Source organism: Silene latifolia, chromosome 3, assembly GCF_048544455.1.
Source record: "Silene latifolia isolate original U9 population chromosome 3, ASM4854445v1, whole genome shotgun sequence".
Classification (NCBI taxonomy): Eukaryota; Viridiplantae; Streptophyta; class Magnoliopsida; order Caryophyllales; family Caryophyllaceae; genus Silene; species Silene latifolia.
The window spans coordinates 55,630,533-55,702,621 of NC_133528.1; the positions used below are offsets into that span (position 1 = coordinate 55,630,533).

At 37.0% G+C, this 72,089-nt stretch overlaps 2 long non-coding RNA genes across 3 annotated transcripts; one reads left to right on the forward strand and one right to left on the reverse strand.

The window, feature by feature from the left end:
* Window positions 1-27,088: 27,088 nt before the first annotated feature.
* Window positions 27,089-27,672, reverse strand: LOC141646101 (uncharacterized). The gene is made up of 2 exons (XR_012545342.1): window positions 27,412-27,672; window positions 27,089-27,280 (listed from the first exon to the last, which is right to left on the reverse strand). It is a non-coding gene; the product is annotated as an uncharacterized LOC141646101 (long non-coding RNA).
* Window positions 27,673-27,848: 176 nt separating this feature from the next.
* LOC141646102 (uncharacterized) lies at window positions 27,849-39,957 on the forward strand. Of its 2 annotated transcripts, none has more exons than XR_012545344.1 (3): window positions 27,849-28,171; window positions 39,659-39,729; window positions 39,823-39,957. It is a non-coding gene; the product is annotated as an uncharacterized LOC141646102 (long non-coding RNA). The 2 variants fall into 2 exon arrangements; XR_012545343.1 differs by having other exon boundaries at window positions 39,828-39,957.
* The last annotated feature ends 32,132 nt before the right edge of the window (window positions 39,958-72,089 follow it).

Genomic DNA, 72,089 nt, shown 5'->3' on the forward strand with positions numbered 1-72,089 from the left:
ATAAGAAAAAAGAGGGGAAGAATGAAGAAGCAGGGAAAACGTAGCATGAGGGGAAGAGAGAGAAAAAAATGAGTGTGTGTATTTTTTTTGGGTCTAATCTCAGCCCTTGATCTTGTTAGATCCAATGGTATATAAATGCGGGGGTAACTCACCAAAAGTGGCAAACTCACCGGATCTTGCCTCTCTCTCTCTCTCTATATATATATATATATATGTATATATATATATATATAAATTATGTTGAATAAAATACAGTATTTATATACCCTATCATCACCACTCATTGTCCTTCGAGTATTTTTCCCAAAATACTTAGTGATACCAACATGCGTCGATACCCCTCTCACACGACCTGGATGCTCTGCTTTGCCGATATATATATATATATACATATATATATATATATATATAAATTATGTTGAATAAAATACAGTATTTATATACCCTATCATCACCACTCATTGTCCTTCGAGTATTTTTCCCAAAATACTTAGTGATACCAACATGCGTCGATACCCCTCTCACACGACCTGGATGCTCTGCTTTGCCGATTGCCCTATCAAGAATGTCATCGCGTCCTTCAGGCTTCCATTTTCCTTCCTGTACCTCATTCTCACAGATCCTCTACATACACATTAAACTATTATGCAACTAAATTTTATTTAAACTCACAATTATATAACCGACCACCAGTGGTAGGAGTGACATATTTATTCAAACTTATAATTTTCTCTTTGATGACCTTATCATATGGAGTTTCTAACTTTTCATTCTTAGGAGTATGACCGGCCACCCAAGCGTCGTGACGATTGACAGTTCCAAGCTTCTTCTTAATCAATCTATAACCACCTCTGGAGCCATGAAAGACGCCCTCTTTCTTTGAAATGTTCTCTTAATTTTGCCTACTCATAGCCTTCATAAAATGAATTGTATCGAGTAACGTAAGCATATTTCATTACTTATTAAGTGATTACTAATAAAGTGATCCCAATGAGTCGTAGATAAATTACCTTAAACTTGTCAGACTGCCTATAAGCAATAAAGTTATACCAATCTTGCTGGCTGACATACCGATACTTCTTCGTTGGTGGTTTCTTGTTTATCTCCCCGGTCTTCTTGTCGAACAAGTGGTTCTGAGCAACCTTCAACTTCCATACTCTGAATGATTCCCTTATCTTTTTTTTTAGGTAACCATCATGTTCTTGGGGGACAGTGTAAGCTGCTTGCATATATGGTGAGCATATTTGGCTAGTTTCGGCTAATAGCACATATCAAATACTAAGATAATTTCATCTCACTGCATTTATTATTGTTCATACCTACCTTTATTCTCCCCCACAGATTTTCCTCCTGGTCTTTACTCAACTGATCGATACGCGGTAAACCGAGAGGCACATACTCTCTTACACAACAACCAATCCAAGTCGCGAATTTTAAAGCAAAGATACCATATGGTAGCCCCGTTGATTTATCCCATTGAAGTTTATTAGGTATCCCTCTATCTATTGCTTCTAGAGAAACCCTATGAGTCCTTCACCCAGTATCCGATTCCAAATTATTCTCATCACCTGAATCTTCTTCGTTTGACCTTTTCCCATCATTTCTTTTCCGCTTTCTACCCATATCTAAACCATAAATTAACAAACTACTAACTTTAAGCATTAAGTCGACATAGCAGGAGCACCGTCTCAAATAAATGATCACACAGTATACCTAAAAATATAGATTTGTTTAACACACAATATACTTAAAATAATAGGGGTTGTTTAACACACAATAAACCTAAGATAATTAGGGGATAATATCACAACTAAGAAAATAAAGACATTAAGTTAATGAGACGAAGGAGTAAGGTTTATTATTACTTCTTCAAAGAGGAGAAGCCGGCCCCGGTATGGCGATGACGGTGGGGACGACAGAGGTAATGGGCATGGCGACGGTAGAGGCGACGACGACGACGACGACAGAGAATAGTAGTGGTTCTAGGGAAACTCAGTGTTCGAGGATTTTAAGTGAGCGAGGAGAAGGTTTGCATGTGTGTTGTTTGAATATTTGATTGAAACTAATAAACACGGGTTAAGCGAAACCGTATTCTGTATTTTGCAATATGACCACGGCTGACAATAAACCCGTAATTGTTTTCATTATATTACATCGGTTGATGCCTAACCGTTGTCATTTATCTTTCATTGTGTCAAGGTTTTCCCGCCAAAAAAAGCATCTTTCATATTTGGTAATCCGTATTAAGTTAGTACAAACTTCTTTCCTTAATTAGGCAACTGGGATAGCAAGTGGGGGAAAATGGAAATTCAAGACTAAATTATACACAACCCAATATAACTTCTCTCCTCAATTAGTTTCCTAAATACAACCCAATGAGCAATTAATAAACATACATTAATCAAATGACTCAAAATACACTACGTCATGGACAATATCTCTTCCCATTAATGATGGTGTAGGAGTCTATTTCAACTCTGGTCTTTTCTTCCAAATCCGACATCACTTTCGATGACCTAAACCACCATTGACGCCAAGCTTTTGTTGCTTCACTCACGGTAGATGCATACCAATTGCATCTGGGTAATATATACCCCACCATCAAATCCTCAGAAGAACCAACTTCGAAAGCCGATGAATTCTCATCTATACCTTCAAGAATTATATGTTTAGGGGGTAACTTAATGAAATGGAAAGGAAATTGTTCCTTTAACCTTTCTCGTAACGCATCCATTTTGATGAGTCATAATTATATACATATTTATGCCTCCCCTTAATTACTTTTGATACGGTTTTCGTGCTAGTTTATATCATTTACATGCCTTTTATGTTAGAACGTTGATACTTCTGCTTTTTGATGTTTAATGCAGGAATGATGCATTTGAGGAGCAAAGGAATGAAATAGGCATCGCGGAGTGGGCATGAAGGGATACACGAAGCATGGCACGAGAATCCATAAGAATGAAGGAAGAGAAGTTAAGAAGAAAACACGTAGAAAAGAGCTTCTTATTACTAGTGCCTACTTTGAAGAGCCATATCTCGAGTTATACAATGGATTTTCAAGTGATTATAACTGGAGTGAAAGCTTATCATCTTAGCTTTCCAACGCCGCAAAAATCGTTTGTTTCCGACAAGTAACGAAGAAATGGCGGCCGTTTGAAGTTCAGTGCGCGAAGCAGGAACTTGGTTCCTCGAACGAGTACAGTGAGGCTCGATCGAGGAACCTCCATAAACAATTAAAATTCGCAATGTCGAGAGTTGGGGGTTCCTGAACTTTGGTGCCTCGATCGAGTAAGACCAGGCTCGATCGAGGAAGTGGTGACTCGATCGAGTGCACCAAGGGCTCGATCGAGGAACCTCCAGTTTCTATAATTCCCGCAAATTTTCCTTACGTCGGTTATGTTTTGTTATAAATACCAAAACTCGTACCCTAGTTTATTTATGCATTATTTTCCGTAGCTTTAGCATAGTTACTCTAAAAACTCTCTAAAATACTTAGTTTAGTTTATTTTTATTGTTCTTCCTTCTGTATCCAAACATTGCTACTTTACGGTATTGTTCTAATATTTCAATAATTATTATATCAATTACTTGTTCATCTTTATTATTTTTCATTATGTTTTTCATTATTATTATTATTATTATTATTATTATTATTATTATTATTTTATTATTATTATTATTATTATTATTATTATTATTATTATTATTATTATTATTATTATTATTATTATTATTATTATTATTATTATTATTATTATTATTATTATTATTATTATTATTATTATTATTATTATTATTATTATTATTATTATTATTATTATTATTATTATTATTATTATTATTATTATTATTATTATTATTATTATTATTATTATTATTATTATTATTATTATTATTATTATTATTATTATTATTATTATTATTATTATTATTATTATTATTATTATTATTATTATTATTATTATTATTATTATTATTATTATTATTATTATTATTATTATTATTATTATTATTATTATTATTATTATTATTATTATTATTATTATTATTATTATTGTTCTTCCCTTTAATATGAGTAGTTAAATCTTCTATCTAGGGTGAACGGGGATCTAGGTTGTTAGAAAAGGGATTATTATGAATTGATTGTTAAATTGCTTTCTATTGTTGTTTAATTATCGTTTTACCTCTATTTAGTTGATTACTGATCAGAATTTATTAATTAGTATCGCATAAACTAGGATTATCATCGACAGGGTTAAGACTAGTATAGGCCACGATAATTGAATTAGACCGACTTAATGATAGCGATTGCATGTTAAGTTAGATCTAAAAAGACATATTAGAATCGACTGATCATATGACTTTCAACAATATAAATTGCTCAATCAATGAATTAAATCCTACCCTTTGATGACTACCTAGTGAACCCGAATCCCTAGACTCTTTAATATTATTGTTTATCATCTTTTATTAATTTGCTATTAGTTGTTAGAAATCAAACCAATCAAAACCCCATAACTTGTTACCTTTAAGACGGATTTAAATATAAACAAACTAGATAATCACCGCCTCCCTGTGGATTCGACCCTGACTTACCGCTAGCTATTTTGTTAGTACTAAGCTAGGATTTATTTTGATTAAGGCAAACGATTGAAAATAACCTTATCCAATTTGGCGCCGTTGCCGGGGAGGCAACAATTGTTCTGTTTGTTTCTGTTTATTTTTGTCTTTTATTTTTAGGGAACTTCAGTTCCTTGAGGCAGTTTTATCTTTTCTTGTTGTTTTCGTGTATGCCCAGGTCTCAAAGGTTAGAGATTATACCTTTTGATCCCGAGCCAGAAAAGACTTTTCGCTACAGACGAAAATTTCAAAGAGAAGTAAGTCAAGAGGAAGACATGAGTACACTTGACTACGAGCAATATACTTTTGCAGAAGATCCGTCCTTTGAAGAGGACACTCTTATTTCTGCAGCTGTGACTTCTACAACATCAAAGATGCCGACATTGGCAAGTCACTCCTAACCCACGGTTGATTCTATTCCTAAAGGCTTCAAGCTCCCTACCGATGATAAGGGAACTTTTGAGATTAAGCCTTCATACATAAGCCTAATAGAGAGGAATTTATTTGGAGGAAAAGCTGGAGAGGACCCCGCAAAGCACATGGAAAAGTTTGTTACTTATTGCTGTTCTATTCCTTTGACAACTGGGGTGTCTCAAGATCAGGTCAAGTAGACTTTATTTCCCTTTTCTTTGAAAGATGATGCAGCTGAGTGGTTAAGGGACTTGGATATGGAGGCCGACACAATTACCAATTGGACTTCTCTAGCTCTTGCATTCTACAAGAGGTATTTTCCACCACAGAAAACTAATGCATTGAGAAGTCAGATTACAAGTTTTAAGCAAGGTCCTACTGAGGATTTTAATGAAGCTTGGATACGGTTCAAAAGATTAGTTCGGTCCGTCCTTCACCATGGCTTCGAAATTTGGTTCCTTTGCAACCAGTTTTACAACGGGTTGTATGATGATCATAGAGCTCTACTTGATTCAGCTGCCAATGGGAGATTCCAATATAACACTAATGATGGTAATGCTTGGAAGTTGATTGATCAGATAGCTACTCAAACAGCTGAGTATGGTAACCCTATGGGAAGTAAGAGAGGAAGTGGTACAGATAGTGCTATTGCAGCACAACTGGAGGCTCTAACAACTCAAATAGCCGAATTGAAGACTACCCAGTCCTTGGGTAAGCAAGAGATGGTTCACATGGTTCAACAAGAAGTGTCCTGCGAGAGATGTGGTATAGATGGCCACACTGCGGCCAAGTGTATGAGTACTATAGAGCAAGTTCATGCCTTCCAATCTTTCAAGCAAGGTACACCATATTCTAACTTCTTTCAAGCTCCTCAACAAAGTACCTATATTATTCCTCCAAATCGTGGTAATCAGCCACAAGGAGGTTATCAAAGGCCAAATCAAGGAGGTTTTCAACAAGTGTAACCTCCTCCTCAAGCTCCAAGTAATGAAGTGTCGGAGTTAAAAGCTCTCTTACATCAAACTTTGATGATGCAACAAAATCAAACGGCTCAAATCTCCAAACTTATGGCTCATAATAAGATGTTGTATACTCAAGTTGCTCAAATGGCTGCTTAAAATCCATCAAAACAGTCTGGTCTTCCTCCTCAAGGTAAACAAGCTCATGAGCATGTAAATGCTATTTCTTTAAGGAGCGGTACTACTTATAAGGGTCCGGACATGCCCACTAATGAAGATGAGGTTCCCTACATGCATCCTAAGGGATTAGGAAATTTGGAGCTAAGTGACGATGAAAAAGAAATTGACGAAAGTGAAATACGGGATTTGAAGAAAAGCGAGAAAAGCAAAAAAGACGGGTCTGCACAAGATCCTCGATCGAGTAGGACGAGGCTCGATCAAAGAACCAACCCACTCGATCGAGTTAACCTCGGGCTCGATCGAGGAACCCCCCCTGTTGATGATTTTTTATCTGTTTCAGCTACGACATTGGATAAAAATAGGTTCCTCGATCGAGTGACTACTGGGCACGATCGAGGCACCCCTACATCTGACGATAATATTTTCAAACCGTCTCCTAATGCAAAAGAAGCCGAGCCAATCAAAATTCAACGACCTTTTCCTCAAGGATTGCAGAAATCCAAACTTGAGCAACAGTTTGGAAGGTTCATGGAGGTAATGAAGAAGCTTCAAGTGACAGTGCCATTTACTGAATTGTTAACTCAAGTGCCGGCTTATGCTAAGTTTTTAAGAGAAATCTTATCAAAGAAGCGGTCTTTTGATGAAGTGGAGACAATAGCATTTACCCAGGAGTGCGCGGCCGCATTGCAAGCTAACTCACCACCAAAGCTTAAGGATCCAAGGAGTTTTTCTATTCCTTGTCATATTGGTAGTATAGCTATTGATAGAGCCCTTTGTGATTTAGGGGCTAGTGTTAAATTAGTGTCATGCCGTATTCAATATGTAAAAAGTTAAATATGGGTCAACTCCATATCACTAATATGACCTTACAAATGGCCGACAGATCTTTAAAGAAACCTATGGGTGTCTTAGAGGATGTGCCCGTTAGAGTAGGGACGTATTTCATTCCAGTTGACTTTATTGTTATGGATATGGCTGAGGACTCTCAAGTACTCATCATTCTCGGTAGACCATTCCTTCACACTGCAGGAGCACTCATAGATGGTAGGGATGGTAGTCTGACACTAAGAGTTGGGGATGACACTATTAGATTTGTTCTTGATAATGCTTTAAAACATCCTCCTAATTTAAAAGCTTCTTGTCATATGATTAATGCTCTTGATCCTACTTTCGATGATTGTCTTGCTTTATGTTTTGATAGGAATTCTCCTAACGCCCCTGCTGTTACGTCATATCCATGGAGCAAGGAAGTGGATGAGATAGAGAAGCTGATTTATGGAGATGATCCTCCTCCTGAGATGGTTTACAGCTGTGATGAGAATGTTGATATAGAAGCCGAGTTAGATGCTTTAGAGGTAGAAATATTCAAAGAGGAGCCAGTTAGAGTTTTTGATGAAGCTTCTATAACAGACGGAGTGCCTTATCTCCTTCCTCAAGAGGATGACCTGAAGAATGATGAACATTGCTCATATTTTATATTAGACTTTGAGTTTGATGAGCCAGGACATTTTTTTATTGTTTTTATTCTTTGCTTGGACTATTTATTGGTGCTACTTATGCTTGTGTGTAGCACATGCGCTACTTTTTGATTTACTGTTACGAGCTTTAACTTGTATTGATTATGGTTTGTGTGCGCATTTGTTTTAAATGCAGGAAATTATGCTCGACAAGAAGGTTCCTCGATCGAGTGTCATGAGGCTCGATCGAGTAACCAGGTTTTTGGGTCAGTGACGTAACCAGACGATGATAGGAATTGCGAGGTTGTTCTTCTTCCCCTATTTTTGCAGCTGCTTTGGGGGAACCATAAGCTCTTATCCGGTATTCTCTTCCCTTGTACCTTCTTTAATTGTATTGTCTCTATTTCTTTTCCATTCCTTTTGTTAGTTGTGTCCTCTAGGTTGCTGGATTTATGTGTGATTGCTATGCTGTAGGCGTCACAATGAGGACACTGTGACATTTAGGTTTGGGGAAGGAATTTATTTATGTTGTGTGATTTACTTATTGTTGTGTGCATTTATATAAAAAATCCATAAAAATTAAAAAATTATAAAACATAAAAACATGTTTTTCCTTTGTTTTAGGTCGAGTCTTGGTGAATTTAATAATGATGTTAAATTGCATTGTTTTTGCATTTGAATCCCATATAATTGTTTATGTACATTGTTGACCAGTTATTCATGGAAACAATGCTCATAATTCAAGTCTTAACCATATTGACATGCCTTATATTGATTAGATTTGACACAATTATGTTGGTAAACTACTTAAATTCTGAGGTCTATAGAGCTTCCTAGGCCAGGGACATCAATAAACGGGTCTCATTGTCAATTAGGCTTGAGTGTGGTTTCTCCTTGTGGAATATGTAATATCAAATTGTATAAGTGTGACATTGATTTCTTGATACTTTTATTGCTTTCATTTGACTAAGTACATGTGGATAGGCGGTTCTTACCGTTCAAATAAGCCTTACAATTATCCTCTTTGTTAGCCCGTTTGAACCCTTGTAGCCAATCTTAAATTACATCTTATGAGCTACAATCCAAGAATTTGCCTACCTTTTCGGGACAGTCGCAGTTGCTTGTTTATCATGTTTATTTTTCTATTATGGTTGGGTTGGGACTTATTGTTGTCATGTGGGTATAGAAAAGTATTTGTTTAGCAATTGTGTTGTATCCTTGTGTTGGAAAAAGAAAAATATGAAGCAAAAGAAAAAGAAAAAAAAGAAAAAAAATCGGAAAAAAATAATTGAAAAAGAAGAAAAGAAAAGAAATGGATTGCTTCATTTGGTTTTGTCAAGGATCAAAAGGATGGTCGTTAGAGTATAATGCATATTTAGAGAGTACCTAATTCACTCTCATGTGTTGTAAAGTTGAGATTATTTCTCTAAGTTGGGTGTATTTATTACAAAGATTTGGTTTTTGTTTTGGTTTAGCGCTGCGACTACCGTCTTAGCTCCACATATCCATAACGTGCTTTGGCACAAACCATTTCTATCCCTTTAACCCATTTGCCACCCTTATTGTCCTTGATACATGTACTTTTGTCTACATATGGTGATTGCATATTAGTTGGGGAAATTTCTATCACATTAGATTGCATGCATGTTTCATGAGTCGAGTGAGTGCTTCTACTTCTTTCTATCTTCACATATAACTCACCCTTACATACTTATGAGGGCATGAGTGAATCCACGAGAATCCGACTAATTTGTCTTGCAAGATCGAAAGGTATTTGGCATTTGTCTATAGTATGGTGACTTGAGACTTGAACTACGTTTTCTATTTCCCGTACCTTTGAATTTGTTTTATTGGTACACTTTAGTCATTACTTTGTTACAGATATGGATGGCTTGGGATTTGTATGTGCATTAAACATTAGCTCTGAGTTGTTTATTCGCCATTTGTATGATTGCCTTTTGTATTGTGTGATGCTTTGCTTGAGGACAAGCAAAGAGATGGTTTGGGGGAGTTTGATGAGTTATAATTATATACATATTTATGCCTCCTCTTAATTACTTTTGTTACGGTTTTCGTGCTAGTTTATATCATTTACATGCCTTTTATGTTAGAACGTTGATACTTCCGCTTGTTGATGTTTAATGCAGGAATGATGCATTTGAGGAGAAAAGGAATGAAATGGGTATCGCGGATTGGGCATGAAGGGATACACGAAGCATGGCACGAGAATCCATAAGAATGAAGGAAGAGAAGTTAAGAAGAAAACACGTAGAAAAGAGCTTCTTATTACTAGTACCTACTTTGAAGAGCTATATCTCGTGTTATACCACTGATTTTCAATTGATTCAAACTGGAGATGAAAAATTATCTTCTTAGCTTTCCAACGTCGCAAAAATCGTTTATTTTTGACATGTAACGAAGAAATGGCGGCCGTTTGAAGTTCAGTGCGCGAAGCAGGAACTTGGTTCCTCGAACGAGTACAGTGAGGCTCGATCGAGGAACCTCCATAAACAATTAAAATTCGCAATGTCGAGAGTTGGGGGTTCCTGAACTTTGGTGCCTCGATCGAGTAAGACTAGGCTCGATCGAGGAAGTGGTGACTCGATCGAGTGCACCAAGGGCTCGATCAAGGAACCTCCAGTTTCTATAATTCCCGCAAATTTTCCTTACGTCGGTTATGTTTTGTTATAAATACCAAAACTCGTACCCTAGTTTATTTATGCATTATTTTCCGTAGGTTTAGCATAGTTACTCTAAAAACTCTCTAAAATACTTAGTTTAGTTTATTTTTAATGTTCTTCCTTCTGGATCTAAACATTGCTACTTTACGGTATTGTTCTAATCTTTCAATAATTATTATTTCAATTACTTGTTCATCTTTATTATTGTTCATTATGTTTTTCATTATTATTATTATTGTTCTTTCCTTTAATATGAGTAGCTAAATCTTCTATCTAGGGCGAAATGGGATCTAGGTTGTTAGAAAAGGGATTATTATGAATTGATTGTTAAACTGCTTTCTATTGTTGTTTAATTATCGTTTTACCTCTAATTAGTTGATTACTGATCAGAATTGATTAATTAGTATCGCATAAACTAGGATTATCATCGACAGGGTTAAGACTAGTATAGGCCACGATAATTGAATTAGACCGACTTAATGATAGCGATTGCATGTTAAGTTAGATCTAAAAAGACATATTAGAATCGACCGATCATATGACTTTCAACAATATAAATTGCTCAATCAATGAATTAAATCCTACCCTTTGATGACTACCTAGTGAACCCGAATCCCTAGACTCTTTAATATTATTTTTTATCATCTTTTATTAATTTGCTATTAGTGTTAGAAATCAAACCAATAAAAACCCCATAACTTGTTACCTTTAAGACGGATTTAAATATAAAGAAACTAGATAATCACCGCCTCCCTGTGGATTCGACCCTGACTTACCGCTAGCTATTTTGTTAGTACTAAGTTAGGATTTATTTTGATTAAGGCAAACGATTGAAAATAACCTTATCACATTTTCTTCTCGCTTTCAATATAGCTCGGTTGACGCCGCAATTCCCTTAATCTTTTATTTTCTGCTTCTTCTAACAACTTACGATCCCTCTGCACCCATGAACTCACAATATTTGTACCTTGGTTAACGACCATAATTTTGGAACAAAATTAAAATTATAGAATCACCCACCAATAATGCAGTGTTGATTCAAACCCACCAATAATGCAACGTTGATTCAATAAAAAATAACTGAACCGTCTGTGCATTGGTCAAATCAAGAATAATGAGAAATATTAGCCACGGCTTAAAAAATACTGTATGGTCAAACAATTAATTATTTTTTAATATATTGAGTCGTATGGTCATATCTTACATTTATTTATTTTTTTAATATATTGAGTCGTATGGTCAAACAATTAATAAACGGTGCACATTGAAGTTAGAGCGTCACGATTGACAACGGTTGTAGGTGAACCGTTGTTAATGAACAAATTTACAACGGTTGTAGTTGTAGGTTAACCGTTGTTAATGAACCAATTGACAACGGTTGCAGGTGAACCGTTGTTGATGAACCAATTGAAAACAGTTGTAGGTGAACCGTTTTTGATGAGTATTACATAGCAGCAATCTGGATCTTGATTACTGACTGATCTATGGAGTTCAAAAAATGGAAGCAAATCAAACAAGGATAACTCAACACTTTCAAAATGATCATTTCATTTAATTTTAAACCAAATACATTACATCATTTATCAGAAATCAAAAGTTGTATAATAAGCCGGAACAACCCCGGTTAAGCGTAAAAAGCGCTTCTCAACCTGCCACCAATCACGCCACTCTGGTATACCGCTAACTTTCGGGTCATTGGCTTCATATTTTGCAATAACAGATTGAATATATGCAAGGACGCGACTTGTATGTGGAGATAAGGTTGGAAGAGTACAACTCAACATATCTCTGGCTGCATGACCAAGTTCGAGTAATGTGCAGCCGACGAGGGTATGAAGATGATGATGATGATGAGGCTTTGTTGACAAGCCGGACTACTTCATGCCTCTTAATCCAATAATTCCGTTGATGTTCAAGGGATGCTTTGATTAATGAGTGTTGATCGGCGGGAAGCCCAGCGAGAACCTTCCCATCATCTTCAATCGTTTGTGTAAGCTATTCTTCGTTGTTGATAAAATTAGGGTTCATTGCCATGTTGTTTCAAATTTGTGTAATGGGGATGAAATATTGTGATTTGATTAATGAATGTTAGTAAAGGATGCTTTAACATTTATAGTCACATTTATAAGTTTTTTCAAAATCGTTGGTAATTAATTTAATGTAAAAGTTGACTTATTAACAAATATTTTAAACCTACGTAACTTGCAATAAATAATTAGAAAATAAAATACACTACCACGCATATATTATTCAAGAAAAACACATACATAACAAGAAATTAAAAGACGCGCGGTTTTAAAACCATTAATTAGAATAATAATAATAATAATAATTAATTAACATAATCATCTTGTAATTCCCATGCGATTAAGATAAATATTGGGAATTCAATATGTGGATTATTAAGAGGCACTTGTTCTGCCTCCCATGAACGAGGCACAGTGTCAATATAGTGTCGATATGTTCTTAATAGATTAATGTCACAATCGGTTGCAATCCATAAATATTGCGCTTGTAACACATCATCCGTATAATAATTTTTCTTCTCAGCATCATGATCCTCGTATCTTGCCTGGAATTTTCTCGCTTGACGAAAAGATTCCAGCTTCTTCCCAAAACCTTCTAACTCGATCATTGCATAACCAAGAAAACCATGAACTTTAGTCCAAGCTGGGTGGACTTTTTTAACGTTCGTATAACCACCTTGACGAAGAATATCTCTCATCCAAGTAAAACTTCTCGAAAAAGCCTTACCATTGTCATCATATTTGATTGGAAGGTTGTGTATAATACACGTAATAGGATTGACATAGCGGGTATTTGATTGTGATTCGGCGGGTGTAGAAGACGACGACGACATGGTGATCGAAGTGTAATATTTTTAACTAAATTATAGGCTATTATTAATTGAAATTTGAATTGGTGAATATGGTTAATTGATCACATTATAAGTGATATTTATAGGAAAATATGATGCATGCATGTGTGAATATAATAATGGACGGATAGTAATAATGGTCAAACAAAACAATGCATGCAACGGTTCATTATTTATCATACATGCATCGGTTGAATATTAAACATTGGAAAAAGTATATAACGGTTATTTTTAATCCGTAAATGATAAATGACAACGGGTACAGAGGAACCGTTCTTTCATAATAGAAAATGATAACGGTTACAAGAAACCCGTAGCTATAACATAACAACGGGTACCAAAAACTCTTGCTGGTGTTAATTTAGTAACCGGTTTCGAAACGCCGTTTTCTTAAACTGGTAACGGTTGTCTAACAACCGTTGATAAGGGTGATTCTATAACGAGTTTTTGGAAACCGTTAAACAATTTTCATAACGGTTTGTTAAACAACCGTTGTCACATTATAATAAGAACGATTTTCGACGGAACCCATTATTCTTATTAGCGCGGTCTAGGTTTCCGCCAATATTTTGAAAACGGTAATCTAAGTGTCGTTATTAAATGCATTAAACCGTTGTGATACGCTCCATATTGATGGTCCGATTTGGCGTAGTGTCAAGGTGTAACATGAACTAAGGTAACTGACGACAACTCACCCCGACAAGAACAAACACAACCATTCCCATATACCACCCATCTGTTTACACCGACTACTCATCATCATCATCTACCTCTGCGAGCATAACCAGCAAATACAACCTCCTACCGAGTCATCCACTATGTACTACACACAAAAGGACATACTACCGCAACTGTTACTACTATTCTACCCACCAAATAACACTGCACAACTCTATACACCACACATAACATACCCGTCTGGCACAATCACTCTACTTACTCATCCAACAATTAATTATTAACATCCAATGTACCGTAAATTACCAGCCAATTATACAACAATAGATTCAACATACGTTTAAATCATTCACACAACATTTATTGCACCACAATTTAGCATTTTAATTCACTTCATAAAGTTTTACTTAACATTTACGTACATTACCCTCACACAACCAAAATTTAAATTTTAAGTATACAAAGTGGAGTACAACAACATAATGAACTTTTACCAACAATCTACTGAAAACACGGTATTTTTGTCAAATTTTTGTTATTTTTCTCATGCGACATTACTCTTCCCCTCTTAAAAGGAACTTCGTCCCTGAAGTTCACCTTCAAGACAAGATATGAACACTACACGAAATGATAACATCCACACAACCTTGACATTACGAAACACTTTAACATATGGTGAGACCAACAATTACCATATTACCGAATCGATTTTACTCGTAAGACATGTATGCATGTAAACAAAGTGAAAACAACCCGAACATGAGTTCCTGAAACGACTTTGTAACACCCTCATCTACCAAGGAGCCTTAACAAGACCTTTCCCTACAGATAAGGGCGTTACCATCTCGGTTGCCCGAGGAATAGTAAATATCAAACGTCAATAAAAGAACAATTAATTTTATTACAAGTTTAACTTAACAAAAGAAAAATACAACTGGTAAGCCTTAATAACTATCATCTACGTGATACTATCCATGCCATGTCTCACATCAACCTCTATTTTCAGGTCGTCCAAAATACCTTTGTCAATGCACCTAGTGGGTCGCATACGATGTTTCATCAATTCAACAAAAGCATCTCTTTGCTTAAAATCAGCAAAGACTACGGTAGGGTACTCAGAAACCGGTGAAACATTAGGCCCCTGACTCCCCTCTCCCACCTCACGCTCAGCGGCTCTCGACCTCTTGCTCTGGCGGATTACAGTAGCGGCTCTTTGCTTGTCTATATTATGAGTGAAACTGAACTTAGGATCAACTAGAAAATCCCCGAAAAAAAGGACTCAAAAACGATTCTCCCAAACAGAGAGACTTTTATTGACTAGATGATAAGCACACATACTATTGATTGAAAAAAGAATAAGTTTTGGGGCTTACCATTAATTGATTATCTATGGGAGCCCCGGATAGAGGCTAGGTTTTTTAGAGAGGAAAGGAAGAGATATGGAGGCTAGTGTATTTTTTTTTCCGGGGTTGGATCTTTGATCTTTATGATTTTAGCGTTTTGTTCACGCTCTTCTTACTTCGCACTGCTACGGCTTTCTTGGTGGTGTGGATTCTAACGGCCTTGTTCTTGTACTGAATTATTTTAATCATTGTAAATGAATAGAATAACTTTTATCCAACAGAAAAGTAGGAAAGCCTTTTTTCGTTTTCCGGAAATATTCCGAGGACAATAAAACATAAATTTGCTATCCCATATGCAATAGTTTTTGTAAATGAATGGACTAACTTCCCAAAGTTCCAAATGTTATCCCAATAACATGGTTAAAATTATTGATTGGATAACATAAATTTTCTATTCCTAAAAATGCGGTCTTAGCAACGATACTAAGTGTGTGTTTGACCTAATTTGTAAAAGTGTTTTTGGACTCAAAAATACTTTGTGGTCAAGCACATCGTTTTCTAAAAGTTAAACAAAAATTTTCAAAAGCTAAAAATCCATATTTTTGCCCATAGAAATAAAAGTAGCTATTTGTTGTTTCTGCTTTTGAAAAACATTTTTGGAAAATTAAGCTTGAAAAACAAAAACTCATTTTTAAGAATCGAGGTCAAACATGCTTTAAACTATAAGAAGAAATTTTGCAAGGTATACAAGCATGAAAGAAAGAATTGAGAAGAGTTTAATATATATTATGCAAAGGCTGCTAAAGATGGTATCATAATTACACAAATGTTTCCAGCAGCAATCTCATTCGCAATCAAATACATTGCGCCCAAGCAATTTGAAATTGGATAACATAAATTTGTTATCCGTTATGCAATAGTTACTGTGAACACACCCACGTAGGTTAAACAGTCCCATAATCATTCTCCAGAAAGCAAAACATGTTACAAATTATTGTGAACTATTGGCTAGACGGACCAAAAATGGAATGCATCAACTATACTAGGAGGAAAATAGGAGTACTAATTACCTGTTGCCTTCTGCTGAGCAATGCCAGTTGCCTTCTGCTGAGCAATGCCAAAGGTTGATCATACAGTCAATTTTATTTAGCACTACTCTATCTTCTTTTACTGTCATGATATTGTATATAATATAAGAATCAGGAAACTTGAAAGATACAAATCTCATTGTAATAATACCTTCAAAATGAAGTTTTTTTTTGTTATGATTTGTGAGTGTGCAAAACACAGAATCACTGGGACTTCCTTTTTTTCAAACAAAGAAATTAACATTTAGAACTTTCACCAACCTTGACCTCAGATGCAATGTTGAATTTCACTTCACAGGAATAGATATGTAGAATTATCAACTACTATAAGTTATGACAACCACCTTTGATGATCACCAATCCGGATGGTCAAATTTCAGTGTTCATTAAAGATTGGAGCTGGTTTTGAGGAGCCTATGTAATGGCCTAATAGCTTGACACCATAATTCAATGAACCAGTTCAGTCACTACAAGTAACAAGGCGACGACAGAAAAGTCACCTCCCTAATATCAACGTCTTGGCTCTCCTGCAAAAATCTCAGAAACTAATACCAACGACCCATCTCTTCTGCATCTGACCCATCTGTCACTAATTTGAACTTCAATTTATGTACAAGTCGCTATTTACACGACATTCCTTCAAATAAAAAAGAATTCGGAAACTACTTTCTGAGTCAAGTGTTGAAATACCTAAATGATGTTGATGGTGGGTTAATAGGTTAGATGTTATTGTGGTAAAGGATGAAAGACTTGTACACAAGTAACACAACACAACCACAATAGTATTAATCCCAGGATAAAGTGGTTGGATTAAAGGCGTACATTTTGAGGTGCAGGCTAGCCTTTTAGCTTATTTTTCCGTAAGTTGAAAAGTACCACCAAGGAGTTTACCTCGACCATATTATAGCCAAAGCTCTCAACAACGACACTGATGCAACAAAAAAATTATAAATATATTGTATACAACAAGACTAGTAGCCATAAGAAAAGGATTCATTGTCCTGTTCAGAAAACTACCCCCAAAAATGTTCTAAACTAAACAATACTTCTAACTTGGTAGATTCCCTTGTGGAGGAAGTTACTAAGGTGGGAGAAGGGCAATTTTTCCCAAGGAGAATTCTCTCAAGGATGATGAGGCATGAGTTCCCTGATAGTAGGCAGTACACACCAAGAGGTATAACTTTTATGGATGCCTTAAATCTCTTTAGCTCAAGGAGTGTAAGTGCTGGAAAAAGAGGATTAATGAAATTGCAGATTAAAAATGGGTAGCATAGGGCTTTGGAACATTAGGGGTATGAATAGTTTAAATAAACAGAATGAAATAAAGTGGTTCCTTAATCAGAATAATGTTGGATTGTTTGGTTTAATTGAGACAAAGATAAGAAGTAGCAATTCGGTAAAAGTTAAGAATAACGTATGTCAGCATTGGTTTATATGCACCAACAATAGTAAACATAAAGGAGGAAGAATCTGGTTAATTTAGCATCCTAGTCAATTTGTGGTAGATGTGAGATGTATTATTGCACAAGTGATTCATTCTCTTGTCTATGACAAGCTTAGGGACATTACTTTCTGGTTTACCCTAATTTATGGCTTTAACAAGGAGTAGGAGAGAGCTAGTCTGTGGCCTATGCTCACACAATTAAGTACTGGAATTGATATTGCCTGGATGGTTTGTGGCGATTTTAACAACCTGATGAATTTAAATGAGAGAATTGGAGGATCACCAGTCTCTTGGAATGATGTGTTGCCTATGAGACAAATGGTGGGAAATTGCAACCTAGCTGAGGTAAAATATGTAGGGGCATTCTTTACCTGGAAGAACAAGCATGAGAATGGCTCTAAGGTCTACAGTAAGCTAGATAGGGTTTTTGTAAATGATGAGTGATTGACCTCCTTCCCTGACTATTATGCAAATTTTTTACCAGAGGGGCTTTTTTTATCACTGTCCCTGCTTGGTTAATTTTAAAAATGATGAACCTAGGAAGAGGGCCTCCTTTAAGTATTTTAATATGTGGTCACTGGTAGAGGAATTTGATGAAACAGTTAAACAGAGTTGGGTAAAGGATATTAGAGGCACACCAATGTATAAGGTGGTGACAAAACTGAAACTGTTGAAGAGAGGACTCAGGGAGCTGAACAATAAAAACTTTAGTGATATTGAGAATATCACTAGAGTGACTGAAATTTCTCTCTGAGAATTCCAAGTCTTGCTCATCCAGGATCCTCTTAATAAGGAGTGGTGTGAGGCTAAAGCTGCTTGTGCAAAGGAATTACTCCTTTTGAAAAAAGCAAGGGACCAGTACTGTAATACTCCGTATTTTATAATTATATAAATAATATTATATTGCATTTATACGAGTTATGTTATAAGACGGATAATAAAATAATAAGGATAATAATACACTCCCACCTACCACTATATATATACCCCTCACCTTATCCACCTATCACCCAACCCTTATCCTAACATAATCCACCAAAATCCACCATCAAATTAGAAGAGAGAAATAAAAGAGAAAAGAGAGAAAAGGAAATGGAGATTTCGTCCCTCCGCCCCGAGTTCGTAAGGTAAAACCGTCTTAAACTAACATTTATATTATTTAATTAATACCGTTGACCCGCCTCGACCTTGACCCGTCATTTGAGCACCGGTGACCGCCCAAAAAGGGGTTTGACCGTGACTTTTATAGGGGTTAAATTGTTGTTATAGCTGTTTTGTGCGACCGTATTAAGACGGATTTTTGACCCACCTTTCGTGTTATTTTGGGCTGACCTTGGGTGGGTTGTGTCGAGGGGAGTTAGGAGGTCATAGTGGTGGTCTTGGGTGGTGGGTTAGGTGGCTATAAGTGGCGGAAATCGTGGGTGAAAGAGGGGTGTCGGGTTAAGGGTGTCGTGTTGTTCTTTGTCATTATTGTCGTGTTTGCTGCTGTTGTTGTTGGTGGCTGCCTGCATGGTGGTCAGGGTTGGACCCACCGTGGTTAGGGGATGCCACGGTGGTGGTGGCTTTGGGTGGTTTGCGTGGGTAGTACGAGTTTGAGTGTGTGTGTGTGGTTTGTGGTTGTTTGGGTGTTGTTGTTGCCGCCACTGTTTGGTGGCCGTGGGCTGCTGGCCGTGGTCCACCACGGCTAGTGGTGGTGGTCCAAGGCGGCGGCAGAGGTGGTGGTTTTCGGGATTAGGAGGAAGGACGGGTATGAGTCGGGTTTTGAAATAGCTTAAGACGAGTTTATATTTAATTAATCGAATTCGTATTTAATTTAATTAGTTAGTAATTAAACGTATTTAATTAGTTTAATTAGGTGACGGTTTTATGGAGCGGTATTTATTATTGGATTGTTTATGGAGCTTGCTAAAAGGTAGGTTTATCATACTCAGTTTCAATAATCTGTCTAATTGTTAAATGTGTCATATGTCATTCATTTGTATTGAATGAGTCGGTAATTGGCATGGTATACGGTATCTTGCATTTGTTGTATTGTCTTGTATGTCGGAGGACTTGGTGGCTTACTTGTTGTTATGGAGACGTGAGGCGGTTGGGAGACCGTTTCACGCTCGGGTCGCCTCTTGGAGCTTCCCACTCCAAGAGGGATGTGCACATCAATGGCTTGAGTTACGAAGGGACTCGTGTGGTTGAGACACGGCGTTTGGCAGGGGATCCGGTTGGCTTCCGGACCCGGTATGTCTGGGCGTGTCCCGATACCTGTTTGTAGTTGTTGGAATGTCTGGGCGTGTCCCGGTACCGTGGTGGTGGTTGTTTGATAGCGGTTCACTCATATTATAGTCATGTTGCATGTTCACACACTCGAGTCGTGTCACACTTTATTTATTGAAACTGACGTTTGTCTGTCTGTGTAATTGTCAGCTATTTTCGTGGTGGCCCGTGGCGATCCATATGATATTTCCGATCATATGGGGAGAAGGTTAAGTACATGTTTGCTTGTTGACGTGATCGGGATTTGGGACGAGCCTTGATGACATCCGAGTCGAGTATAGTTGGCTAGAAGAGTATAGTAGTCACACGTTATATTCTTTCATTTATTCATTCATGGTTATGTAATTAACTAAACTTATCATTTATATTTAAATGTTTCTTGATTGTATCTCCGATTTTCCGCTTCGGAAAACCGAGAAGGTAACATTTCCTAATGACTTTGGCCGTGTAAGAAGGGGGTGTTACAAAATGGTATCAGAGCGACGATTTTGGAACCTAAACTTATGAACCAAAATGAACATAGGAGTGACTAATAAAATGAACCCGACATGAGTACAATAGGAGGTTGGTTTTGGGTGAGAAGGATCCCTGATTTCAAAACTAGATCCTATTGTTTTGGTCGGTCACCACGTGGGTGGTTATGAGTCGGGAAATGTGAAATGTTGCATGATTATACTTGTGTTATAATTTTGTTGAGCATCTTGCATGATTTACTCACTTAAAAGAAATGTGATCATGTTTGGAAGTTGGATGAAATAATAAATGAGCGTAAGGTGTTTTGGGGTGATTGTTATATGTCGATGTGTGAAAACTATGTGAAATGTGGTTTGATTACATGTATTCTATAACAAGTTGATATGATTCTTACATGATGTAGTTATTCATTTGGTACATGTTAATATGCAAAAATTGGATGGAAGGAACAATGTGTGTGCCATGTTTTGGTGAATGGTTATTACGTGTTAGAGTGTGAGTAGTGTTAGCCCCCTTCTTTAGTATTTTAAATATCGTATATGTAACACCCCCATATACCAAGGTGCCTTACCAAGAACCACCCCAGTGTATATAGAGGTGCTACCATCTCGGTTTCCCGAGGTAAATAGATTAAATAAACAATAACAGAACATTTATTAAATAGCTTTACACTTTACATCATAAACCAGTCTGAGAAAGATACAACGTAAACAACTGAAAGAACTACTAGACATGAGTGAAAGCGATATCTACTTCGGTAGCGTGATGACTCAATTCCCTTCCATGTCCCGCAAGCATCAAGACTAGCTGTACCTGCTAAACCAACTGCTCACCATCCCCGAATGGATCACCACAGTTTTGAAAACACAACACGGGTTCAGTTCACTGAATAATAAAGATAAGCAGAGTACAACAATGACAAAAACATCCGTTCCATAATCATCTCCATCTCACCATCACATCACATAACTGACTACACACTTAAGTGTGTATAGATAATCCTCACCGCCAGTGGGGGACCGCAGCCTTACCCACCTAAGCCCCGCTCATCACACGAGCGATAACCCATGTTCCTTAATGTGCACATCCCCTCTTGTGGCGGGTTCCACAAAGGGTGAATCAAGGGCGTGAAGCCACTCCCGCAAGTGACTCCACTCAGCTGAGGACGCACCTCGCAAACATAAGATCTAAACTAGAGCATACGACCCCGGGAGCACTATAGTAAAAAGGCTTTCCCCGACGAGGGTTAAGAGAGGACATCAACAACATTACCTCATGGGTGTTCATCTTGCTTACATCCTCCCTCCCAAACAGTAGACAAGTCATTATCCTAAGGAACAGACGGAGTGACACATGTTGAACATCATTAATCAACATGGCACTCGCACTCGGAATGGGTCTCCCGGTCAGGTAAGGTAGGTAGTGAGGTGTCCCACTGTTTTTCGCCACATCACTCAAGTACCCCTTTTTCTCAGTCTCTAGCTCAAGGTGGTTAGCAAACTTATCAAATGTCAAGCTATGGTAATCGTTCATAAGGCGGAAGGAAACAGTTTTCCCCTCTACATCATAAACGAAGGAGCTCAAGAACTCCAAGGTGAGGTATGGGTATGACTTCTTTCGAATATGGTAGAGTCCCTCCATGCCCAATATCTCGAAAATGTGAATGATATCCCCTTTAACCCCCAAGGTCTCCAAGATTTCGGGGTCCACACAACGAGTCGGCCTCATGGTCCGACCCATTAAGGCCACAAAAGCAGCCCGCTGCTTGAAGTCCAGAGAAAATTACCAATGGATAATCGTCCACCGGAGGAACAGTGGGTTCTTGGCTAGATTGGCCAGTTTTCAAGTTGACATTGGCGCGAGTCCGCTTCTTAGCTGGGGCTTTTGATTTCGGCATGCTGCAAAAAGATGTATTCAACAAGGATTTTTCAGAAATTTTGCCATAGTAAGGACTATTTTTCAAGTTATACACTTTTTAAGACGAAGTTTTAAGACGGATTTTTCTCACAAAAGACATGACATACTAATCAAGAAAAACATTGCTATCACCAATTAACTCACAAGGAACATTCTAGAGGCAATCTCGGTGACCAAAAATCAAAACTTGAGGTAAAGGCTAGAAAAATTTCCAACATAAGTTGGATGATTTTAAGCATAAAAACCGTTTTTGAGCATAAATAGGCGATGTTTAAGAGCAAATATGACCAAAATATCAATATAGAAGTATAAAAACTTTGGATTACAAGAGCAAAATTCAGATTTTAGGGCAAGTTTTCCATAGATTGAATTAAAAGCTAAAAGATTGATTAGATACATTACCTTAGTTGGAGATTTGAACAAGCAAGAAGTAAATCCAAGAGCAACTACAACAAAAAATAAGCCAAGGGTTTTGAAAGAGAGAAATTTTTTGAAGAATTTTGTTGATGTAGAGCGAGTCGTTGTTGACTCCATCAATCAAACACATTTGTATTTCTCAACAAACAACTAGTTAGTGGTTAAGTCGAGGTCGATCCACGGGACGATGTGCCTTGGGTTCTAAGTCTATCTATCTCAATTTATGCTAGTGTCATGATTGATTTGGGTAATCATAGTTGTAACACCCCCATATACCGAGGAGCCTTATCTAGACCTTCCTTAGCATATAAGGGCGTTACCATCTCGGTTGCCCGAGGTAAATAATCATTAGAGGTCGATAACAGAACAATTATAGTTAAATTTACAAGTGTTACATCAACCAACAAAATAAAGATACAACTCGTCAGCTACACACTATCTCTATCATTACTCGTGATGACTCATCCCCGCCAGAACTCCAGCCATCAACCACATCAACACCTGTTAAGACTGACTGCTCACCATAAGGGATCACGGCAGACACATAAACAAACAAGACAACCACACAAGGTCAGTAACTGAGGCGAGACTCAACATAAACCAACAACAATTATCAACACAATACAACACAACCAGTCACACACAATCACACCCACTCCAATCAATCTCCGTCACCGACTGTCCACTGGACCATCCCTGCCAGTTGGGGACCGCAGCCGTTCCCACCTAAGCCCCGCTCATCATACCGAGCGATAACCCTGTCCCATTAATGTGCACATCCCCTCCCGTGGCGGGTTCCACGGAGGGCGAAACTAGGGCGTGAAGCCACTCCCGCAAGTGACTCCACTCAGCCGAGGACGCACCTCGAGAACTAGAGACAAACAATCACAGACAGCTGCAATACAACAACAACCAACAAACTGTATACACCAACCGAATACCGCATATACGCTGCCACACAAACACAACTACAACACAACAACCACGACACAACAACCGACCCACTAGACCATCCACAGAAACTGAGTAGGCGAACCTTCTTTTAAGCAACTGCAACTATTCCATGCCAACACACACAATATCCAGCAATCAAGCAACACCTATATACACAATACAATCATCTATTACTACCATTCTAGTCCTAACTGAAAACACAAGACACAGATGATGATGACGACATACCTACATGAGGAAAACTTGGCAAAGGATCGCTACCCGACTCAAGCTACGCACTCCTAAGGCATAAGGACCTTCAAGGGCTTCCATGGAGGACATATGGTGAAGGGAAGAGGAAAGGGCGACATTTAGGTTTAAGAGAAAGAGGCGGAAATGATTTGCGGATTTAACAAAACACGATTATAAACCCTCGCTGAAAAGACATTACTCGATCGAGTGGCCCACCTACTCGATCGAGTGGCCCCTACTCGATCGAGTACCCAAGCTACTCGATCGAGTAGCCTCTACTCTATCGAGTACCGCTCTTAACTCAAGCACAAGATAACCTTGGTACGCACTTCTAAGGACTATTACTGCTCCCAAGGTCGGTCAACGCTGGTCAACGGGTCTCCAAAAGGGCGGGTATTACAGTCTTCCCCCCTTAAAAAGAACTTCGTCCCCGAAGTTCAACTCACCTATCTCAAAGCACAAGGTACGGAAACAAAGCGACATCACAACTCCTCCGACATAGGTCACTATTCTCGAAAACACCATCCCCGCCCCTCCGTGTCATCATCATCAACTGTCTAACGCTCCATATAGATCGACCTCTACAAACTACCACTTGAAATACCAACCTCACAACACGAACCGGCACAACCAACGATTACCCAACACATTACGAGATTACACTTTCACTAGCAACAACCATCAACACGAAATGAATCACATTAATACAACTATGTTAATCAACGATACGGTTCTATTCCCAACACATGACATCATAACTAACTTTCTATGACCGTCTTTTAAGCATACTATTCAACTTTACTTCAACATATAAGTTACTCAACGAACAAGTGCAAACAGTTATAATTTCATACAAGAAATGTAACCAAAGTAATAGAAAACCTTATGAACAAACAACAAAATAATTGCAATATCGGCCTTTTTATTTTGCGACATTACTCTTCCACTCTAAAAAGGAACTTCGTCCCCGAAGTTCACCACCAAATTACTACACATGTGTAGACACCTCAAAATGTCTACCTAGCCTTACGGGTACCCGATGATGAGGCTAATATTCAATGACTAAATGAAAATTGACAATGTTATAATTAAAGGCTCTTTACGCTTATTTCCCATAAATCACTCAAAATGACACAAAACCATCTTTAAAGCCCACCACTTCCTTTCAGTCCATTTCGGCATATTATCGTATTCTTAGCTTTTTTAATAAATTATGGAGATTATATATACATTGAAATACCGTTCAAAAATGTTATTATTGGCACAAAACCAGTAAGGTTCAGAGTAGTACTTGAAAATAATACAAAGTACTTGATGGTAATCGAATCAAAATGGTACGAAAGCTAAGCTTAGGATGCTTGATACATGGGCCGAGTAAATAACAAGGTCAAGGAAGCACACAAGAGCGTACAAAACGGCCCATTAATCATGGCAAGTAGGCGAGTTGTATTAGAATAGAAGGCCGAGTACGGGCAATAGAAGACTGAGTATGAGATTAAGATTGACGGTGGGAGGATAAGAATTGCTAGACTAATAAGATAAGGATTTCCATGGTTTCCTTATTATTGTCAAATACTGGCAATGTGAACTCCAATCACTATAAATAAAATCGTGAGACCTCCACAAAAGGGGGACGAGAATGCAGAAGAACGGACGAGCCAAAAACACGCAAACAAGCGACACAAGTAAAATACCGAGAGATTCAAATCCAACTACATACAAATAAATTGTCCCTTCAAATCAAACCATACAAATAAATCGTCCCAGTTTTCATATAAGCGCATAAAAGCCAATAATTAACGACAAAGTCGAAATTCATTAATTGTCAACATCCACATAGGCCTGAGGGTACCGACATCAAATAAGTTTTCTTTACTTTTTCTTTTTATCTAATTCTTTTGTTGTCTTTTATTTATTTTCTCTATTTTATTGTCTTAACTAACTATTAATTTGTTTTGTAAATAATTGTATTAACTTTATTTCTAACCTTCTTTTCTTTGTCTTAATTTCGTCAAATATATAATATTATAAATAAATATTAGAGGCCGTCAGTTTGATGGGCGGTCCGGGTGCCTAACACCTTCGTTGACCGTACCTTTACCCCCGAATCCGCAATCTTTGGTTCAGACCGGAGTGACGGATCAGTCCCCATACCAGGGATCAAAATGGGCCTTTTCCGTTAACTTATTTTTGGATGTTTTTTATAAAACCTACTGGCGACTCCTCCATATTAATTTATTTTCAAAAAAAGGAGATTTTTTTCAGGGATCTCACAGTGGCGACTCTGCTGGGGATTTATAAGAGGGTAAGACTTGAAATTGTTTGTAATATTATATATTTGACATTTTTTTAACCTCGTTATAATTCAATTTGCTTCAATCCGTTGATTAGCGTACAAATTTACATATGAAAATAATCTGCTTAACATAGGCGATTAAAAAAGAGTTGGTATGTAGATGTCGTAGATTTTGCATGGAATCCAACCTGCGTTTGACTAATTCCATAAATATGACTTATGCGTGTCTCAACCTAAGAGCAAGATAGATTGTTTATTAGTACTATTCTTGTTTGTTATATATACGTGGAATCTAATGCTCATATTGTTTCACTACCCTGTTCTCATATAAGGAATCGCATGCTACTAATTATGTTGATTTTTTTTGTCAATTGTTGCTACTAGAATTTTTATTTCAGACAAAAAAGACATAGGCTCTCCGTAAGCCAATATTATGTCATTCTAAGCTACCCTAATTCACCCTCGGTAAGTATGTTGTATACTTAGAAGGTCCATTCGACCGACTAGGCCTTACACATATTTTCCACCTCATGACGTCGCGTTTTGGCAACTCGTCTGGTCCATATGACTGAGGGAGCACAAAAGCGAGAGATACCCTCGGGTATTTTAATGTTGTGAGTACCCAATTTCCTACCCACAAACCTAACCATAGATCCCGTAGAACCTTTGTCTAGGTCATGTTTTGATGTGTCCTGCTTGATTTGTCTTTGGGTCGTGTAATTTATCTTTGTATGATATATCTTTCCCATAACCATAGTTAATTTAAAAAAAAAAAAGACTAGTATACACTGAGCTGTAATGGACAATCCTTTGAGGTTCGTATATTAATAAAAAGTCCAAAACATTTGCAATTGATCATCAGAGTTAACATACTGCAACGTCACATTAGGATGTCCATTTCTTACCATACTTGCATCCTGCATGCGCATCTGTCACTAATTTTATCACAATGCACCTCCGTCTGACAGTCCGTCTTCAGTCCTGCACATGTAACATGTCAAAAAAAATCAATGTCTACGTTTAAGTCTTGTATGCATCACTTATTTCATGGGTTAGTTCGACATATGCACTCCATAAAACCTTTGCGTTCATCAGTAGAGTGTAGTACTTACATTTAGGCGGTCTAGGACTCCATGCTCATAGTTCCAGCCCATAGTTCCAGATCCTGCAACTCCGTTACCCTCGTCTGCCTCTCAAGTGTTTGTATATATTTTGAAAAGGGACTAGAATGTAAAATTTTATTTTACAAACTTAGATGCGTGTTAGAGCCCGCCGACCGATATGTTTGAAAATTGCAAAATTTTATTTCGCAAAAAGGGCAAGTTCAGAAAATTTTATTTTAAGAACTTAAAATGCATGTTAGGGCCTGCCGACCAAAGGATTTCAAAATTTTATTTTGAAAAAAGATGGATAAGATTGTAAAATTTTATTTCACAAAAAGAGCTGGAAAATTGATTGATTTTGAAACTGGCAAAATTCTATTATTTGGCTAAAATAGAAAGGCGTAATATATATTTTACGCGAGCATATTTAAACCGAGTACGTTAAAGGCTTAATTAAAACGACGGTTTGAAAAATAGAGGTGGACCATTTGACGCGTCATTTGAGTGCTCAGCAAAGTTTAGAAAAGAGGATTTCTTTAGTTTCTCCCTTTTCCCCAGAGAATTGAAAACACAATCAATCGTCACTCTGAGTCTGAATTGATTTTTTTTTCCTCTATAGCTTCTCAACAAAGCTTCAATAAATTGTACTCTCTGATACGGAATGCAATCAATCGCCATTCCAGCTACTGACTCGGGACAAAATGGCCGACGACGAAGCGCCGTCGGTGATCGACCTTGCTGGCTCCTACAATAGAATAAAATAAGCGGGGTTGTGTGGACATGGGCCCACCTGCGTATGCCCAGCCGATCTGTGGACAACGGCAGCGGTCTTTTTGAAAGCCACGCTCGGCGGCGTAAAAGTGCTTTCGACCGGATCGTTTTAGATCGGTCGGTTTCGTCTCGGTAAGGGTCTCGAAACGATTAAAGATGTTCGGAGTCGCCACCAAGCATTTGTGGGATGCCTGGAACCCGTTCGAATTCCACTTTATACCTCGGTCAAATCGAAGCACAAAGCAACGTTTTGACATAGGTACTAAAGATAAGGAAATCGTCCCTCTTTAGCATCCTATCTCTAGAATGACTCTCGTACGCCTTGGATAAGGTCGTCCACTATCCAAAGTTTCTGAGTAAGAGGTGAAGGTACGTATTGGGAAGCCCTTTAACCAGACACCCAATCCCGCCCGCGTTTAGCGGCCTCTACTGATCGATCTTGGTTGGTTGAATGCAAAAGTTGATAAAACGGTTTAAATGCATGAATGCGCATCCAATGTTTTAAACCTAACATGTGAGAGATTTCTGTAATACTACGGTTTTATGAGTCTCTGGGTACTCTATCGAGTAGGCCTTACTCTGTCGAGTAAGGGTGTGTTGTATTTTAAAATAGTTTCTGACCTGTTGGGTACTCGATCGAGTAACGTAGATACTCGATCGAGTAAGGGGGCACTCGATCGAGTACCTTAGCTACTCGATCGAGTAGGCGGTTTACGGGGAATGATTTGACGGGTTTTGCTAATAACGCGAGTTTGATATAAAAAGTTTCCGTCAGTTTATTTAATCACTTTTAACCTTTCTAAACCCTTCAAAAGAAAAAGGAGTTACGTAGTTCTCTCTCGTCGCGTTGTTGGCAAATCCCCAAGGCTAGGAGTGTCGGATCATCTTGTTCTTTGCATCATAGTGTTCCTTGCGTCAAGGGTAAGATCTACATACCAATTTTATCTTTGTTTCTTTGAGTTTGTTTAAAACCCTAATTGGGTAGATTTGGGGGTTTTGGGAGGGTTATGTTGATTGGGTGATAATTGTATGATTATGTGTATAGGAGAAGGGTTCGTAGAGGAAAGGTTTTGAGACATTTGCTAGATCGTCGATGTTTGTGTTGCATTCAGGTAGTGTTTCCCCACTCGCAGTATTAATTACATAATGTGTGGTGATTGTCTTTGTAGTTAGTGATTGTTGATTGATTGAGACGGTTGTGATTGTATATTGTTGATTGATTGAGACGGTTGTTGATGTTGTATTGTGATTCCGATTGTTTGTCTCTCGGTTCTCGAGATGCGTTCTCGGCCGAGTGGAGTCACTTGCGGGAGTGGCTTCACGCCCTAGTTTCGCCCTTCGTGGAACCCGCCACGGAAGGGGATGTGCACATTAATGGGACAGGGTTATCGCTCGGTATGATGAGCGGGGCTTAGGTGGGAACGGCTGCGGTCCCCATCGGGCGAGCCTGGTCCAGTGGACAGTCGATGACGGAGATTGATTGGAGTGGGTGTGATTGTGTGTGTGTGACTGTTTGAGCTATGTTGTTTGTTGTGTTATTGGATCATATAAATTGTGTGATTAGTACTGACCCCGTTTAAATGTTTTAAAAACTGTGGTGATCCATTCGGGGGTGGTGAGCAGTTATTGAGCAGGTATGAGACGATGCGTATGGGATAGCTGGGATGAGTCACCACGTTGCAGTTTAGAAGTCTTCCGCTGTGTCTGACGCTTGATAGTATTTTGATAGTAGATAGTTTTGAGAACTTGTATTTCCTTTTATCAGTTTTGGTTTTGAACATGTAATCACTTAAACTATAATTACTTTTAAAGTACGTTTCTTTATTGTCTTATGATATTCATTGCCTCGGGCAACCGAGATGGTAGTATCCTTATACCTGAGTGGTCCTGGTAAGGCACTTGGAGTATGGGGGTGTGACAAATGGTATCAGAGCGACGATCCTGAAACCTGTAACCAATGAACCCAATAAACATAGGGAGTCAAATAAAATGAACCCGGGGTAAAAGTTGTAGGAGCTAATGCAAAGACTTGGGAGACGTCCTAAAGTCGCGAACTCGCCCTACAATTTTGAACCGGTCACTATGGGATATGAGTCGGGATCGCTATGTGTTTACCTTGTGTATTGTGTACCTTGATGTGACCATAATTGGCGCATATTTAGCCCCCGAATTACCATTGTTTCCATGCTTTTTAGTGCCTATTTGGGTCATTTCTTATCTTTAGTTCTTTGTTTTGCATATTCTTTGAGATTTTGATCCCTTGGTAGGAAAGGAGTAAGAATCTTGCATTTTCATGGCAAAACGAGGCTAAATTGATCGTATTCAATGACCAAGCATCAAGGAGAGACAAGACTAGAAGGCCTTTGTACATAGCATAGTAGAAGAGCATTGTTGAGAAAGGATCCTTGAGTCCCTAAGGAAATCCCCAAGGAATTCATGAAGAAAAGGGAAGAAAAGAAGAAGAATTGACGCTGCCAGACAATCCGAACGGATTGTACACAATCCGCCCGTCCGTCCAGCCCGATCCGAGCGTCCCTCAAAGGAATCCGCTCGGATCCCCCCTCGCCAATCCGAGCGTCTTGCCCAAGGATCCGCTCGGATTCTCACCAGATCCGCCGTCCCGACTCCCATCCGCACGGATTTGATGACAAAGACGTTTTCATTCTTCAAGCTACGATTAGAGAAGCCCTTCTCTCGAGAAAATACCTAGGAGTCTCCTTGCTCAACTTAAAAAGTGTAATTACTAGTTTAGCCCTTAGTTAACCCTAATGCATCCTCCTAATTTCCACTATAAATACCCCATTAGGCTAATTAGAGGAGCATGTTCTTCTTATCAATAATTAGTGTAGTTAATATCAATCAAATCTCTCTTCAATATTGTAATCAAGTATTAATCAAGTTTTAATCCAAGTTTTAGTTCTTTAATCTCTCTCTTGTTCTTCCTTTATTTTGGGTAATTGAAGATTATTTGGGTTATTATTGGGAGATTGACAACCTCTCAATCTAGGATTCAAGTACTTCTATTATTCTTGCTTTATTATTGGAATCATTAGTAGGTATAATCTCTTAATCCCTTTTTAATTATTGTTAATTACTTTCATTTATTCATCATGTTTCATTATGTTAGTATGATTGACAACCTTTCTAGCATGATCAATATGATAATGAGTGAGTAGTCTCTTAGCTAGGGTTTAATGGGTGATTAGGGAAACCAACATGGGGAATGATTCATGCTTAAATCAATATGCTTTCATATCTTATTTGCTTGCTTGTTTTGATCTTAATACATGCACATGTTATATTTGATGAAATGCTAAGCCTATGAATCCTTGCATTTACTATCATCCTCTATCCTTTCAACTTGACTTGTAAGACATAACCCAACTCGAGTCTTGTTAGACCATGCATGTGTTGAGTAGGAAAGATTAAGTCGACTTGTAGGTGTTGTACAATCTAATCGATTCGGCTCCGGGACCCAAACTTTCCTAGGATTGTAAGATATAACCCAACTCAATCCATCACAACAATAATTGCTTGCTTATAATTTGAGAACATGTTTGTATGATCATATCCCATGATTCCCCTATGAACCCATGACACCCTAGTGCTTTTAATCAATTGTTTACACCCCTTATTTTATTCATCTTGCTAGTTTATTTTCATTGTTATTTTAGTTTAGTAACCTTCTACATCAACCCAATTTGTGACACCCCCTAGACACTACTAGTTACAATAGAATTCTCATTTCAATACCCGTCCCTTGGGATCCGACCTTTACTTGCCTCTTTACGAATTGTAGAGTTGTTTGTGAAGTATAAATTGTGTTTTGTATCGACCATTGACCAACGACCACATATGCTTAATTGTGAACACGAAATGGCCTCGATCATACCTATGTAGTGATGTGTGGCATGAATCAGTGGATGTATGTAGGTTGAGAATGGGGAATGTGTAGAAAAGATGGTGATGATGTGATTTCGTAAGCTATTGATTGAAAGCATGATAGTTGTTTTACGATATGCCATTATAGAAATACGGAAAGAAAATTTGTTTGATTGGAGTTATACATAGAGTTATGTATACATATATGTTGTTGGTAGTGTTGTACGAGTTTATATAGCTGAAAGTTTGAGTAAGAGCATGAATAATTGGTGGAAAAAGATGATAATTGTTGCATGATAATATGTTATTTTTTTTATAACGCATGTTGTATGATAGAAGAGATTTTATAAGGTTGTTATGCTAGTAACATGTGAATATGATACTTGATGTCATATAATTGTGATTTTGTTTACATAAAGTTATATAATAAAAACATGTGGGTAATATGTGATTGGTAAGTTGAATGATATATGTGCATCGAGTTATTTGTTGCTTGGCTTTTGAAGTTAGTAACATGTGGTTAGGGATACTGGTTTTATGAGCATCGAGTTGTTTTTGTTTACCATGTTGTCGTCTAAGTCGTTTGGAAGTAAAATCAAGTAGTTGTGTTTTCGATTATAGGGAGGTTGTCTTTAAACTATTATAACTTGAGATGCATAAATGATTTTAATGTGATTCCAATTGGAGGTGATAGCTTGTCCTTTTACGATTCTAACGATAGGTCACACGCCCAAAACGACCAAGAAATGAGTGAGTTATGACTGTTTTACGAAAACTGGACAGTGCTGAAAAATGCGTAGGTACTCGATCGAGTAGGGGGTGACTCGATCGAGTACGTTAGTTACTCGATCGAGTAGCCCTGGTAATTTGTTTTACGTGCTTCTGATCTTCACCTACTCGATCGAGTAAGTCACTTACTCGATCGAGTGTCCTGTACTCGATCTAGTGACCCCTGTTTTGGGTCATATGCTTATCTTTTGAATTCGTTGCATATTATGTTTAATTCAAAGTTGTTATTTTGCTTCTTTATGCATTGTTTTACATGTACGTTGGTCTTGACGCGTAAGTTACCCAATCTTGTGGTGTAGTGAGTGGCACCCGTGGTGAGTATGAGTTCAGTGGGAGGACATGAGTTATACGTGGTTGTGATAGATAGTGGAAAAAGAAAAGGAAGATCGTTATGGTTTATTGAGACATAGAGCATGTTTTGTGAGATGAGATGAGCGATATGTTTGTATGTTGAGTAATGCAGAAGTAATTGAATGGGGCAAGGGATGATGTGAGTTTATGGAACGTGAGAATGAAAAGATTGAAATGAGGGACGCAAATGGTGGCAGCTTGAGATGTGTAAAGAATCATGGAGGAGGATGGTTAGGAGTCGTGTGGGTTAGGAATATACATAGTGAAAGTTCATTTTAAAGGGGTTGAGAAGAGTAGTATATAGTGAACTTTGTGGAGACATGTCGCGAGGTGGATTTGTAGACAGTGAGTGAGGTTGGGAAATTTGGTTTATTAAGAGATGAAACTATTGTGTGATTTCCTTGGGCAATTAGCGGTATGAAAGGAATTTTGATTTCTAGGGATGTTAAAAAAAAAAAATGCAATTGTTGAACAGTAAACGTTGATTCTATGGATGGATTAGTGGCAAGGGTGATTGATGACATAATAAGAGAATATTTGTGGTAAGAAAGAGTGAGATGATATCGATATGAAATAATTAGATGTGAGTTTTGGAGCAGTGAGAAAGTAACCGGAACACTAAAGAGTTAGGTAGAAGTGATAAGGAGTTGAATGGTTAATTGATTTTGTAGAGTGTAAAAGAAAATAATGAGGGGAATAAAACTAAGAAAATGTTGACCGGAGTTATGTGATATAGAGGTAAGGAGTCGTCGAGATGTGTGCTATCAATCATGAGGATGTTAGTTAATGGTTATAGAGGAGTTTCGGGACAACATGATTAGTCTTGAGTTTTGAGGAATTCAGGAAGTAAGAAGTTGGTAGAATATCTGCATGATATGAGATTTTGGTGGAGATTTAGATGATGATACAGTTAAGAATGGTATTGGGAAGAATGTTGAAGTAATTTTGTTGATGGATTTGATGTTCGTTATTTGGGATGTTAACCAAAGATAGGAAAGAAATCGTGATATTTAGAGATGAGTGTAAGAGGTTTGATGTCCGGACAGTGGTAGTGTTATGGTTTATGACTAGTGGTTAAGGGTGATGGTATATTAGAAAGGTAACAATTCTGAAGCGGTTGATTTTGCAGAGACCAGGTTGATATGTATGGTTGTGAGAGAGTGTAAGATGTGGTTATATGAGGCGGTTGTTAGTAGTTGAGTATTAATAGTATGGTTACATTTGGCAGGGGGTGATGGATATGCGAATGAGAGAATATGTTATGAGGGGCATATGAGTTAAGCTCGGGCGACAGGTAACCTTTGTTGAGTGGTAACTTACGTGATCAGGATTGACTAGGTGGATGTGATTACGGGTCTATGATACGAGTAAATGTTTGTGTGAGGTTCTGACCTCACAAGAAGTGGTATGGTGTGATAATTATAAAGTTGTTATATGATTTTTTTGTAATTTATGTTGGGTACGGTATACTAATGGAATGAGGTTCAAAAGGTAATAATGTGATTGATCTAACATGGATAGTTAAAATTGTATGTGTATGGATGATACTTGTTTATTCCGTGAAATGGTAAGGATGATGTTCATGAGATTATTATCTGTTTAATTCATATAACATGTTGTATTGTGATTTAGTAAAGTGGATTTGAGTAAGTTTTTCTTGTCCGAGAAGTTATGTTGAGTCAGTGTTTATGGGATTGTGTCTGTTGTGATGTCTATCGGTGTAGTTGTGGTGCCTCGGGTGATGATCCGGGCACGGTACCTAGTGTTGTGATGCGGGTATTTTCGCACTGCGGTGTGGCTGTTGGTGGTGGTGTTGCGATGTCGTCACCGGTTGTGGTGGAGTAGGCGGGATGATTATGATTCGAGTTTCGAAAGTACATACCAGTTACACATAAATTGTTGTTTTGTTTGATGTTACTTACTGTGAGTTTCAGTTTGTACAGATAGACAGTTGTTTTGTTTATTGATGTTTCTTATCAGTTAAGTTTTGGTATGAGGGTAGAGTATGATATGAAAGAGAGTTGTATATGTTTTCGTTGTTGTCATGGTATAGTGACATTCTGTTGATGGGACACAGTTGTTAGAAGTTGTTACAGTACTTTTGATCTTGTTTTAAGATGTGGCTTTAGACATAGTCATGGTAAGTGATTGGTGGAACATGTGTTGTATTGATCTGGACGCTGCAGGTGGTTCATAATCAGATTTTGGGACAGTGAGTGTAGGGTGTTGGGAATTAGTGTCATGTTAAGTTTTGTATGAGTTTTGCGGTAATAAAGAAAAGAACTTGAGGATCTAGTGTGAGTGTACGTAACGAGTGTAGATCGTGAGTTATGCTTTTGGGAGATAGGTGCCTTACATAGAGAGGTATGTTGTTTTGCAGTAAGAATGGAGAGTTAGTATGGTGATTTTGCTACGAGTTTTATGGTATAGGTTAGGTGGTGTGCCGTATGAGTTGAGGTATGAGAAATGTTTAAGTAAGAGAGCCTTGGATATGTGCATGGCGAGTGTTTAGGTTATAGGTGGTTATCTTTGACATGCGGTGGTGATGAGGATAATGAAAAGATATATCTAGGATTTAGTATTAGTGAGTTACGAGGACGTAACATTTATCTTAAGAGGAGTACGATGCGATAAAAGAGATTTTGATGGTTGTACATATGGTAGTATATTTGGAAGTAGAGTGTTGGTGTAGCATAAGGTATGAATTTGTATATGTTGTGGTTGATAGTGTTAAAAGGTCATGGACGTGCTTGTAGTAGTTCGATGTTCAGGAATGCGAGAATACTTCGATAGTGTTGACAGTTGGATGATGAGGTTATAAGTGTGAGTAAACTTCGAGGACGAAGTTCCTTTTATGGGTGGTAGAATGTAACATTCCGTTTGATGTTTATGTAGTTGGTTATGTATGGAGTTAGTGTCGGGAGAGTTTAGGATGTAGTTGATACGACATCGTGAGCGAGGTGTGGAGGTAGGAATAGTTGGTGTTAAGAGTTCGTGGTTTCATGTTTTGTAAGTTGGGGTTTTGTTTTGAGTTCTTAGTAGCTTTGTTGCGTCTTGACCGAGTTAGTATGTTTGTTTTTATGTATGGGTTGAACTTCGGGGACGAAGTTCTTTTTAAGGAGGGAAGACTGTAATACTACGGTTTTATGAGTCTCTGGGTACTCTATCGAGTAGGCCTTACTCTGTCGAGTAAGGGTGTGTTGCATTTTAAAATAGTTTCTGACCTGTTGGGTACTCGATCGAGTAACGTAGATACTCGATCGAGTAAGGGGGCACTCGATCGAGTACCTTAGCTACTCGATCGAGTAGCCGGTTTACGGGGAATGATTTGACGGGTTTTGCTAATAACGCGAGTTTGATATAAAAGGTTTCCGTCAGTTTATTTAATCACTTTTAACCTTTCTAAACCCTTCAAAAGAAAAAGGAGTTACGTAGTTCTCTCTCGTCGCGTTGTTGGCAAATCCCCAAGGCTAGGAGTGTCGGATCATCTTGTTCTTTGCATCATAGTGTTCCTTGCATCAAGGGTAAGATCTACATACCAATTTTATACTGTTTCTTTGAGTTTGTTTAAAACCCTAATTGGGTAGATTTGGGGGTTTTGGGAGGGTTATGTTGATTGGGTGATAATTGTATGATTATGTGTATAGGAGAAGGGTTCGTAGAGGAAAGGTTTTGAGACAATTTTGCTAGATCGTCGATGTTTGTGTTGCATTCCGGTAGGGTTTCCCTACTCAGTATTAATTACATAATGTGTGGTGATTGTGTTGTAGTTAGTGATTGTTGATTGATTCAGACGGTTGTGATTGTATATTGTTGATTGATTCAGACGGTTGTTGATGTTGTATTGTGATTGCTGATTGTTTGTCTCTGGTTCTCGAGATGCGTTCTCGGCTGAGTGGAGTCACTTGCGGGAGTGACTTCACGCCCTAGTTTCGCCCTTCGTGGAACCCGCCACGGAAGGGGATGTGCACATTAATGGGACAGGGTTATCGCTCGGTATGATGAGCGGGGCTTAGGTGGGAACGGCTGCGGTCCCCCACTGGCAGGGCTGGTCCAGTGGACAGTCGATGACGGAGATTGATTGGAGTGGGTGTGATTGTGTGTGTGTGACTGTTTGAGCTATGTTGTTTGTTGTGTTGTTGGATCATATAAATTGTGTGATTAGTACTGACCCCGTTTAAATGTTTTAAAAACTGTGGTGATCCATTCGGGGGTGGTGAGCAGTTATTGAGCAGGTATGAGACGATGCGTATGGGATAGCTGGGATGAGTCACCACGTTGCAGTTTAGAAGTCTTCCGCTGTGTCTGACGCTTGATAGTATTTTGATAGTAGATAGTTTTGAGAACTTGTATTTCCTTTTATCAGTTTTGGTTTTGAACATGTAATCACTTAAACTATAATTACTTTTAAAGTACGTTTCTTTATTGTCTTATGATATTCATTGCCTCGGGCAACCGAGATGGTAGTATCCTTATACCTGAGTGGTCCTGGTAAGGCACTTGGAGTATGGGGGTGTTACACTTTCTAAGTCGGTTGATTTAATCCAAGTATCAAGTATAAGATGTCGAGTTGGATTAATGATTGATTTGCATGCAAGACGGAAATTAAACATCCATTTACCGTATTAGGTTTAGGGTGCATAACATGATCCATTTGTCTTAGTAAGGCATTTGGCAAATATGGTTTGAATAGTCATCTGATCCGTCCTATATCCGGGTTAACCGGAGTCGGGATCGTCCTAGACTAATGCTGGAAGGGAACAGGCCCTGTACTAGACGGCTATAAGAGGCGCGAGCCAGCCGGCGGTGTAAGGGGCCTCCCTTTGGTTTTGAAAATGAGAGGAAAAGGCCTGCTTGAGGCGCGGGTTAGCCAACGGCTGTGTGCCGTGTTCTGACTGTTTAGAAAACGTTATGAAACGTGTTGAAAATGGGTATTTGAACCCGGTTTGATTTTGAAAGAGTCGTTTAGACCGCATTTGTTGATTTGAAGAACTAGACTCGAATAATCATCATTATTTGATAATATTCGATGTCGGGTTCGATTTTGACAAGCTTGACATGAATAGTTTTGAAAATGATTATGGACTAATTGTTTTAAGTCCATTTTGAATGTAATTAGTCGTTACTCATCATCGTACCCGGGTTAAAATCCGGCATGGTATATAGAACCAAGGATGATTTCGTGTTGGTGACTAATATGTTTGTTTGGAAAATGTAAAGAAATGAAATAAAAGGCTTTAAAATATCTCTTAAATGTCATTAACCAAATATTATCACCGAAACACGGATTTAACCGTCATGGTATGAAGAACCAAGGGTGAAAAATGATTTATGGTTAAAACATGTGAAATGAAACAAAAAGGTTTCGAAAATATTTGAAATGGTAAAAACCGATTACAAATATGAAAAATAGATTAAGGGAAATGACGAGAACAAACACGGTTGCTCTCTGGTCTGAGCACCCCATTTAGGCGCGAGCCAGTTGGCGACCTAAGGGGCTTCTGCCTCAGACCAAAAATCAGTTTTGGCTCGTTTATTCCATGTTTTGGTTCATGTTATGCATGTTTTAGCATGTTAAAGTCATGAAACGAAAGAAAACATAATAAAAGAGAATTTTTACACCCTCATACTTACATGTTTGGTTATGGCGAGTGACCGACGTAAGTGTAACAACTTGTTTGATCGGAAAAAACTCGGTTTAAAACCGTTTTGGTAAGTAAAAGAGTGTTTTAAAAGTTTAGTGATGGTGTAGTGGTCAAAGTGGTCGGACAAGTAGTTTAATGCACGATGACGGTACCAAACAATGTGTAAGGCTCGTGTTTACGATCGGTAGGTCGTAAACACGCGTCGGATTGTGACTTTAGAAGTCGAGTCGAGAATTTTAAGGGAGAAAAGAGGAGGCGGACACTCGCGTAAGTCTCAAATGGGCGACATTTGAGGGGTATTTATAGGAGAATGAGTGGTTGTGTGAGTTTTGAGCGACGTGGCCACCTGGGCTGGTCAAAGAGGCGCGAGCCAAGTCACGGCACTTCGAGTTGTGTTGTCACTATCACAACAAACGCAATCATGATTTGTTCTATCCTAGGTTTTGTAGTCACATGTTTGGTACTTGACCATTCATGAATCCGGGAAAACTTAGTATAGAAGGCTTGAAGATATTTTGTTTTTGTGGTTGACTCGGTTTGACTCGTTGTTGGAGTCGGGATTTTGAATTTCCGAGTCGGTTTTTGGCTCGGTGTCGGTTTTGACTCTAGTTAGTGTCATCGCGACCCCGTCGTTGTGCATTAAACACTCCAGGTATTTTTGAAATGTTTTGAAATGTTTTGTTTTCGAAATCGTTTTAAGTTTTCCGACGTAAAGTTGTACACAAACTGTCGATCAAACGCTGCGATCCCAAGACATGTTGTAGTCCGATAATCATCGGGTGTTTGTTGGAGTCTCAGCAGATACTGGGTATCTACAGGTTGTGCCGCCGTAACCGTCACTTGAGCTACTGATTGGCGATCAGCTGACCGATTATGGAGCACCATCGAAGTAAGTGCTTCCTTTTTTTTTGTTGATTGATTTTGAATTTATACTCTTTAAATGATTGCCCAAATGTACTATCCTGATATGGGACGAGATCAGCGTAGGTTGGCCGTTGTGGCCATCGTCTGAGCACTAGATTGGCAACTAGTTGACTGATAAAGGAGCACTGACGGTTGTACAATCCTGCTAGCTCCTGAGATAGAACGATGTCAGCAGAGGTGTGCGGCAATTTGAGCCCCGATTAGCGACCAGATGACTGATGAAGGAGCACGGTCGAAGTAAGTGCTTCCTTTTCTTTTTTGATTGATTTTGAAATTATGTCCCTTTTTATTACTCTTCAACTAAATCAAGTTGTGTGCTTGAATAGTGGACTGCATTCACATCCTTGGCTCCTGATGTGGGTTACTCCGGTTGGCGACGGTTGACTGTTGAAGGAGCACCGTCGGATTTTGTGCTTTGTGACCGGATTTCCATTCTTGGTATCAAGCTCCGTTTCGAATAGTAAGCTTTTCCGTCTGAACTGATTTTTAACCGCCTCTCTTCTTTGTGCTTTTCTGTACTGGTCAAGTTGTATGCTTGATAATAAGATTGAACTGGTAGTTTTACTGGTCTTGCGAATCAAGTTGTGTGCTTGATACAAAGCTTCTGGCCAAATTATGGGTGCTTCCCCTTTCTTAGTAAATTGATGTTGAATCTATGCTCTTTTTTTTGTTTTTTTTTATATTTTTGGTTTTACCGATTTCTCGAATCAAGTAGTGTGCTTGATAATACGACTGAACTGATTGCACAATTATGACATTAATGCAAATAATTTATGATGTAAGACGCAAGTAGTATATGCTGATAATGCAAATAGAATGCTTATGATGCTTATGATGCAAGATGCTAATGTACTTACGACAATTGAGACAAACCTAGATAATTGACAATGCATTCCTTTCCCTAAACAGACCATAGACACATGACACATCTCCTTACTAGTCTTGTTAATTTTTTTTCAAAACGAGCTATTGAGCATGACCTGGGAAAGGGATAAGAGTATTCGAGTTCAGATAGGAATCCAATATTTGGCCCTGCTCTTTTTTTTTTTATAGAAATTCAGCTTATCGATTTCAGAACTATTGAATCTGGGTAGCTATTCTATAACTCTCATGGATAAGAATTTATAGCTGGTAACTCCACATTTGATATGGAAAAGGATTTTTATTAGCTCCATATTTTCTGTAGGTCCTTCCATCATTTTGTATTTGGCCGTCTTCTAAATGCAGTCAAACCTATGTGCAATGAGTGTTCAATTATGCCCCTGGTCTTAACTTGGTCTTAACTGACTCTTCACTCTATGTTTTGTGGTAGCTCCCTGTTCAGGTATTTTCTTCTGTCTTTTTTTTTTTTTTTTTTTTTGACCTGGTGTGGGTCGTGATTGTGCCGATTTTTTTTACCTTGGAATTTTTCCCTCACCTTGGAATTTGAGATTTATATTGTAAAATGGGTTTGCCTTTTTTTATAGTAACAAGCTCGACTAATTACCCAAAACTAATACTATAGAAATAAAATACTTTTGTGACCATATAAGTGTAGTGTACATCCACCGAATTCTTAGATGCTAAACGAGGGTGATAAATGGAATGGAGTGGAAGGTTCTATGGTGTTAGAAGACACTGGAGATCTGCGTGCCTCTCTCACTCACCTAAATGAATGAAAGGATCGTCCCAAGAGGTAAGGAGACAAAGTAACTGTGGATTGACTCGTCTGAGAGATGAAAAATGAATACTCTGCAATTGGACTGGAGCTTTTTTTTTTTTGTCTTTTTTTTTACTGGAACTTTTTTTTTTTTTGTCTTTTGAATTTTTGGGACTTTTGACATTTGATTAAATTGCAACTTTTCCTGGATTTTTTTTTTGTCTTGTGAACTTTTGCCTTTTGACATTTGAATTTTTGAGTCTTTTGAGATTGTAGTTGTGTCTATTTGAGATCATAATTTCTCTCCTTGAATATTTGAGAGTCTTGAAGCTGGATTTTCTGCTTGAACTTGTATTGATATTTAGACTCATGTCTTAAGTTCATTCTAAGGGACTTGTGGTCACCTATCTTGTTTTAAGGGCATGGAGTGTGCGCTCCCGTGTTTAATTTGGTAAGTTTGGGCACGGGTGTAATGAGAATATGGTTTGAATATTTTTGAGCCAGTTTTTTAGCATCAATGGAAATGGATGGACAATTTCTAAAACGGTTGATCATGTGAGTTTGTGCTCATCTGATAGTCTGAGATATGAGAAGTTAGACAAATTTGGTAGAAAGCAATTTGTGCTTATTTGGTAGTCATGGAAATTTGACGAATCGGGTAGAAAGATGGAGTCTCCAAACCTATAGGTCACCTAGTTAGAGACACGGCGATCAAGGAATTATCGCACCACAGAGATGGAAAAGATGGTCAAATGCACGCCCTCGTTTAGGCTGATTCTAAGAGGTCGATTAATCTACACTAAAAAGATACGACCTAAAGTATTCCAAGTCTATTCTACTAGTTAAGGGTAAAAAGTAGAACAAGTGACTAATAAAAATTGACATATGCTCTTCTATTTTTATTTATGTAACTCAAAGAGGACTAGGATGGTCCTATCTTAATTAGATACTTATGTAAACTAGTGTTTTTTTTTTTAGGTAATGTCAGGACCACTCGTATGAGATTATGATTATAAGAATGAATTTTCTTGTTCTATTGACATGTTTCTTCTTACTCTTAGTTTTTTTTTTTTTATAAATATGTCACGGAGAAAGGACTTGGATGGTCCTAATTTAAGCAAATTTTGATGGAAACTACATGTGAGCTGGTATTGTCTAGTCTTCTTGTACCCTTCTTTTGCTCCCAAGCTAGAGTGGCTATTAAAATTGGGGTCTTTTTTACTCCTCCCTATCCCAGATCATGACATCTTAGCTTTTAGAAAACGATTTTATTTATTTTATAACAGACAAGACTAGAATGGAGGAATACGGCGAGTGCAGATGCAGAACTCCCTATATAATGAAAATATTATTCACTTAATGCTATATGAGACTTGAACGCAAGTACCTATTTTTTTTACATGCTCATAATTGTCGTTGTACTATTGCTTACTGGACTGGTACTATATGAAAATGCTGAGAGAATATGCTACTATTGCCTAGATATGAGATATGCATGCGGCCTCGTCTAAGAATAAAATTTTTTTTTTACCTATAATTTTTTTTTTTTTTTTTTTACGTATACAGGACCGGCAGACAGATTGACGGACAGATAGACAAACATGCTCTTGCAAAGACGGACGGACGAAGATGTACGTACTATGATTTATGCTTTATATGAGACACCGTCTAAACATGGAAATAGCTATGCATGTGTCTAACTACCCAGAATGCATCCTTTATTTATCTACTAAGCATACGGACTGAATGATGCGGATAAGACTTAATGCAAGTACTCTGATCTTAATTCTTTTTTGGTAAAATTTTGAATTCCTCGGTCGGCGGGCCCTGACACGCAATCGAGCTTGTGAAATCAAATTTTGCAGGTTCACTCTTAAGCGAAACAAAGTTTTGCTTAACAGATTCTGCATCAAAGCAAAACAAAGTTTTGCTTTACAGATTCGCACCGTGAAACAAAGTTTTGCCATGCCAGTTTCCAGATTGGTGAAACAAAGTTTTACCAGCTCTATTCCAGATTGACAAACAAAGTTTTGTTATGCCAGTTCCAGACCAGCTGAACAAAGTTTGGCTATACTAGTTCCAGACCAGTGAAACAAAGTTTCACTATGCCGGTTCCAAACCAACGAAACAAAGTTTCGTTGCACCAGTTCCAGCTTTATCCCAGATTAGTGAAACAAAGTTTTGCTAAGCCAGTCCCAGATTCCAGCTACTACAGACAGGTAATGTAAGAGGCCCAGGTATGTTTCTTATCCTTTATCTGTCCCGACCGGACTACTTTGACCTTCGTCTTATTCAGACTCGGTCAAAGTGGGGGCTTCTGTAGACACCTCAAAATGTCTACCTAGCCTTACGGGTACCCGATGATGAGGCTAATATTCAATGACTAAATGAAAATTGACAATGTTATAATTAAAGGCTCTTTACGCTTATTTCCCATAAATCACTCAAAATGACACAAAACCATCTTTAAAGCCCACCACTTCCTTTCAGTCCATTTCGGCATATTATCGTATTCTTAGCTTTTTTAATAAATTATGGAGATTATATATACATTGAAATACCGTTCAAAAATGATATTATTAGCACAAAACCAGTAAGGTTCAGAGTAGTACTTGAAAATAATACAAAGTACTTGATGGTAATCGACTCAAAATGGTACGAAAGCTAAGCTTAGGATGCTTGATACATGGGCCGAGTAAATAACAAGGTCAAGGAAGCACACAAGAGCGTACAAAATGGCCCATTAATCATGGCAAGTAGGCGAGTTGTATTAGAATAGAAGGCCGAGTACGAGCAATAGAAGACTGAGTATGAGATTAAGATTGACGGTGGGAGGATAAGAATTGCTAGACTAATAAGATAAGGATTTCCATGGTTTCCTTATTATTGTCAAATACAGGCAATGTGAACTCCAACCACTATAAATAAAATCGTGAGACCTCCACAAAAGGGGGACGAGAATGCAGAAGAACGGACGAGCCAAAAACACGCAAACAAGCGACACAAGTAAAATACCGAGAGATTCAAATCCAACTACATACAAATAAATTGTCCCTTCAAATCAAACCATACAAATAAATCGTCCCAGTTTTCATATAAGCGCATAAAAGCCAATAATTAACGACAAAGTCGAAATTCATTAATTGTCAACATCCACATAGGCCTGAGGGTACCGACATCAAATAAGTTTTCTTTACTTTTTCTTTTTATCTAATTCTTTTGTTGTCTTTTATTTATTTTCTCTATTTTATTGTCTTAACTAACTATTAATTTGTTTTGTAAATAATTGTATTAACTTTATTTCTAACCTTCTTTTCTTTGTCTTAATTTCGTCAAATATATAATATTATAAATAAATATTAGAGGCCGTCAGTTTGATGGGCGGTCCGGGTGCCTAACACCTTCCCTGACCGTACCTTTACCCCCGAATCCGCAATCTTTGGTTCAGACCGGAGTGACGGATCAGTCCCCATACCAGGGATCAAAAGGGGCCTTTTCCGTTAACTTATTTTTGTATGTTTTTTATAAAACCTACTGGCGACTCCTCCATATTAATTTATTTTCAAAAAAAGGAGATTTTTTCAGGGATCTCACAACATGTTACTTACTACTTACATCTTGACATATTTCCAACCCATATTATTCATTATCGACATTACTCATTAATCATACAACCATTAAACAATAAAAACATATGCAACCATATTCGAATAACTAGCCACCATCAAGAATGCATGTATATACCATTTGTATTTGTATATGGAAGGACACATCTCCGGTGAAATATAATTAGTAGACATTACGGATGTAAAATGAATGCAATAAGAAACCATTACTACTTCACTATTAAATTACTTAATACGCATCCAAAACCCAAACACGACTTTCAACATATGAAATTAACGGTTCAAACATGTTACTAATCATCAATAACCATGTTAAACACCAAAACATGTAATGATATAACCATTAAAACAATTTTAATTAACGAAAAGTTCCTGTAACAGTGTTACTCGATCGAGTATATAGGGTACTCGATCGAGTGCCCGCTACTCGATCGAGTGTCTTGGCTACTCGATCGAGTAGGCCTGAGATCAGAATACCCCAACCTTGTCACACCTGCAGCTACTCGACCGAGTGTGGGGCACTCTGTCGAGTAACCACAGGTCAAACCTTAGAAAATTCCTGTCATAACATATACATATATATAAAACGTCACATAAGCGCGAGTCGGGATGGCAACCCGACCTCCAAAATCCTGCAAACAAGTTCAAACTAAGAAAATCCGGCTTTATGGCCATCCATACAAACCAAACGTAACAAGTACCAACTAAAAACAACTACTGTCATCCAACATCATCAGCCATAAACAAGAGAAAGAAAAGGAGTATCACTCCTGCTGCTGCTGCTCGTCCATCATCTCATCTCCACCACCATCTCCTCCCGAGGTGCCTGCTCTCGATGACCCAAGACCCGCATCAACCCCTGCCCCAACTCCAGGACTCACATACCATGGGGTCAAGCCACCAAAAGCAAAGGACTGTGTTGTCCCCCATGCCGTCTGGTCCACCCCGTAAGAGTGGAAAACCCCACTGTAGTCCCCAACTCCGCTCCACCACACTGGGTGTGGTCCCTGTTAGAAATTATTAATCTCATTATTCAACATATTCATATATGTGATATTTTAATTTAGTCATAAAATTAAACTTATATCTTATGCATGCAAACTTAAATTAAAAGAGAAGAAATTATCAATCCTTACAATGATAATTTCAGATTTTTGGGCACAAGTAAGATCTCCTTATTACTTGTTCTTGAGCTTCCTAATATTGGATGAACAAGGATTCAAGCTTAGAATCCCTCCCAAAGACTTATACCCAAGATGACCTCTTAATAGATTAATATTATTTGTACTAGAACAATATTAATCTAGCTAAAATTGACCCAAAATATTGTTTATACTCTTGTTTATTCGGCCAAGAGTAAGGGAGAATTTTGGAGATTTTCTCTCTTATCTTTCTATAAGTTTTTTATGAGAGATATTGAATGAATGTTACACTAGTTTGCATGCAGTGTAAGAGTGAAAAATTAAGCAAAAACATTTGCTCTTTTCTTATGGGAAAACCGGAAATGGGGAGGGGAGAAAGCCCAATGCATGCTCTCCTTTTCTTCCCAAGAGAAAGCTATGTATGCAAGGCTATGTGTAGGTTTTATAATTGTGTTTTCCACTTATAAATAATCAACACAATTTTTATCCTAATACTCCCTCCATTTCGGTACACACACATAAAATGGATGAGTCCATTTTATTTGTGATTTTGTCAATATGTCACATGTGACACATTACATGACATCTTATTTATAAAATGTATTTTTAACAATTAAAAATCAACATATTAATAAAATATGTCACTTATAAAAATAACATAGTAATTCATAATTACTCGTACCAAAAGTGTTTCCGAATTATAAACTACAACATTCTGTATTTATAATAATTTATTCATTCCGTTTCAATTATTTCCGTAAACAATAATTTCATCTAAGTAATAAAACAATTCGATTACTTAGACCGTATCTTATTATAATCAAATTACAATAAGACACGTAAATATTACTTCCAAAATCATCCGTCAATTTTAAGCAATTTAATTAACTTGTATCGACATACGATCAATTAAATAAACAATTAAGAGTGTCATCCTTTAGGTATGACCTAAGGGGATCAACTGGTCACCACCGTCGCACGACAGTAATGTCAAACTTTAGTCAGCCAATCATTACCGATATGTGTGGACCAGTTGACTGTAAAATATTACTTCCCACATGTATTCTTAAAAATGAGATTTAAACATGTGATCATTATGATCGACAGTTGTGATCGCATTATTGTCGGAGGACACATATTCCAACAATTTCCCACTTGTCCTCGACAAGTGTGCGTCACCAATTCTCTTGTCCTATTACTATCTCCCACTCAATGCAAGGTGTCTTTCAGGTCGTACTTGCAAGTGATCATATCTAGAGTGGTTTCCTCGATCTGGAGAATAACTGATTGACCGAAATTATCTACCATATATACCTTCCGAGCGTGGCCACGCATTTCCAGTTCATTACTCCTCGAGTGACCCTGAGATATTGATATAACCCTGACAAGGGGTGGGCAATTCCTATCGCACTCATTCCCTTCGACTAGCCACAACCATCATAACCCAAAATATGCCCATTTGAGCCCATTTATGAAGGTCGTAGTAACATAAATCAAAGTTAATCTGAAACTGTGCCATCTTAGGCGAACCGTCTTTAGTCAAAAGAATCGACTCATTAGAATACTATAGTAGCTCTCGCCACGACCAGGCTATATAAATTTGCCAGAACTCTATAAGCGGTCATTAGGCCCGACAAAGTGTTCCTAACAGTCTGCCTATGTTATCGACTAGTCATTTTCATATGACTCCATGGCACTTGAACTTGCCATCAATCGCATCACACTCTAGTCACTTCGAGACGTCACCTCATACAAGTGACTATGGGCGAATATCATGTTAAGCCGGGTTCACTTTAACGGGGTGCAATATTGTCTCTACAACCCGTTTGGATGTAACAAAGTATAAAAGGAGTTTTCAGATTTTAAAAACTAGAACGACAAATGTGATTATCATATGAGTAGTCAATACTTGATTACTACTTCATAGTCTATAATCCAATTTAGATCTTGTATGTAGTTGTTCATCTCAATTCAATTGAAATGACATGACTCATCATGTTAAGCCTATGAGAAGGCTTTGGTTAGTAGGTTTTATCAACTTCTTGTACCTTACTCAGCCTTACTACATACTCGTTTTCCTAGTAATGTATACATTTGCATTACAAAACTTTCTGAGTACGTGTCGAGATCCAATCAAGACATAGGCCCTCTAGCCTTAGAATAGCTCCCACTGTTTTCACAGTGTGCGGGACTCATCCTTCTTGCACATCTCATGATTGCAAGTGTACTCAATTTCCGTTGTAAATATCTCTCATCGTTCTTTATTGCCTATAACGATTCTAGCAAATCTATTTCTTAAATGACATAGCCACAATGGTTCCTTAACCATCTTCACGTGTTTTGAATATGGTTTTGTCTGAAACCTTCCGCAATCTCAATTTTCATTTGTGTAACACCCTTACACAAATTAGTTGATTGCATCAAAAACACTTAATATTCCATCCTTAATGCTTCTTCAAGCACTTAAGATTAATCTATATGGCTACTTGGTAACTATTACTTGAATTTGATTTTGAAACGATTCATCATACTCAAAGTATATGAAGTGTTATACATCATTACTCATTTAATTGATCCGGCAGCGGAAGCAAATGGAATCAATCAAATATGTTCAACTCGATTGAACTAATCATGAATCTTATCAACATAAGACTTCTTATTTGACGCTAATATCATGTTGATTTATCTCCATAAATCTGGATATTAAAGATGTATTATATTACTCCAAAGTCGTAAATCATTCCCAATGATCAATATGTCATCCACATATAAGACTAATCAAAATTTCCGTAACTCCCACTAAACTTCATGTATAAACATAACTTCTCAACCTATTGAGAAATGTTTTATCACATGATTAAAATGTTGATTCCAACTCATTGATGTCCTACTTAAGACCCTCTCTTAAGTTTCACATTATCTTAGGATGGCAAGAATCTACAAAACTCAAGACATGTATTGAATACATTCCTTCTAATTTAAGAAGTGGGTTTTAGATTCACTCGCTATATCTATATCATCATAATGAAACACAATCCCTAAGGAGATCCAAATAGACTTAAGCATTTCAACTAGTGCAAAACCCTTTGCGACTAATCAAGCTTTGAAATTTCTCTTTATTAGTGCAAAACCCTTTGTCACTAATCAAGCCTTTTATTACGGATTTTTATGGCTCTAAGCCTTGTATTGAGTTGTGACTTAAACATTCTCATGTAAGTCATATGTTCATTACTTTCCAGAAGTAATCAACTTGAATCAAACAATTTCTTTGTAAGTTACAAGCTATTTACTTTCTAAAAGTAACACTAATTCATCATTTTCAACAAGTGATGACTTTAACCTCCTAGGTTTTGAAGAAACAACGTTTTACACAAAACGTCTTATGTAGCCAAGAAAGACCAGTTTCTTGCGACATAGCATTCTTTGTTTCTCTTGAATAATTTCTCCCACTCTGTCTTTTAGAAATAAACTTGTATTCTAGAAAGACAGCTTCACGAGCCACAAACCCGTTGTACTCGTGATTATAGGAAGGAAAAATGAGCATTTGTTTCTTGTGAAAACTTACAAGCATGGTACCCTACCATTTCATATCTCATATGAATCGTTTAGATTTAGTGGAAAAACAACTTAGACAAAATGATAAAATCCCCAAAATTAGATCAAGTAACTCAAGGTAACTTGATTGAAGTCCAAACCATATCGAATAGCGTTTGATTTCTTATCCAACCACACATTATCCCATAATGCGTGCTAAGAGAGATGAACTTGTGATACTATTTCACATTTCCTTTGGCTTATATCAAAGTCTTCAATTTGATAATCCCATCACGACTAAATCGTGATTCTTTGAACTCTTTGAACTTCTTCAAAAATTTCTCTTTTAACCTTATTAAGTGAACACATTAGTGTCAACTTAAATCGTTGGTAAAAGAAAATGATCAACCTATTCTGGATCAATGATTTACAACCTCGATCTCCTTTTCAACCAAAAAGCACGAGACATCTTGCTTTGAATACAAGATACGCATATACCATAAGATTAACAATCTAATGGTTCCAAGAGTACTCGATAACTCTTTGCGTTCATCATTCCATAATTTAAGGTTTAATCTTAGGTTACCAATTTGAGTCTTGCATCATCTACATGATATATCATTCTAGTTTGGTTTAGAATATAATCACCTTGATAATGGGCTAGCCATACATCAAATCATGGTGTATAGGGTCACAAAAGTGAAACCACTTTTTGTATCTTAACAAGTTTATATTCTTATTTAGAGTTTATTCACTTAATAGTCATAATTAAGGTATAAATATAAACCCAAAACTAGATTGAGTACACAATGACTCTATCTCTCGACATCATATGTTGCTAGTCGTCATATTCTAATCATCCTATGTATCAAACACAATGATGAAAACCACCATCGGTTTCTAATATTGACGAAGTAGTACTAGCAAAATTTTATGTCAATCAAATAAACATTTAAAGAAGAAGGTCCCATTAGATGTCCCACAACTAACTTGTTGATTCTTCAATAATTTGGGGTAGTTTCCTTTCTAGCGTCCAACAATTAAGACAATGGAAACTTTATCGGTCGGGATTGATAGGTTTAATATCGTTATTCTCAATAACTTTACTTTTAACATTACCTTGTATCAATTCCATTCTAATTTTACTACTTTGAACCTTATCCTTTTCTTAACGGTTTAAGAGAATGCTCCCACTCATTTCAATGAGTCTTTGCTAAGAGAAGCAAAATTGAAATTCATGAAGACTACTCTTCAATTTATTCGTTTAGTCTTAAAACTTTTATTGAAGTGGTTGCGTTATTTTGGTCAATTTTGATTTCCTACAAATCGAGTTACCAAAATAATTTAACGTTTCAAAGTACTTAACTCAATTAAGCATATGAGAAATAATTCATTGTAAGTAGATATGTTAGTCAAAAATAAAAAACCCTTTTGATCACGAATAACTTTTATCTATACTCTTCACAAGAGATCCTTGCAATGGATAATTCGAGGTTTTAGAAGAAAATTCATATTTGTCTTTAGTTACGATATTTTAATGGAGATTTGAATCAAAAATCGAAATGATATCGTATATGAATTGTGGTAAAGAAATAGAACAAAATAATAACGGAATAATGAAAACAAAACATTCATCGTTATAATAATACTTGTAAATAACAAGTAAAGCATTTACATAGTGACCTCTACCCAACTATGATAAATGATTCCAAGATCCAAATTCATATTAACTTGGGGCACGGTGTGCCGAAATACCCTTTATTAATATAACTCGGTGGATTAACTCTTTAATCGATTCTACTTTTAGAACTCTTGGTCGATAAAATTACATTAATATTTATCTTTAGCCCGAAACACATCCGGAAATCGTCGTGAATACTTTCGTTGAGTTCAATCCAAATTTCGAATAAATGTGTCCATGATCCAAATTCATATTAACTTAGGGCACGGTGTGCCGAAATACCCTTTATTAACATAAATTCGGTGGATAGATATTTATCACCCACTTCCCCTACGTAACAAGGTTTTTACCCCGGTGTGGCCGAGTGCACTCCCTCACGAAATAGGTTTTCATGGTTTCTACTTTTTGGTAAGGCTAAGTCTCAATTGTTTATTTTTTAGCGAGAGGTCATGTCAATTTATTATCTATCACGTTTTAAGTGAACTAAAGCGGTGAACTACGATAATTGTAATTGACACGGCCGATAAACTCGATTTAAAATGCATGTTTAGTTATGGCGATTTAGCGATGCATGCAACATATAAATAAAATGCAAAGCATAAAATAAATCCTAGTATGGCCTTCCTAGAATAGTAAATCTAATAAACTATTACAAATTCGGAAACCAACTCCTTTGGTCCCTTGAACTTCGGTCTTGGCACGCATTTCAAGGCAACAATTCCTTTGAAGAATCGCCTTCTCGAGTGGCATTGTCTTCAAGGAACTCCGGAATAAATAAATTACATAATAAATTACATAATTTCCTATTATACATTTGTAATTAAAATAAAATAAATCTATTAAATTACAAAACGGTGATACGAGATCACAATAAATTACAACCGAATCGATATTCCCATACATTTCGGGTAATATCAATTAAAACTAAAGCCATACTAAGTAAAATTACATAATTCAAAAATTACATAAAATTGAAATATGACAATCATAAATAAAATGCAGCATTATAATATGTATGAACATGCCCAATTTTATGCCAAATCGCCTTTAAAGAGCCAATATCGTATATTAATCGATTTTTACGGATTTGCGTGATTTAACCTTTTAAAATCACAATAATTACATAAATTCATATTTATGTACAAGTTAATTACCCTAACCATCTTAGGACTCAAAATTAGTCTCCACTAACATTTGACAATAATTAAACTTGATTTCTTAATATTGTTCATAAATGAACCCAAAAATACAAAATTATGCCATAAACATCAAATTAAATTATAAAAATTTCAAATAATTTCGAAATTTGAAATTTAAACTCATGAACATTCTGGAAAAATACCATGACACTCATAATATTCAAAACTTAGGTTAAATATTTCGAAAATTTATCGAGAAAAACAATGTTGCGGTTTATCGGTTTTAACAATTATGACCCTAAAAATATGAGAAAAATTGTTTTTATCAAATTTTCACTTTTACATCTGAAATATATGATAAAATGCAATATGTGATGTTTTGTCTTAGTCATGAAGTATGGTTTAGTATTTTTACTAATTATAGTCACTATTTATTTGATTTTTCATCAAAAAATTCATAAATCATGCACAAGGACTTCATTATAGCCAAATATTTTACACACATATTGTAACATTGCATGTGACAACATACTAAATTCCCATTACCAGATTCGAAATATAACTCATATTAACCTATTTTCTATTTAAATACGATGTTAACTTGAAAAATCCATATTTCGAGCATAACAACTCATTTTATTATGAAAATTTACAGGCCATCAGTAGATAATATATGTAAAAACATATCCGAAAACCACTGGAAAAATCGAAGTTTAGCTATTTTAGTCCAAAAATGACATTTTTATCATAAAAATCACATTTTAATGCCATTATTATATAAAATGAACTATAAAATCCATAAATAAACCAAAATATCCTAAATACATTTTAGGACCAGAAACTTTAACATGCAAATTTATTTTAAGGTTTATCTTCATAAAACCAATTTAATTAGTTTTGTATGTTAATCATATAACTCGGAAAAACTATAAACCGATTTGCATGCAAACAACCTAAGGCTCATGATACCGCTTGTTAGAAATTATTAATCTCATTATTCAACATATTCATATATGTGACATTATAATTTAGTCATAAAATTAAACTTAGATCTTATGCATGCAAACTTAAATTAAAAGAGAAAAAATTATCAATCCTTATAATGATAATTTCGGATTTTTGGGCACAAGTAATATCTCCTTCTTACTTGTTCTTGAGCTTCCTAATATTGGATGAACAAGGATTCAAGCTTAGAATCCCTCCCAAAGACTTATACCCAAGATGACCTCTTAATAGATTAATATTATTTGTACTAGAATAATATTAATCTAGCTAAAATTGACCCAAAATATTGTTTGTACTCTTGTTTATTCGGCCAAGAGTAAGGGAGAATTTTGGAGATTTTCTCTCTTATCTTTCTATAAGTTTTTTATGAGAGATATTGAATGAATGTTACACTAGTTTGCATGTAGTGTAAGAGTGAAAAATTAAGCAAAAACATTTGCTCTTTTCTTATGGGAAAACCGGAAATGGGGAGGGGAGAAAGCCCAACGCATGCTCTCCTTTTCTTCCCAAGAGAAAGCTATGTATGCAAGGCTATGTGTAGGTTTTATAATTGTGTTTTCCACTTATAAATAATCAACACAATTTTTATCCTAATACTCCCTCCATTTCGGTACACACACATAAAATGGATGAGTCCATTTTATTTGTGATTTTGTCAATATGTCACATGTGACACATTACATGACATCTTATTTATAAAATGTATTTTTAACAATTAAAAATCAACATATTAATAAAATATGTCACTTATAAAAATAACATAGTAATTCATAATTACTTGTAACAAAATTGTTTCCGAATTATAAACTACGACATTCTGTATTTATAATAATATATTCATTCCGTTTCAATTGTTTCCGTAAACAATAATTTCATCTAAGTAATAAAACAATTCGATTACTTAGACCGTATCTTATTATAATCAAATTACAATAAGACACGTAAATATTACTTCCAAAATCATCCGTCAATTTTAAGCAATTTAATTAACTCGTATCGACATACGATCAATTAAATAAACAATTAAGAGTGTCATCCTTTAGGTATGACCTAAGGGGATCAACTGGTCACCACCGTCGCACGACAGTAATGTCAAACTCTAGTTAGCCAATCATTACCGATATGTGTGGACCAGTTGACTGTAAAATATTACTTCCCACATGTATTCTTAAAAATGAGATTTAAACATGTGATCATTATGATCGACAATTGTGATCGCATTATTGTCGGAGGACACATATTCCAACAATTTCCCACTTGTCCTCGAGAAGTGTGCGTCACCAATTCTCTTGTCCTATTACTATCTCCCACTCAATGCAAGGTGTCTTTCAGGTCGTACTTGCAAGTGATCATATCTAGAGTGGTTTCCTCGATCTGGAGAATAACTGATTGACCGGAATTATCTACCATATATACCTTCCGAGCATGGCCACGCATTTCCAGTTCATTACTCCTCGAGTGACCCTGAGATATTGTTATAACCCTGACAAGGGGTGGGCAAGTCCTATCGCACTCATTCCCTTCGACTAGCCACAACCATCATAACCCAAAATATGCCCATTTGACCCCATTTACGAAGGTCGTAGTAACATAAATCAAAGTTAATCTGAAACTGTGCCATCTTAGGCGAACAGTCTTTAGTCAAAAGAATCGAATCATTAGAATACTATAGTAGCTCTCGCCACGACCAGGCTATATAAATTTGCCAGAACTCTATAAGCGGTCATTAGGCCCGACAAAGTGTTCCTAACAGTCTGCCTATGTGATCGAATAGTCATTTTCATATGACTCCATGGCACTTGAACTTGCCATCAATCGCATCACACTCTAGTCACTTCGAGACGTCACCTCATACAAGTGACTATGGGCGAATATCATGTTAGTCCGGGTTCACTTTAACGGGGTGCAATATTGTCTCTACAACCCGTTTGGATGTAACAAAGTATAAAAGGAGTTTTCAGATTTTAAAAACTCGAACGACAAATGTGATTATCATATGAGTAGTCAATACTTGATTACTACTTCATAGTCTATAATCCAATTTAGATCTTGTATGTAGATGTTCATCTCAATTCAATTGAAATGACATGACTCATCATGTTAAGCCTATGAGAAGGCTTTGGTTAGTAGGTTTTATCAACTTCTTGTACCTTACTCAACCTTACTACATACTCGTTTTCCTAGTAATGTATACATTTGCATTACAAAACTTTCTGAGTACGTGTCGAGATCCAATCAAGACATAGGCCCTCTAGCCTTAGAATAGCTCCTACTGTTTTCACAGTGTGCGGGACTCATCCTTCTTGCACATCTCATTATTGCAAGTGTACTCAATTTCCGTTGTAAATATCTCTCATCGTTCTTTATTGCCTAGAACGATTCTAGCAAATCTATTTCTTAAATGACATAGCCACAATGGTTCCTTAACCATCTTCACGTGTTTTGAATATGGTTTTGTCTGAAACCTTCCGCAATCTCAATTTTCATTTGTGTAACACCCTTACACAAATTAGTTGATTGCATCAAAAACACTTAATATTCCATCCTTAATGCTTCTTCAAGCACTTAAGATTAATATATATGGCTACTTGGTAACTATTACTTGAATTTGATTTTGAAACGATTCATCATACTCAAAGTATATGAAGTGTTATACATCATTACTCATTTAATTGATCCGGCAGCGGAAGCAAATGGAATCAATCAAATATGTTCAACTCGAATGAAATAATCATGAATCTTATCAACATAAGACTTCTTATTTGACGCTAATATCAGGTTGATTTATCTCCATAAATCTGGATATTAAAGATGTATTATATTACTCCAAAAGTCTTAAATCATTCCCAATGATCAATATGTCATCCACATATAAGACTAATCAAAATTTCCGTAACTCCCACTAAACTTCATGTATAAACATAACTTCTGAACCTATTGAGAAATGTTTTATCACATGATGAAAATGTTGATTCCAACTCATTGATGTCCTACTTAAGACCCTCTCTTAAGTTTCACATTATCTTAGGATGGCAAGAATCTACAAAACTCAAGACATGTATTGAATACATTCCTTCTAATTTAAGAAGTGGGTTTTAGATTCACTCGCTATATGTATATCATCATAATGAAACACAATCCCTAAGGAGATCCAAATAGACTTAAGCATTTCAACTAGTGCAAAACCCTTTGCGACCAATCAAGCTTTGAAATTTCTCTTTATTAGTGCAAAACCCTTTGTCACTAATCAAGCCTTTTATTACGGATTTTTATGGCTCTAAGCCTTGTATTGAGTTGTGACTTAAACATTCTCATGTAAGTCATATGTTCATTACTTTCCAGAAGTAATCAACTTGAATCAAACAATTTCTTTGTAAGTTACAAGCTATTTACTTTCTAAAAGTAACACTAATTCATAATTTTCAACAAGTGATGACTTTAACCTCCTAGGTTTTGAAGAAACAACGTTTTACACAAAACGTCTTATGTAGCCAAGAAAGACCAGTTTCTTGCGACATAGCATTCTTTGTGGCTCTTGAATAATTTCTCCCACTCTGTCTTTTAGGAATAAACTTGTATTCTAGAAAGACAGCTTCACGAGCCACAAACCCGTTGTACTCGTGATTATAGGAAGGAAAAATGAGCATTTGTTTCTTGTGAAAACTTACAAGCATGGTACCCTACCATTTCATATCTCATATGAATCGTTTAGATTTAGTGGAAAAACAACTTAGAAAAAATGATAAAATCCCCAAAATTAGATCAAGTAACTCAAGGTAACTTGATTGAAGTCCAAACCATATCGAATAGCGTTTGATTTATTATCCAACCACACATTATCCCATAATGCGTGCTAAGAGAGATGAACTTGTGATACTATTTCACATTTCCTTTGGCTTATATCAAAGTCTTCACTTTGATAATCCCATCACGACTAAATCGTGATTCTTTGAACTCTTTGAACTTCTTCAAAAATTTCTCTTTTAACCTTATTAAGTGAACACATTAGTGTCAACTTAAATCGTTGGTAAAGGAAAATGATCAACCTATTCTAGATCAATGATTTACAACCTCGATCTCCTTTTCAACCAAAAAGCACGAGACATCTTGCTTTGAATACAAGATACGCATATACCATAAGATTAACAATCTAATGGTTCCAAGAGTACTCGATAACTCTTTGCGTTCATCGTTCCAGAATTTAAGGTTTAATCTTAGGTTACCAATTTGAGTCTTGCATCATCTACATGATATATCATTCTAGTTTGGTTTAGAATATAATCACCTTGATAATGGGCTAGCCATACATCAAATCATGGTGTATAGGGTCACAAAAGTGAAACCACTTTTTGTATCTTAACAAGTTTATATTCTTATTTAGAGTTTATTCACTTAATAGTCATAATTAAGGTATAAATATAAACCCAAAACTAGATTGAGTACACAATGACTCTATCTCTCGACATCATATGTTGCTAGTCGTCATATTCTAATCATCCTATGTATCAAACACAATGATGAAAACCACCATCGGTTTCTAATATTGACGAAGTAGTACTAGCAAAATTTTATGTCAATCAAATAAACATTTAAAGAAGAAGGTCCCATTAGATGTCCCACAACTAACTTGTTGATTCTTCAATAATTTGGGGTAGTTTCCTTTCTAGCGTCCAACAATTAAGACAATGGAAACTTTATCGGTCGCGATTGATAGGCTTAATATCGTTATTCTCAATAACTTTACTTTTAACATTACCTTGTATCAATTCCATTCTAATTTTACTACTTTGAACCTTATCCTTTTCTTAACGGTTTAAGAGAATGCTCCCACTCATTTCAATGAGTCTTTGCTAAGAGAAGCAAAATTGAAATTCATGAAGACTACTCTTCAATTTATTCGTTTAGTCTTAAAACTTTTATTGAAGTGGTTGCGTTATTTTGGTCAATTTTGATTTCCTACAAATCGAGTTACCAAAATAATTTAACGTTTCAAAGTACTTAACTCAATTAAGCATATGAGAAATAATTCATTGTAAGTAGATATGTTAGTCAAAAATAAAAAACCCTTTTGATCACGAATAACTTTTATCTATACTCTTCACAAGAGATCCTTGCAATGGATAATTCGAGGTTTTAGAAGAAAATTCATATTTGTCTTTAGTTACGATATTTTAATGGAGATTTGAATCAAAAATCGAAATGATATCGTATATGAATTGTGGTAAAGAAATAGAACAAAATAATAACGGAATAATGAAAACAAAACATTCATCGTTATAATAATACTTGTAAATAACAAGTAAAGCATTTACATAGTGACCTCTACCCAACTATGATAAATGATTCCAAGATCCAAATTCATATTAACTTGGGGCACGGTGTGCGAAATACCTTTATTAATATAACTCGGTGGATTAACTCTTTAATCGATTCTACTTTTAGAACTCTTGGTCGATAAAATTACATTAATATTTATCTTTAGCCCGAAACACATCCGGAAATCGTCGTGAATACTTTCGTTGAGTTCAATCCAAATTTCGAATAAATGTGTTCATGATCCAAATTCATATTAACTTAGGGCACGGTGTGCCGAAATACCCTTTATTAACATAAATTCGGTGGATAGATATTTATCACCCACTTCCCCTACGTAACAAGGTTTTTACCCCGGTGTGGCCGAGTGCACTCCCTCACGAAATAGGTTTTCATGGTTTCTACTTTTTGGTAAGGCTAAGTCTCAATTGTTTATTTTTTAGCGAGAGGTCATGTCAATTTATTATCTATCACGTTTTAAGTGAACTAAAGCGGTGAACTACGATAATTGTAATTGACACGGCCAATAAACTCGATTTAAAATGCATGTTTAGTTATGGCGATTTAGCGATGCATGCAACATACAAATAAAATGCAAAGCATAAAATAAATCCTAGTATGGCCTTCCTAGAATAGTAAATCTAATAAACTATTACAAATTCGGAAACCAACTCCTTTGGTCCCTTGAACTTCGGTCTTGGCACGCATTTCAAGGCAACAATTCCTTTGAAGAATCGCCTTCTCGAGTGGCATTGTCTTCAAGGAACTCCGGAATAAATAAATTACATAATAAATTACATAATTTCCTATTATACATTTGTAATTAAAATAAAATAAATCTATTAAATTACAAAACGGTGATACGAGATCACAATAAATTACAACCGAATCGATATTCCCATACATTTCGGGTAATATCAATTAAAACTAAAGCCATACTAAGTAAAATTACATAATTCAAAAATTACATAAAATTGAAATATGACAATCATAAATAAAATGCAGCATTATAATATGTATGAACATGCCCAATTTTATGCCAAATCGCCTTTAAAGAGCCAATATCGTATATTAATCGATTCTTACGGATTTGCGTGATTTAACCTTTTAAAATCACAATAATTACATAAATTCATATTTATGTACAAGTTAATTACCCTAACCATCTTAGGACTCAAAATTAGTCTCCACTAACATTTGACAATAATTAAACTTGATTTCTTAATATTGTTCATAAATGAACCCAAAAATACAAAATTATGCCATAAACTTCAAATTAAATTATAAAAATTTCAAATAATTTCGAAATTTGAAATTTAAACTCATGAACATTCTGGAAAAATACCATGACACTCATAATATTCAAAACTTAGGTTAAATATTTCGAAAATTTATCGAGAAAAACAATGTTGCGGTTTATCGGTTTTAACAATTATGACCCTAAAAATATGAGAAAAATTGTTTTTATCAAATTTTCACTTTTACATCTGAAATATATGATAAAATGCAATATGTGACGTTTTGTCTTAGTCATGAAGTATGTTTTAGCATTTTTACTAATTATAGTCACTATTTATTTGATTTTTCATCAAAAAATTCATAAATCATGCACAAAGACTTCATTATAGCCAAATATTTTACACACATCTTGTAACATTGCATGTGACAACATACTAAATTCCCATTACCAGATTCGAAATATAACTCATATTAACCTATTTTCTATTTAAATACGATGTTAACTTGAAAAATCCATATTTCGAGCATAACAACTCATTTTATTATGAAAATTTACAGGCCATCAGTAGATAATATATGTGAAAACATATCCAAAAACCACTAGAAAAATCGAAGTTTAGCTATTTTAGTCCAAAAATGACATTTTTATCATAAAAATCACATTTTAATGCCATTATTATATAAAATGAACAATAAAATCCATAAATAAACCAAAATATCCTAAATACATTTTAGGACCAGAAACTTTAACATGCAAATTTATTTTAAGGTTTATCTTCATAAAACCAATTTAATTAGTTTTGTATGTTAATCATATAACTCGGAAAAACTATAAACCGATTTGCATGCAAACAACCTAAGGCTCATGATACCACTTGTTAGAAATTATTAATCTCATTATTCAACATATTCATATATGTGACATTATAATTTAGTCATAAAATTAAACTTAGATCTTATGCATGCAAACTTAAATTAAAAGAGAAAAAATTATCAATCCTTATAATGATAATTTCGGATTTTTGGGAACAAGTAATATCTACTTCTTACTTGTTCTTGAGCTTCCTAATATTGGATGAACAAGGATTCAAGCTTAGAATCCCTCCCAAAGACTTATACCCAAGATGACCTCTTAATAGATTAATATTATTTGTACTAGAATAATATTAATCTAGCTAAAATTGACCCAAAATATTGTTTGTACTCTTGTTTATTCGGCCAAGAGTAAGGGAGAATTTTGGAGATTTTCTCTCTTATCTTTCTATAAGTTTTTTATGAGAGATATTGAATGAATGTTACACTAGTTTGCATGTAGTGTAAGAGTGAAAAATTAAGCAAAAACATTTGCTCTTTTCTTATGGGAAAACCGGAAATGGGGAGGGGAGAAAGCCCAACGCATGCTCTCCTTTTCTTCCCAAGAGAAAGCTATGTATGCAAGGCTATGTGTAGGTTTTATAATTGTTTTTTCCACTTATAAATAATCAACACAATTTTTATCCTAATACTCCCTCCATTTCGGTACACACACATAAAATGGATGAGTCCATTTTATTTGTGATTTTGTCAATATGTCACATGTGACACATTACATGACATCTTATTTATAAAATGTATTTTTAAAAATTAAAAATCAACATATTAATAAAATATGTCACTTATAAAAATAACATAGTAATTCATAATTACTCGTACCAAAAGTGTTACGTAAATTTTACTTCCAAAATCGTCCGTCAATTTTTCAAGTAATTTAATTAACTCGTAATATTATACGATTAATTAAATGATCAATTAAGAGTGTTGCCCTATAGGTATGACCTAGGGGGTCAACTGATCACCACCGTCGCACGACAGTAATGTCAAACTCTAGTCAGCCAATCATTACCGATATGTGTGGACCAGTTGACTGTAAAATATTACTTCCCACATGTATTCTTAAAAATGAGCTTTAAACATGTGATCAATATGATCGACAGTTGTGATCGCATTATTGTCGGAGGACACATATTCCAACAGTCCCTCCGTCCCAATCCCCTGAGCATACGCCATCTCATGCATGTTCCGGAGTGTCAAAGTAGATGACACTCTCTCTACCAAGTAGCTCGAACGCGTCTCTGGGGTGTCGAGGTAGGGGTAACAAGGAAAAGGGTGCTGCTGGCCGTGGTCTGGTCTTAGCTGTCCTCTCCCTCACACGACGAGGTCCTCTCCCCAACCTGGGCCTATCCTCCACTGCTGCCACGTTCTCCCCCTTTTTCAGCTCGGGCATCACCTGAAGGATCGTGTCATCAATGAGGTATGTCTGCAACTGTCGAGGTACATCATCATCCTCCTCCTCCTCATCGGAGTCAACGGCTATCACCACTGGGTCTAACGGCTCTGTCGGTGGGAGGTGCTCAGGAGCCGGGATCCTCATCCAGCTCATACCCCACACTCTCCAAGCTAGGCTACCATCAGCTAAAGTTCTCAACCATTTCAGGTCGAGGTAGTAGTCTCTGTCCATGGTAGGCACCGGTGTGGATAGAGGAACATACTCAGAAGAAGCCTCAAAGGAGGCTAGCTTTTCAGCTAACCGAGTGGCAATAGCACCACAACTCAAGTACCGAGTGGTAGAAGTAGCCATCAAGGCAAGGCTAGCACAGACCATGGCAGGAGCATTGAAGACCACCCTCTCGGTCCGCTCCGGGTTAAGATAAGACATCAAAAGCAACAGTTCATGATTGTTCAGCTGACTCATATCCGGCCTCTCATAAAGAAGGTTCGAAATAGAACGAAGAAAGATTCTCAAAGTAACATGTTGAACATCATTAATCAACATGTTGCTGGAGGTGGGAGCTGACTTTCCGGAAAGACAAGGCATAAGGCGGCAAACACCGCACTCAGATGGAATCTCACTGATGGAATCCTTGGGAGGCTTGGCCAACCCAAGGTGAGAAGCAAAAAGGTCCATAGACAACACGAAACTCGTGTTCATAAGACGGAACTCAACAGACTGCTCAGCTGGCTCGTATTTAAACGAGCTCATAAACTCCAAAGTCAGAAAAGGGTAGGAATGCTTCCTCAAACGATACAACCCCATAAACCCCAGGGTCTCAAAGATATGACGGACATCCGTCTCAATTCCCAAGTCATCAAGAAGTGTGGTATCCACACAACGGGTGGGTCTCATCTTGCGTTTCTGCAACGCCACAAACCTCTATCTCTGTTTAAAGTCCACAAACACCACTGAAGGGTATTCCGGTATAGCGGGTACCACGGGTCCACTACCTTCCCCAACTTCGGGCTGTGAAGCCCTCCCCCTCTTACTATGACGGGTTCCCAAGTTTAGTCTCGGCATCTGTTTCAGCATATGGTTTAAACAAACTTGCATAGGCACTTAAAACACATAATTTACACAATTGAACATTGAATAATCATCTAGGTACACACTTTCACCAACAAATTCCCAATTTGATATATAAATTCAGTTTATAGCATTTCAGACGATCTCTATAGCTGTGAAAATTTTAGCATGGATGAACATGGTTTACTCGACCAATTCAGCTATCATGGCATGGCTCAAATGCTACTCCATATATATATATATATATATATTCTTGATAACATGTGAAACATTCATATATGTTCATAGAAAGGACACTTAATACATGCCATCACCAACCTTCAACATTATGAGCAAACCTTTCAATTAAACTAGTCAGACGGTCTCTACAGCTGTAATGATTTTGACACATTCATCAACAATTAACATCACCATTACTATATTAAAAGTTTAACTCTTGCATATACATTCATATCCAACACAAAATCTCAATTATAGAAAACGAATTTCAATTTGGAGCACTTTTAAGACGGAGTTTTAAGGCAAGTTTTAAGGTGAAAATCACAAAATCCAACTTCCAACATGATATATGCAACATATAGTACTCAATTTCATCATCCAACATGTAAAAAACAACCAAAATCAATTTTGATTTTGCAAACCCTAGAAAAATTCGTCCCCAATTTTTGCAATTTCTATTCTATTTTTGGAGCAATTAATCATCAACAATCATGAAAGGGAAGCATGTGAATCATATTACAACAATTACAAGCAATTTTTCGTCCATATGAATCGAAATTTTCAGACTATTCTATCATTCTAATAGGTTCAAAGTGATAAAAAAAAATATATAAATAGGGAAGAAATTCATACCTTGATTAGATAGGAAGTAAAAGAACGAAATTAAACAAAGAGAACAACCCAAATTAATCACCATAACCACAAGAATAGGAGAGTTTTTTTGAGAGATTTAGGGGGTTAGGGTTTCGAATAAGGAAGAAAGAATAAGAAGAATGAGGAAAAACAAGGGTTTTATGAAACCCGTAAAGGCCTCTGTACTGTAGCCTACTCGATCGAGTGCCTAAGGTACTCGATCGAGTTCCCTCTACTCGATCGAGTAGGTGCTATTTCGTCGAGTATCTGCAGAAAATTCCTACATCCCGACGTCATAGTTTCCTAACTAGATCGAGTGAGGTCTACTCGGTCTAGTAAGCACTCGCACTCGGTCAAGTAAGGTTGAGTACTCGGTCAGAAATACAAAATAAATTGAAGGTTCCTGCAAAACAATATCACGTGTTGATTCCAAACTAAATTCGGAAGTCGTCACTGGTTATCGTATTCACTCATGTATTATCATTACAACTCAGATATATCATACCGTCTCGTCAGATAAGATTCATATCATATTACGCTACAACAACTTCACACAACATGGTTTACCTACTACTGAGTCATTCATATACACAATTATGTCACTGTATCATGTCTAAACTCGTCTTACCACATTGCTAGCAACTTATACTTACGTTAATTTAAAACATATAATTAACGATAAATTTCCACATGTCATCCAAGTGTATTACTATCATGTTCCAGTTCAACATAAACAAGTTATTCTACACAAATTAATCACCACGCAAGCGGAAACTTTCAGCCATTAAACATTGCACAAATGCATCACTATTTGCTATTTCTCATACTACAACTCAACACTTCTTTAACTATCATCATTATAGCTACGGTAGGATTTATAAACTCATATAGGATCACCATTACTATCAACCTGAAGCAAACACCAACATGACCACTTCTCATACTACAACATACACTTCTGCACCTTTCACGCAATTCTATTAAATAAAACCTTTTTACATTTCTCATTATCATCACATATACCCAGCAATTCTACCAAAACTTCATCACACACGATCCAGATGCAACTATCATGCCTATATCAACTTCAACAAAGACTCATCCACAGATAGTTCCAACGTAATCAACATACACATTAAGTACATACACACGGACTCCACATTCCCATACCCAATGACTGGCTTAAGTACAATGGGGCCAAGATTTTGAAATGAGGGCGCCTACTCACCCAAAACCTAGCATCGGCTGGGGCTCCCATTATATATACACCAGGTTCATTTTATTAGACTCACTACGTTCATTATGTTCATTGGTTACAGGTTCCAAAATCGTCGCTCTGATACCATTTTGTAACACCCCCATATACCGAGGAGCCTTATCTAGACCTTCCTTAGCATATAAGGGCGTTACCATCTCGGTTGCCCGAGGTAAATAATCATTAGAGGTCGATAACAGAACAATTATAGTTAAATTTACAAGTGTTACATCAACCAAAAAAATAAAGATACAACTCGTCAGCTACACACTATCTCTATCATTACTCGTGATGACTCATCCCCGCCAGAACTCCAGCCATCAACCACATCAACACCTGCTAAGACTGACTACTCACCATAAGGGATCACGGCAGACACATAAACAAACAAGACAACCACACAAGGTCAGTAACTGAGGCGAGACTCAACATAAACCAACAACAATTATCAACACAATACAGCACAACCAGTCACACACAATCACACCCACTCCAATCAATCTCCGTCACCGACTGTCCACTGGACCAGCCCTGCCAGTGGGGGACCGCAGCCGTTCCTACCTAAGCCCCACTCATCATACCGAGCGATAACCCCATCCCATTAATGTGCACATCCCCTCCCATGGCGGGTTCCACGAAGGGCGAAACTAGGGCGTGAAGCCACTCCCGCAAGTGACTCCACTCAGCCGAGGACGCACCTCGAGAACTAGAGACAAACAATCACAGACAGCTGCAATACAACAACAACCAACAAACTATATGCACCAACCGAATACCGCATATACGCTGCCACACAAACACAACTACAACAGAACAACCACGACACAACAACCGACCCACTAGACCATCCACAGAAACTGAGTAGGCGAACCTACCTTTAAGCAACTGCAACCATTCCATGCCAACACACGCAATATCCAGCAATCAAGCAACACCTATATACACAATACAATCATCTATTACTACCATTCTAGTCCTAACTGAAAACACAAGACACAGATGATGATGACGACATACCTACATGAGGAAAACTTGGCAAAGGATCGCTACCCGACTCAAGCTACGCACTCCTAAGGCATAAGGACCTTCAAGGGCTTCCATGGAGGACATATGGTGAAGGGAAGAGGAAAGGGCGACATTTAGGTTTAGGAGAAAGAGGCGGAAATGATTTGCGGATTTAACAAAACACGATTATAAACCCTCGCTGAAAAGACGTTACTCGATCGAGTGGCCCACCTACTCGATCGAGTACCCAAGCTACTCGATCGAGTAGCCTCTACTCTATCGAGTACCGCTCTTAACTCAAGCACAGGATAACCTTGGTACGCACTTCTAAGGACTATTACTGCTCCCAAGGTCGGTCAACGCTGGTCAACGGGTCTCCAAAAGGGCGGGTATTACAATAGTTGTGCTAAGAGTTGTCATAATTGAAATGGGTTGATGATTATAATCTAATAAAAGCAATGGAAGGTAGACAAGCAATAAAACAAAATGATTAAAAGCACTAGGATGTCATGGATTCATAGGAGGTTCATGGTGGTGATCATACAAACATGTTTCCATAATTGCAAGCAATTAATGTTGTAGAGGAACCGAGTTAGTTTATATCTTATGGTTCATAAGAAGATTTGGGTCCCGGAGCCGAGTCGTCTAGACTTTACAACACCTACAAGTCGACTTACTTTCCTGCTATTCACTTCTATGCATGGTCTAACAAGACTTGAGTTGGTTTATATCTTACAAGTCTCACTAAAAAGATAAGAGATGGGTAAAAAAATGCAAGGATTCATAGACTCGCATTTCATCAAACATAACATGTGCATAGGTTAACACTACAACAAACAAGCAATAATATGATAACATATTGGATTAAGTATGAATCTACCCCCATGTTATAGTTCCCTAGTCCCCCACTTATCCTAGTTAAGTAACTACTCACTCATTATCATGGAAGACATGTTATCAATGGTGTCAATCATCACAACAAGTACAAACATGATAAGAGAGTGAAGAAATAAACAATAAAGAGTAAAGAGTAAAGGAATTATACAAAACTTAGGATGAATAAATGGAAATGAAAGGATAATAGAAGAGAACTTGAATAATTCATGAAGAGTTGTCAAATCTCCAAATAATAACCCAATAATCTTTAATTACCCAATAATAAACTTGAACAATAATTAAGGAAAGATTAATGTGGAATGATTGAGATTAATCTATTCTAATCTAATCCTAATCTAATCTAGGGAAGTTTTGCCTCCACAAAGAGGGCTCAGTTCTTGATTATTATAATTGGAGTATATATAATGGTACATCATTAGGTTAAGCAAGGGTAGATTAGTAAATGACATTATTAAGTGTTGAATAGAGCTTTGCAAGTCCCGAGGGACATGCGCGGATCATGTAGCAACTCCTAAGAAGATCCGTGCGTCCTGGCTTGAAGCACGGTTTGATCCTATAAGGGGATCCGCTCGGATTGGCTGCGGGACGCTCGGATTCTTGGCTTAGATGCGCGGCTTGGTGTTGGGACGCTCGGATCCTATGCTGAAACGCTCGTCCAGAGCTTGGGATGCACGGATCCTGGGACAGGGTTCCATCTCCTTGCTTTTAAGCTTACGATCCTCCTATATACTCTTTATTTCTTCATCCTCGGTCGTCATTCTTGCCTCCTCTTCATACTAGTCCATCTAAGACCGTCAACAAGCTTCCGAATATGCGCGAGAGACGGGAATTCCGTCTCATTATCTTCTTTCCTACAAGACATATACAATGCAATAGGAAAGCAAAACAGGAAGGAATTGACAGATAAAATGGTCATGAAATGCTATATTAGTATGCAAAATGGGTTCAATTAGGGGACTAAATGTGCGCAATTAAGAGTCACATCAAACATCTCCAAACCGAACCTTTTTTCATCCCGAGTAAAGAGGTGACTAGAACTAGACCTTTATTTAAAATATCCTAGTAATAATATAACCGATGTGAGATAATTAGCGGGTCTCACTCCGCCCCTTTAATTCACAACAAGACATCCATGAGGTAAGATGCCCTCTTGCAAGGCAAGGTGGGGCTTGCCAAAATGGCGATACATCCAAGCATTAAGCACACAGACAAGTAATGGATGCATCTACAAAAGATAGTCACTTTCCTCATCTAAGTGGCGGAAATCATCTACAAGGGAAGCAATTTAAGGGTACACACTCCATCATAGATATTGTTTCTCCAAACTACTAAGTCTAAAAGGATACCAACAAATCACCTCCAAGTTGTGTCAAACTAGGGTACTTTTATCCTCAATCGCTAAATACTTTTGTCAAGGGTATGCTACTTATGGTGTTAGAAACACTGTAGGATCACGGAATTCCCCCTCTTGCCTAGGCAAGAAGAAGGGTCGTCCCCTCTCCACCATGCAACAAAAATGAGATCAATGGATTGAAAGGGTTTCAAGATGCATGAGTTTCATAATGGTAGTTTGCTTTTGATTTGTTTTTCCCCCTAAATTATTGTGGTATTTTGATATTTTGAGAACAATTTCTTGCCATTTCTTTGATATTTGGCATTTTGATACTTGACAATTCTTTTCAATATTGTATTTTTGAACATTTTTCAAAGTAACTCCATTTTGTAGCAAGGGTACTTTTATTGAAGCATAGGAGTCTATTTTTTTACTCCTCTTTTCTTTGATGCAATTTGCAAACTTTTTTTTGATTTTGATTTTGGTACTTGAACTCAATTTGGATATTTTTGTGTCCATTCCCTTTTTGTTGACAAAACATGATGATAGAAATGTAAGGCCGGTTGCATGGTTTCAAAGGTCACCTTGGAATAAACGGTAGCCAAGGAGTTATCACACCACAAGGTACTCTTGACTAGGCCTTAGTCCATGGGTCAAAAGATACTATTATGATACATCCTAGGGTGTCTTGAGGGTATTCTAACAAACAAAGTCTCGAGGAGAAAAATTATCTACAAGGGCCTTATATACACTTGTCAAGCTTCCCAAATAGGCATTTTCACAAAATTTTTCTAACCATGCAACTAAATGCCATGATGCAACTAACATATCTACAACCTAATGCATATGCTTCTATCAACTATTATGCCATATAAACTAAATGCAACTCCTAACAACACATAGGTACACAAACCGCAACAACAAAATACACAACATCCTCCTTGACATGTAAGTCCATCCTCCTCATATGAATAATGAAAATAAATGGAAGGGAAATAGAGATTAGAACGATCATACCAAGCGGTCTTCACATTCCCTTGACAATGCCTCAAATATAGTGTTGTATCTATGTGAGAAGAGAACAAAAACACAAGTATATACAATTCTACACTACTAAGTTAAAGAACATGTTTTTGGTTTTTGAAATTTTCAAATTTTTATGGATTTTGTTTTTATGAAATTAGAGAACATATCTTTGAGTTTTTCGAAATTTTTCAATTTTTATGTATTTTGGAATATAAATTCCCATCCCCTACTTTATTTTGGACATTGTCCTCAATGTGTAGGAGTAGGAATGAAAAAGAAATACATGTTTTTGGATTTTTGATTTTATGGAAATGAAGTACAAATGCAATGATATGATATGAATGCATGCTCTAACTAAATGCAATTATATATGACATATATAACAAATGAATGCAATCTACACTAGATGATGCATGCTAAATGCTTAAGTCGCCTATGATCAAACCTCCCCAAATCCATTTAAGCACTATTGCTAGTGTAGGAGAAATGAGGTTGGGTCATTAGTGACTATGTATGAATGCAACTAACTATATGAGACATGTGAAATATATTACAATGCAAACTTAATCTAATCATATGAGATATATTACAATGCAACTGTACATGAGAGATAGGAAAAGAGTATCATACAAATTGAGGTGGTGTGGTCAAGCACCTCTAGCCATCCTACTCATCATCATCATCATTATCATCATCGCGGTATCCACGTCCGCTTGATCCTCCTTGGTCATATCCTCCTCCTTGGCTAAAGAATCCCCCACTTTGGTCTCCAAAGTTCCCTCCTTCGTTGCCATAATTAGGGAACAAGAGATGTGGTCGAGCCCAAGATGGATGAGGGCCTCTAGGGTTGATGTACCCTTGTTGAGCCATGTTGTAGTAGGAGGGGTATTAGGCCAAGTAGTTGTCAACCCTCCCATCGTGCACTACAAGATCAATATTTTGCATGAGCTGCATCAAATCGGTCATGGATGGAGCTCTCGGGTCTTGAGGAGTGAATGGTACATGTGGTGTTGGGTAGGGTGGAATGGGTACATAAGATAGTGGTGCGGCACCCCATTCTGGCAACTCGCGAGGTCGATGAGGTGCTTCTTCTCTTGGTGGTGGGTTGTCATGGATTTCAATGGGGAGGAGGAAGCTTGGCCTTGGAGAATACCAGCTCAAGCGGGGCTCGGTGGGTGGTATGTTCCATCCCCTTAGAATGAGTGATGTGAAACCCTTTGTGAACCACTCTACACTTTCGGCCTCATTATAAGTACACCAACGGTGGTGGTTGAAGATAGCATCCTCATCTATCAAAGTGCTCCCCTTAAGCTTTTCATAGCTTCCGTCAAGGTTGAACCCGGGGCAAAGTTCATTGGCCAAAATTGTAATTAGGCCTCCCATCACAAATGTTTTGATATGAGTGCACCCTTGTGCAAAGTCATTGAACCATGTAAGAATATCAAGGGGTGTGTTGAAATTGTAGGGCCTTGTCCCTTGCACATTCAAATATGACTCTAGAAAAGTCAAGTCGAGAAGGGTGCACCTGTCTTGCTCTTGTCTTCCATTGATAGTCCCGGCGATAAACCGTTCGGTAATCCTAATTACCGGATGTTGGATTGCAAAGGTATAACATTGCTTGTAGGAATGAAGTTCTCTCCCAGAAATAGCCACCCAAAGGTGGTTAAAACTAAAGTCGCTGGGCTTATCGGCGTCATCCCTTGGTACCTCAAGACCAAAAATACTTGAAAATTGGTCTAGAGTTAACCTATGGTCTCTATTGCAAAGACGGAACATCAAACCAACATTTCTTTCTCGAGTGGTGACTACCCGGAGACTACACAAAAACTCTAGCGTGAGACTCAAGTATGTTTTCTCATGGGCATAGAACATTTTCTCTAGACCCATACCAGTGAAAAACACCTCCGTTTGGTTCCTTATGGCAAGTGCTTCTAATGCATTGATCGGTCCGTTTCGTGTTCACAATTGAATAAGTGTGGTCGTTGGGTCACGTCCGAATCAAAACACAATTTATAGCTTCACAAACAACTCTACAATTAGTAAAGAGGCAAGTAAAGGTCGGATCCCAAGGGACGAGAATTGAGATGAGATTTCTATTGAAGCTAGTGGTGCCTTAGGGGTGTCACAATTTGGGTTGATGTAGAAGGTCACTAACTAAAATAGCAATGAAAATAAACAAGCAAGATGAATTAAAAGGGTTGTAAACAATTGATAAAAAGTACTAGGGTGTCATGGGGTCATAGGGGAATCATGGGAATTGATCATACAAACATGTTCTCAAATTATAAGCAAGCAATTATTG